Source organism: Apteryx rowi, unplaced genomic scaffold (assembly GCF_003343035.1).
Source record: "Apteryx rowi isolate R43461 unplaced genomic scaffold, aptRow1 scaffold_1025, whole genome shotgun sequence".
Taxonomy (NCBI): Eukaryota; Metazoa; Chordata; class Aves; order Apterygiformes; family Apterygidae; genus Apteryx; species Apteryx rowi.
In genome coordinates, this window is record NW_020447226.1 from 204 (window position 1) to 70,716 (window position 70,513).

Consider the following 70,513-nt stretch of genomic DNA (forward strand, 5'->3'; position numbering starts at 1 on the left):
CGTAACCAAATCTGGCACAAAATAGCTTCAGTGGGAGATTTTTTATAATTAGCATTCTCTCAACTGCTACATTTTACAATTATGTCAGGAGTTGAGAAGCAGGAGCCTGCTTAATACAACCTGTCCTGGTACTACCATTCTCTTCCCTCCAGTTACTTTAGTCATCTTGGCATCACCATGGCTATACACTGCCTTTCATCAATATACCATGCAAGCAGAAAATACTAAGCAGCTCACCTCGGGTCTTAGTTCTGGAACTAGTAGGGTAGGACCTGTGATGGGATGGACCAGAGAGAGGTTAGAGCATGTGGCCATTGTCTTGGTGTTGAATTTTAACAGAGACAACTTTCGTACTTGGAGTCCATCCACTTTCAGATTGGAGTTGGTTTCCTCTGCATTGTGCAGTGACAGCAAAAATGTCCTTGTTTACCCCCAGAAATAAGCTTCCATTTTACCAGTCTGCCAATGTTCTCTCACTGCTCTAGAAGAACCTCTTCTGAGATCAAGGAGGAAAACTCAACCTCCTGCTGAAGCCTTGGCTTCTTATCTCTCCAGCACTGAAAAGTACTGGACTCAGCTGAAACAGTGCAAGTAAACCAAGGTGAAAAAGCACAATGATATGGAAAGGAGAAAAGGTGATGAAAGCCTCAGAGAGAAACAGAATTGGTCTGGGATGAGCAAGGATTGCCATGATGCCCTGTATGCTTCTCAGAACACTTTTGAAATCAGTGCGTTTTAGTGGGAACATAACTAACCTCTAATTTTGACCATTCTTATTTGAATGGTTTTTAGTAAAAGCATAAGAATTTACTCCTAAAATGAGAATTCCACGATTAAGAATAACAGAAAGCATATGTCTGCTTCATCTCCATTACAGAGTCCACAGTACAGAGTCTTCTGGGCACAGATATGGAGATGGGATTGATCCAGGGTGTCAGACCCAATTTACTTCTAATTTGGGATGATTCAGCTCTCCATCCAAATGCTGCTTCCCTGGTCCTTTCTTCCATGGCCCAGCTCAGTGGATCTGCTGCAACATTTGGCTGCCACCTAATGCTGAGAAAGAAAACTAGCCAGTTGCCTCTATGCTTTTCAGGAAAAAGTGGTTGCTTGAAGACACTAAGAATGTTCTTCCGAAAACAAGCTAATGGAGTATGTGGCTTACATTGCCAGGTGTATGATGGGTGTGAAGTATGGGAATAAGACATATTTGGGAAAGAGATGCAGGGACTGCTAGGAATATTTGGTATGTATGAAACAGCTTTTTGCAGAACTGCAATTGATATGGTGCATTGCAAACATGCAGTGAAAGACGTGTCCAAGAGCTTACATTGTAACCTTGGAGTGATTTCTTTCTGGATGCTGGAAAATTGCCTGTATATTAAGTGAGACAGGATTGTCTAGCAGCTAAATTACAAGATATGGAGTTGGGGGTGATTGGAATGTATCTTCACCTGTCAAATTATTAAAATTTCACACTCACAGCAAATTATTCAATTTCTGTCTCTCTGTCTGGATGTGTGTAGATGAAACCTAATAGCACATGTGTATGTATATGTGTGCATGAGACTCTTCAGAATGTCAGAGGTACTAAATATCAATCATTAAGATCCCCTGACTATGTGTAATGGAATTTATAGTGATTGAGGAAATGTATCAGCATGTTGAAGTTAAAGATGCCTTGTAGATTCTGCTTTTAAAAGATGAAAATGAAGCATGAAATGCAGATTTTCACCAGTGAAATTCCTTTTAGAGTAGAACAGATGTCTGTGGAGAAAGAGAGATGCACACATTCAGCACCTGCTTGTTAGTAGAAAATGATTTCCTGATAAGACTTGTGTGCTGCATCAGAAACCAGTAGGTGCTGAGTGCTGAAGCTGTTCCCTCCCTGCCTTCCAAGTAGCCTTGCGACAGTCAAAGCTACCGCAGCCATCCTCTCTCTGCCTCTTTTACATGCAAGAAAGATGGATCCTGCTGCAGCATCAAGGACTTGTCGCAAGAGGGTGAGCAGCTCAAAACTTTGCTAATAGGCTGACTGTCCTAATGAGTTAATTATTAAACATATGTATACAGAGTTTGTTGTATAGGAGTTTTTGATCAAAAGTAAGAAGATGATTCCTCTTAACAGAGGTGGGGGAAGTCAGTGACTGGCAGGGCTGAAATGCTGAAGAATGAGCTTTGCCATGCTGTCCTTGTCAGATGAAGAACACCTTTTTTTACAAATTCTCTTGGATATTTTAGAGATAGTTTTGAAGCTAAAACTTGGATTGAGATCTTCCATTAAGCTAGTTGACTCATCCCTATAAGGTAAATTCGTGGAGGGCTTTAAGCTGCACCAGTTGGCAGATGGAATTCTGGGTGGCAGTAGCCAGAACAAAGACACTAGGTAGCATTAGATGGGCTAAGAGAAGAGCCCAGTTAATTCATAAAATAATTAGATGCACTGAGGCCACAGTAAATCTGACGTTAGGTGCCGAAACAGTTAAAGGGAGTTTTGCTTTGAAAGGAGGATGTTGGGATGATGTAGTGGCATTTTCTTTGTTAAATAACTGAAAAGATTGTGCTGCTCTTTCATATCTCTGAAGAATGCTGGCTCCATCAAGGCCAGATCAAAAGGCCAGCAAAGCCTCATGTTGTCTTTGAGGAGCACATTGCCAGACACTTAATCAAAACAGAGTCACAGTGCAGCAGACAACAGAAGGACACACTTTCTTGCCTTCCATAACCAGAGTGAAGGCAACTGACCCCAGCTGTGGAAAGGTGGAGGGTGGATTTGGGGAACAGATCCACTGCAACCAGACTGTGATCTATCCATACATTTGTGGTGGCTGCTTCATCAGCTGGCATTGGTTTTGAACTGGTGACCTGGCTGCAGGTCAGCTTGGCTCGCAGTCAGGCCCCGGTATTATTTTTCCTCCCTCAAGGTGAATGTGTGGAAACTATCCCAAAGGACATACAACCTTGCTAGGCAGACTGGGATTTGACACTGGTTTGACATCCAGGCCCAGAGAGCTTAGATTTCATTCTGCTGTTTGTGTCTGATGTTTCCTATTGGCAAAGCATGAAGGAGGTGACTTTTGAGGGAGTTCCCCTTCCTCACTGATCAAACATCCTCTCTTATCATGTTTACTGCTAACAGAATGGTTCCCACTGAGACAGGTACCTGATTACCCTGAAGCTTTTTTCAGGAAGCTTGTGGAGACAGTGGCAGAGATTCAGATCCTAGGGGCCTCTCAAAAGTTTGCATTTTGTTTTTTTCACTGATACACACTTGAGAAGGCACAAACCCTTCCCAACAACTCTGGGGTCGGCTCCTTTCAAATTTTATATAAAAAGCCTTAGTCTGATTAGCATTTATGTTTCCTATTGATGGCTGAGTTTGTGTGTGCTTCTGCAGTCTAATTACAGACATTGATCAAGATTACAACCAGTTGCTTGTGTATATTGATGTTCTTCATTCATTACTTCCTCCTTGGTGTATCTATTCTATGTAAGTTCGTATACTGCACTCATTATGTGGTATCCAAGAGTCTTCAGTGGTGCATTATGCAACATGCGTATGCATCTGCTTTTTCTTCATCCCATTCTGTGGGAATTTTTGGTCAAAGTGTTTCAATTTTGCATGAAACATATATGTGTTACTTATGTCAGAGAAGGGGCAGCCAACTAAAAGCATTAAGTCAGAGAATGGATAAGGTTTTAGAGCTTTCTGGCCCTACTGAAATCACATAGTTCTTGGGTGATATTTCACTTCTATACTGGTGGCTGGAGGAGCAGGAAGCAAGGACAGGACACCTTAAGCAAACAAATCATTTATGTTAAAGTCAGTTGCTGTTACTGGGCAGACAATGTTCTAAAAACATTTCCCCATTCTCTACCCTTATCTTCAAAAGTCTGGAGAGTCTTTTACCTTGGAGTGCATCAGTGTGTTTTTAAGGTAATCATTGCTCAGATGTGGAAATTAATGGAAAGTATGGTTCCTGATGACCCAGGTATCTGGAGGAACCATACCTCCTTGGCATGCCCCCTCCCCCCTATTTCTGTGTCATGGAAAACTAAAATGAAAGTGGAAGAAAAGGGAGAGGTAGTAGAGTGAAAAACTCCGTGTGAAACAGTGCTGGAAATTTCATGTTTAACTGATGTGGAGTACTTAGTAATTCATGTTTTGCCAGTTCTGTACTTGCCTCCCAGTCTCCTAAACTATAGTTTTACTTCTGCAGTCTGATGCTTTTTAACTCTGAAGGTCACTTGTTCAGTTCTTGGGGCACTGACCAATGAGGCAGCTCTTAAACAAGCATCACATATTCTCCGAGTCAATGCATTTTCTTGGTTCACACTTCAATACTCCTGAATTTCTTGTGCTGGAGTTAATGAGGACTTTGCTGTGGTTTCTTTGGATGCCAGAACAGGCCCTGTAATGGGGACAGGGACTGGGAATGATGGCATTGTAATGTCTTTGCATATGGAGGCCTGTGTGGCATCACAGCTAACTCTTTCTCCTTATGTCCAGTGGTGGTGTATCTGTCATCTTGCCCCCAAGTTCAAGAGTGAGCTACCAAGCCTGATAATCCACGGTCTCGCTACTGAACTCCTTTATACAATGGGAATAAACTGGTAGCCATCAAACCTCTGTTTCCATTCAGAGAAGAAAAAGCTGTTCAGTGTATCCCAGCCTGTGTCTGCTTCTCATTCATGTCAGGAAAGCAGAACTCACTACAGAAGCTGCTACCCTGTGGCACAGGCAGCTTCTGAGCAATCACACCATGTCAGAGGCATTATTTGTTCTGCTCCTTATCAYCCATTCAGATGGAAATTTAAGGTTCCCTCTGTCACCATAACAGAACTCATGGATTTCAATAACCTCTTAGGTGAACTTGCAGCCCAGGCACCACAAATTAAGAAGGATCAGTGAGAGGGATATTCAGACAAGAATGACTGAGATGCTTGGGTGACTGAGTCAAGGGGAGGGGACAGAAGTGTTTCAGAATACATCTTGATTGCCTGAAATATGAGTATGAGCTATCTTGGTCCTTGGAGCAAACAAAATTTTGGGGCTTATGCTGCTTCCTCAACACTCACTTTCCCCCCTCTAATTTATCAGCCGGGAAACCTTATGCAGGTGTGGTGCTTGCCAAAGACTGGAACAGACTGGAAGGAGCAAGGTGAGGAGCACCCAGCTGAGGACAGGGAAAAACATGACTCTCACACTGCAGAGGAATTCTCAAGACTGCCTTGGTCCCTTGCTCTTGCTGAGCCTGCAGAAAGCAAGGGACCTTGTTCTGGAGGAGTCTCTCTTCTGCATTTACTAGGTATTGCTGACAATTTTGGTGTTCTAAGTTAAAATGAACCATTGCTGAGAATGCTGCTGCTTTTGCCCCATGTTTAGAAAACGGGTTCAGAAGAAAATAGAGTTTGGATCCAAAATGGAAAAACAATTCTTTCTGAAACAAGACTTGAAAAAGAGTGAACTATTTTTCTTGCTGTCAGCTGTGGGAAAGAGGGAAGAACTGCTTCATATCCTGCACCCAGAGGGCTTCCCTCCAGTTTTCTTCTGGGGTGAACCTGGGGCCTGGGAGTCAGAGATCCTGGGCACTTTCCTTCTCTTGGCTCACTTTGGGTCCACACCTTAAGACAGAATGCTACCTGGCCTGTTTGCTGCTTTGTAAAATGCTGTTGACCTACTTATGTAATTGAGGGAAGCATTAGGAAAGGGTAAATACTTAAAAGTTAAAGCCCCAGAGAAGAAAAGGCTGTATTTGTATTTGGCAGCCTGATCTGCCCATGGACTTGGTATCTGTGAAGTTGCTAAAACCTGTATTTTCTCCACAATGTACCTTTAATTGATATGATGCCCGCCTGAAAATTGCTGTTTAACTAGAAGCCATACTATGCGGTCATACATCAGCCCTGCTGGAGGTAGCTTGATCACTGCAAGTGGAATGATCTGCCAGCATGAGGAAGTCTTTATGGAATCAGCTTGTGTCTCTGTCACCTGCTTTTGTGACTTTGCACTGGGCACGTCATTCATCACATGCTGAGTTCTGTCTCTGAGAAGCACATTTAGGGCTGAGACTGCATGCTTGGAATACAAACATGTGGGCACTGTAATGAGCCATGGAAAAACATCTGCTCCACAAAGAGATGATGAGAGAAAGCTGTAACAGCCCCTCAATTCTGTGGCAAAGCAATGATTAGGGGCAATCACAGAGCCAGATCCAGCCATGCCATCTATTTATGCTCCGTGAGATAATGGCAACATCATTCTTTGCATAGTGTCATTTGGAAGCTGTGTGGTTGTGATGGCTCCCCTTTATCTCAACATGGCAGTGCCAGTGTGAGCGTCCAAGTGGATAGTATAAGCGAAGCTGCATTTGGCGTGGTTAGAAGCAAGCTCAGAACAGTCTCATAGCTGGCACCGAACTGATGAGGCTTCCCTTTGGGGATTCTTATTGCAGCTATTCTAATCCCTGCTGCTCCGATACCAAAAAAGAAGCAAGGCCAGCTGTTCAAAACAGAGCCCCTAGGAATGTGCAGAATGGTCTGAGAGAAGGCAAATGCACATGTACCAAGGCAGTCTGGATTAGCGCACCTAACTAGGGAAAGCCTCTAACAGTGTAGGTTTTTAACATTAGAGAGGAGAGTGGTCTCTCTTGCTCTCTCTCCCTACCAAACTGCTAACACTAGCTGTCTGACACACCTATTATCTCCACCAGAATGTTCTAGGTGTTACATTACTCTCTGAAAGAGCAACTTGCCTGTACAGTAACAGTGCAGGGCTGTGGTTAGCTGCAGAAGCCCTAACACAAAAGTATGTCACTGAGCATTTTCTACACCCTTATGTTTAATTTACATGAGGGATGTGAATGTTTGTACAGTAAAATATTATATACATAGCCTTGTTTACAGTAAAGGAGACTRGTAAAAATATATAGCAATTAATGGTGATTAACAGCAAAGTATGACCATTTCTCACAACTACTCCCAGTTTTGCACTAGCTCTCATCTAGTTTTGCTCAAGTGGCTTTCTCTGCTCCTATTTCTGGAAATGCATCAATGGAAAACATTTGCTGACTTACTTAGAAGTTGGAACAGTGTTTTATTATTTAGGAATAAAAGGTTGTGTGCTAAGGGCCCAGTAATACTGAGCTGGACTGCGTGAAATCAGTGGATGGCTCAGAAACAAACCTTTGTGGAATGCCATTTCTAACCATTCACTCTGAATAGAAAACTGTTAAAAGTGGTTGGATGGGAGAAAATGAATTGTGGAGCATTTGCTCTGAATCACAATGGGAACATCAATGAGTTTTCTACTGGCTTTTCACACTCCATCAATTGCTGACAAGTTAGGTGATATGTTTAGTTCAACAGCTCAAGCAAGCAGTAAGATTCATGAAGCTAATTAACCTGTTTTCTTTTGCAAAAGCGTGAATCCTTGTGGGTTGCCGTTCCAGGTTCTCTGGTGTTAACCAGGAAGTTCAGGGCTTCAGCTTCGAAATTAAAAACAACTGAAGGTATATTGATTCCTGTCATATATTGTGTCAGTCTTAAGGAAATCAGAGACTCTAGAAGGATGCGGTCTGGCTTGTGGAGGAATTCGTTCTTTTATTTCACAGAAGACGGGACGTAAAGAACTGGGAGCCGCAAGGCAGCCGGGCGGGGACACAGCCTTGCAGTGTGCGTGTGCAGCTGGTCCCGCACCACGGCAGCAGAGCGGGGCGGGCAGCCAGGATCAGTATATCCCGAGCTCCAGAGCATCGACCTCTTCCCACGCTAACATGGCCCGGGCACATCACGGCGCGGGGCACTGCCGCGGGGCGCCTCTCGGCGGCTCCCCCTGACTCCGGCAATGGCGGCGCTCGCGCGCATCCTTCTAGCTCTATGGCTGGCGACGCTCTTTCCCCCCAGCGACATTCTGCCGCTCTCTCTATTGCAGGCGGCGGCCTCCGCCCTCGGACGCCCGCTCGGTGGTTGGCCGCGGCGGGCGGCGCTGCCCTAGTGACACGTCCCGGCACCGCCCGCCGTTGGGCTCCAGCCGCCATTTTGTGTGAGCCGTAGCCGGGGTTGGGCGGGTTTCGGAGCCGTGGGGAGGGAGCCGGGCTCTTGCCTGTGTCGCTATGCCTTCCTCGCCGCTCCGTGTGGCCGTGGTGTGCTCTAGCAACCAGAACCGCAGCATGGAGGCGCACAACATCCTCAGGTAACCAGGGCCTGCCTCACCCCCCGCCCTAAGCCCGCGCCCCGCAGGCCGGGGGTGGTGCGGCCTGGCCCGCCGCCTCCTCCCCACCGCTTCCGGGCCCCAGCGTATGCATCCTAGGCCCTGTCGGCTACCTTCTGACGCGGGGCCCCCGCCGGGCCGCACCAGGGCTTCTCCCCTGGCTGCTGCAGCGCGGGCATTGCTCTGCTTTCTTGTCGCTGGGGCTGGGCTCCAGTGGGCTGTCGGGGCAGCGGGGCGCTGCGCCGGCTACGATTCGGGGCCATGCTAGGGGCCCGCGTCTGACCCCCCTAGGCCCAGAGGCTTAGGGTCCTCATCCCCGTTTGTATCCCATCTCCTCTGGACCCTGCTCCGGACAGCTAGCTGGAGTGGCCGGGGCGATAAGGTCTGCTCCGTGGGTGCTGGCGRACCTCCAGATCCAGTGCGGCAAAACAAGAGCTGGAGACTTCGACAGGCACAGCACAGCTCCCGTGTCTCCGCAACTTTAAATTTTAATTTTAATGCATCTGAAGACCGGAGCCCTCTAGGTACTGAAAGGGATCCTTTTCCTGTTTGAGGAAAAATGGATGAAGTATTTGGTTCAGAATGTTAAAAGTCTTCTTTGAGAGGTATGGGTTCTCTTTGAGAGAGAGAGGGTTCCAGTATTTAGCACTGCAAATTCTTTCAGCTTGTTTGAATTCAAAAGGGGGGCTGGGAGATTGGGGAAGCTTGGGGGACAGGAGAGACCTGAGCAGCCAGAAAGTATGTCCCTGAATCTTTCCTGTGCTCAACAGAGATATGATAAAGATTTTTGATTGATGTTATGCACAGTAATACTTACATAAAAAAAATGCATTACTAGCACAGTATGTCAAACAATTAAGTGTAAATCGTGTGCTGCATTAAAAAAAAAAAAAAAAAACCTTGAACGAACAAATAGTAGAAGCATCTAGTTTGGCAGCCATTTTACTCTAAGCAGCATATGCTGCTGTTAAAGCTTGGAACTCTGCATCACATGTTACCTGAGGAAGCTTTATGAAAGCACAAAGTTACAAATAGCTGCTGTTTGTGGGGAAGATGTTACTCTTTTGTTGTTTTTCTGCTAACAATAATATTGGAACTTGCTTAAAACTGAGTACTCATAACAAATTTAAATTTACTTCTGACATTTGGCCTTTCTTTTCTTCTCTGCCTTTGCAGAGGTAAGAATGAAAGCATTTTCTTCTAGCAAATGCTGCAAGGAAATATTTTTTTTAAAGCCTTTTTTTCCCCTTGACTTTAATATGAAAATTAATAAAATATAGGTATTTGGGAAAGGTTTGTATGCAGTGACATCCTATGTAATTAGAACAAGAAGGCAGCGTAAATGACAACATAGAGATGTATTGCTGATGTCCTTTTAAAGAAATAACTAACCCATGGAATGAAAATGGTCATTTGCTCATAAACTTCAGGAAGAAGTTTGCATAGCTCATAGCCAGTCCATTTTACCCTTTCAGGGTTATGTCATGTTGTACGTTTCACTGCACTCTGAAAACTCGCAACTAAAAGAGGAAGAAGAGTTAGGGAGAAATGTTTAAAGTGAATAAACTGAGGCATTTTGAAACTATAAGGTATTATGTTAAGGGATTACAAAAGTTTGAAGGACAAAAATACTGCAGAATCCAGGTAACTATTTGAAAACAAAGTCTGGAGTCTTCAGTGTTGAACATCTTCATGAACAGTGTGTAGTAGCAATGTGTAGTTCAAGGTCTTATAGAAGTACTTTGCTTAGGCTTTATTAGAAATTATTTATGCTGTTAAATGTATTGGAAATAAAATACTTGATATGATGTTTGAGTGTTCAGATGTTCCTAATGTTGTAGATCAGGTTTCAGAATTAACTTCTCTAGTCTGTACAGCGTTTGCCTGAATTACAAGTTTCATTTAAGCCAATTTTTTCTTGTAGATATGTTTTCTGAGTAGTTGTGCTTATGCCAGTCTTCAGTTTATGGGGAAAAATATCTATCCGTAAGGCAAGCTTATTTTACTTTCCACACTTTAGGCCTGTATAATGTCTACTAAAGCTTGAACTGAATTGCATACTGCTACCTTTGAAAGTAGAAATGATCTGTCAGAAATCTCTGAATTCAATCTTCTGAGGCATATGTAAAAAATAAAATTTAGCTATCTACACTGGAACATATAGATGAAATACTTGATTTACCTGGTAGTTCTTTGTTGGAAGCACCTGCAGTTCATCCTTTCTTGCTTTTGTGTTTCTTCTTATAACATCTTCTTAGTTGTTAATCTTTTTTAATGTATGAAATTATGAAGTGCTTTAAATAGGCTTGATTTAACATTTGATGTTCTTACCTTTTATAACATCCTGATGTTCTCTCTTCCGGATTCGAAAAAAAACCCCAAATTGGAATATATATTGTTCTCTGTGGGTTTTTTTGTTTGTTTGTCTTTTTAGCTTAATGTACCAAATATTAGAAGTTACTTTTCTGGAGATTATTTATAAACTTTTTGTCCTTTTTAAATTGCAGTGGTTCATTTCAAAAGGATTTTCAACAAGTCTGATTTGCCAACCTGAATTTGTCCTTCATCCTGACTGTAAATGGTAGCTCTGTGCTGCCACTTGTGCCTCAGGAAAACACTCGTTAGAATCTCTTTTTCGTGTCTGATTACTCTGCTGGCTGCTGGTGTTATCTTGGTTTAGCACTAGTTTCCTTTTGCTTTGTATCCCAACGTATTTTCTTACTAACCAATTTTTAAACACTTTGTTACTGTTCTAATCTTCCAAAAGAAGTCAAACTCAAGGTCTTTGAAGTTTTTTTTAATAGAATAGTTGCTCTTGCTATTGCTGCATCTTGAGACATTAAAACAAAGGTAAAAGAGACAAAGCAAAAAGGTTTATGCAGAAAGATGTAGTCATTCCTTAAAAGTTGTCAAATTGGATGTCCATCTGTAACCAACCTCTAGGTCAAATCTGACTCATCCTATGTTTCTTGCTTTTACAACTTTGTTTCATAATTAAGTTTTTGTGATGATAGTGATTTTTGCTTGTACAGACTTTTAAATTTAATGGGGCGTGCTGCTCTGGTAAAATTCAGGGATTCTGACCTGTGTCTTTGCGGTGTGAATGAAAGTGTGTGCAAGCAAGCACCCATCTATAGAAAGTAGTTTTATATTTTTGGGTTGGGAGTATAAGGAAATAAGCAATAGTGTGATGAAATGAAATATTTTGACTCAGACTGCAGGTCTCAAACAGTTTTAAGTGTTTATTGTGCAAGGGAGGTAATTCTTTAGTGAAAAAAAGAACAACTTTAACTTTCTACTGTGTGACTCTTGATCCCTGAGGATTTCTAGTAGGAACAGATTGAAAGATGGCATTGTGAGCTGATTCAGTTTTTAATGAGTTTTGTTTGTTTGTTTTTAGCAGCATGCATAATTGGAGGCAGGGCTTCTTGCACTTAATGCAGTATAAATGTGCAAAAGGCAGACTTGCCCTAAGCTTCATAGACAAATCCCCCTCTACACCACCCCAGAACAATGCAAATGGCAAAATTTGGTTTCCAGCTGTGCAGATCTGTTATCTGTAGTGCCATGATTCAGAAAAAAGTTAAGTGATTGAGGAAAACAGAGTTTCAGCATATTTCTGATTTGTCATTAATATCACTAATGGGCATATAGTATATGGAAATAAATTTGATTAATGAAGAATGTGCATAATACACACATGGAACCTGCTATTAAAACTGCATATTTTTTTTACAGACAACTTTAACAAACAAGTCCAGTGTTGTATGTGTCTAAAGATATGTTTTTTAGGATGGAGAAATGTTATTGCGGAGGGCTACAAAGACGATTAGGGTACTGGAGCATCTCCCCTATGAGGAAAGGCTGAGAGAGCTGGGCCTGTTTAGCATGGAGAGGAGAAGATGGAGAGGGGATCTTGTTAATGAATACAAATATCTTAAGGGAGGATGTCAAGAGGATGGGGCCAGACTATTTTCAGTAGTGCCCAGTGACAGGGCAAGAGGCAATGGGCACAAACTGAAACACAGGAAGTTCCATCTGAATATGAGGAAAAACTTCTTTGCTGTGAGGGTTATTTATTGTAATCATCTTGTAAATAATAAGCACTCTCCCTGTATCATTGTAACCTGAAAATATCAACATGGTGAAACAGTGCTACTCGCATCAGTTATTAAATGTGTGGTAAGACAGTGAAGAAAGGCAGTAAGGAGAGTGGGGCAAAAGGGAGGGAGACAGCCTCAAGTTTTAAGCATTTGGTAAAAATCAAAGCCACTGCAACTGCCATTATTTTCTTGCATCTGTTGGTTTGCCTTATATTACCTTTTTATTTAGTTCAGTAACTTATAAGTGCAGGAGACCTACCTCGTTCATTGGACCAGTGTTTGTTTCTAAGCCTGCAGCGGAGTGTTTGGCACCTGAGGACCAGGGAGGCTCTTGTGGACAAATAAAGAGAAGCACTATGAATTCCAAAGGCCCTGGAAGTCCACCTTCTACTAAGAACTAAAGGAGGGGAAAAAAAAAATCTTCCTTGAAGTAACACAGAACAAAATATATATGAGTATTGTGTATATGTATGCTCCCCTGCCCCAATCTGTTAGTTATTGAAGTAATTTGCTGCGGTAAGCTTGTACAGGATGAGAGAAGAAACAGTTAAAGAGATGATCCTAATCTTACAAGACAGTATTTGGAAGCCTGTGGTATGTGCATAGATGTTTATTAGCATAGAGTATAGGAACTTGATTCTTCAAACTGTGAAGAGGAAGGTGGAAGGGATACACTCCTCTTACACCAGACCTTGTGGTATAGTAACTTCCACATTCCTATTTTTGTATATTGATTTGGTAGCACACTGATGTCCCTTAAAAGGAAATTGTCATTTCAAACTCTTCCAGTATAGGGTTGCATTGCTATTATAACTTTGTATTTTCAGACTCTGATAGTATCAGTAAGGTATCTCAGTCTCCTGAGTTTAGGGTCTTTTTATTATTACTTCTGCTGAAATCATGAAAACTTGTAGGATGCAGATATGCACTTATATTCCATATATGTTCCTCTTTCATATTTTGTTTTAGGAAACTAAGTGTGTTGAGAACTTGGAGTGTGAACATGAGGGCATTTTAATAGGAGTAAAGAGATGTAAAAACTGAAACCCTAGTAGCAGAAACTTAAATTTCATTACAGTTATATGATTTGCAGTTCAACATTAACCATGTATGAGAATTTAAGTTACACCCACTGCAGCTTGCCTAAGTGGCTCAGTCAGAGTTTTTCTACCAACAGGGCATTATCTGTCAGCAGCTAAATGCAATGGGCTATAGAAATTTCTATCACTTAATTTAAGAAATTTTAAATTGTGTTGATAAATCATATTAAAACATTTGCTTCTTCTTGAGGATTTAATTTTTGTATTAATGCACTTTCATTTGACAGTTTATCCCTGATAAGCAAATTACATGTTGCAGTATAACAAATTCTTAATGTTTTGAACATTTCATAATCAAAATCAGTTAGCAATGCTTGTGTTCCTGCTGTTTAGCAGCATGACTTTTATTAGTTGAATGGCATAAGATGTTTTCAAAGTGGTCTAGGAGGAGGGCATTGTTGCTAATTATTCTCCTGCTACATATTGTGGAAGGGATGTGTTAAAATTACTGATTTGTCCCTTGAAGAACTTTACCACTACTAGCTGCAGTGATACGGCAGTTTTTATTCTATCCACTTAATATTTAAGATTACTTGTTACTTTCTGTTGTAAGAAAAAGCTATACTTTTATGAGCTTTCATTAAGGTGAAGTTACCTTTACGTAATAAGCACGTGTGAAATTCCAAAATAACAGCGTAATGAAAAAAGTTGTAGTTAAAAGTTGATGTCTCAACCTGTATGGATTAATACTGTTTCTGCTATCTGTATCATCAGTGCCTGAAAGGTAGTGGTAGACCACTCTTTCATGTGTCAGTACTTTAGTAATGTAGTCCTGGGCTGATCTTGGCTTTCAGCAGCTGTTGTGTCCCAGACAGGAAGTAGTAGTTGTGTGCATTTGCAAAGAGCTCTGAGGTTCTTTTGGAGAAAAATGCAGCGATTAGTTTCATCTAGTGCCGCAATTAAGTCTAAATGTGGGCATGTGAGCAGTACTGGTGATCTCAATGTAGTGAGCTTTGGACTTAAATTGAGGTGACCATTACTATGCTTGCTGAATTGAGATCTATATACTGGATTGTATTTGATTTGTATATTGACAATTTATGCATGTTGGTCTTAGTAATATTAATGGTAACAACTTCCTGAAATTTCACATTAAGAGACTTGTTTATGTTTAAGCTTCCTGCTTTCAGAAATCAGCACTAGGATAGTATATTAATACATCTTACCTTAATACATCTTATCTTATTAAGAATAAATACTACACATATATTGTCTTGTAGTAAATGTTCATTGTTAAAAAGCTGCACCACATACTTAACAACAGATACTTGCTGACACACTAAACTGGATCTGTCCAGCTGCTTAACAGAAGCAGGCTCTGTTGAATGAGTTCTGTGCAGGTGGTCTTTTTTCACATTAAAAGTGTTTTAACACACTCTCTGTAACAGAGTATTTCATAATAGTACACCAGATTGCATGACTAATGTAAAAGCTGTACCCTGGCAATTGTTAATGCCAAAGGATGAAATTCCATGTGAGATGCACGTTCTGACAATTCGGAGAAATAATTTTCAGTGGGTCATATGCATCAGTGCCACAAATTTTGATGTGAGAAATTGTGCAAATAAAGATTTCTGTGATTTGTGTGAGATTATGCAAAATTCAAGGACTTCTCACTTGAAGATGGACTTCACACGTACAGCATCAATCTGTGGCCCATGTGTGTGACCCCAGTACACCTGTTTCAGAGAATAATATTAAAGTAAAAATTAAAAGCAAGGAGGAAAGCCTAGAAGGAAATAGTTTTCTGTCACAACAGACACTGTCACTGCCTTGCTGTGAGAGAGAAGGAAAGAGGGCAAAAAGTATAAGGTGCCAAAGTCTACTGTTTATTCCATTAGCTGATGTTAAACTACCTCACAAAAATAGCTTCAAGTGGTAGATATAGTGAGGAAAGAAGAAGGATAAGACATCTTAAAGCAGATCACTTTGAAACTTGAACGCTTTTTAACACTGAAATTTCCTCTCTAAATGTCATGGCTATGTTAATGTCTGGTAGAGGAAGTAGAATAAAACTGTAGTTTGAAAGGGTTGTAAGGAAAATAAACTAACGAGAACTCATGCAATTATGAGCAACTGTTAATATGACACAGATTGGGAGGAGTGGTGTGTGTGTGTGTGGGGGGGAATTGCACTTACTTGTATCCATTTTCAGTTGTTTCTCTGTAGTCCTGCAGAAAGAATAAAGAGCATCACATGTCCTCTCTCCATTGTTTATAAAAATAGGAGCCTATATGTAGCTACTGAAAGAAAAAGTGTGATGAAGCAAGAAATGGGGAAAGAGTTGTGATCAGATAAAACAAATGAAAGGAGGTAACACTGATAGTTGTGCAGCGGTATGTTTGAGTTTTGGGGCAAAGCTTGGTCACTGTTGATCTCTGCTAGGAAGCTTTTTGGATCACTTCGAAGGCATTATTCAGTGATAAACACATAGTTTGAATTGGTGTCTTGTACTGAATTTTCTTGCTATCTTGTATATGAAGACTGAGCAGTTAAGATGTGACTTGTAATTTGCTCAAAATGCATACTTGACTCTTGCACTGGTTCCTAGTCTCCTGTTCCCTCCTCTCGGAAGATGACTCTGCAAATGTTTTGATTTCTTTGTTTTAACACTTCGATCTCTCTGTTTATCCTCTGATAAATCATTGAAGTTTCAAGCCTGATTCTTTAAAAAGCTGAGATTAAGCTATTGTCATGACCTGTTTCAGAAATTACATTATAATTATAAAGCCAGATGTTTCAGCATTCTGTACAACAGCGACAGTGTTTTTACTCATGAAACTTGGCCCATTACACCACCAGTAAACAATCTCTTCTAAATCCTGTTATCCAAAAAATATATTGTAATGTTTCTTAATATTACTGAATGATTTGTTGAGGTTCAAGTGGGTGTGTTTAGATCAATCAGAAAAAAACATTATGTGTTACCCCTAAAGACAGACTGCCCTCTGCCCTCTCCCCAGTGTAACCAAGAGTTTTAGGTGCAAGCCATCAGAATAACCATTCCACTTTTGTAAAGATAATCACACAGTCTTTCAGTTCACTTGAGAAAAGTGCTTTCAGGCACCCAAATGTTTGTACTAGCCTAATTAAATTACAGTAGAGGTAGTTTTGGCCCCACAGTGAGGGGGGTATAAAGGCTAATGCAGATAGCTAAGCAACTTTAGCAGAGTAAAAAAGTGTCGACCAGTTGGCATAGTTACTTACTTTCTTATATCAAGACAAAAACATCACTGCCTAAACTGTATCGCACAGGAGCAAATACAGAACGTTCACTTGTTGCAGATCAAAAATGGCTGATAGCACAGAAGAAAAGCAGTATCTGAAACAGTGCATATCATAATTTTAAAGAAAATCTTACATAAAATATAGGCACTCCTTTAGGAATGGTGTGTGAGTTTCAACTGTAACTGCAGCAAAATTTTAAACGTTGGGTCTGTGGTCATTGTGGATTGTATACTTGGCAACTTAGTTGGTAAGAGTTTCCCAAGAACACTTTTATTGGAATCTAGAAGGAGTAGTACATCTACAAGAAATAAGATGATTCTGGTTTCATCAGTTAAGATGTCACCTGCATCTTAATTAAAAGTTCTGGAAGCTTCTGTAGAGGGACATAAGAATAAATGTGGAAAAAGCTGAAATGTCTGTGAACTTATTACTGTGTTTTTATGCTTCTTTTTGGTTATCAGTCTGTAATGATTGGACAGAAGTTGCCTCTCGGCAATAAACTAGAAATTCTGCATCTGAAGTTGTTTGTGACTTATTTAATTGCAAATTCTTAACTGTAATGATTACCTATACTTGTTTTCCTATGAAATAAATGTGGTTATTGGTGTTAGTTAAACACTCTTAAAAGAGGAACTCAGTTTTTTGTGTACTTGGCTTGTTTAAGTCAGGTTATACCTAAACCTTGCTTTTCAAAGAACTTACTCTGTGTTATAGTAGTTTCTTCTGGCTGGTCTGTGTTACTTAAGGAACTTAAATTGAAAAGGCTGAAGTTAGTGAATGGAAAGACCTTTTAGTTGACCCAGTCACTTCCCTGTTCTGGACTGTTTATGCTGAACATTTTTCTGTTATTGCAGTGAGTAGTTTTAAATGCCTAGGCAGCTGGAATTTCATCTTCTGTCTGTCTATCTGTCTAAGGTTTTCTGATAACCTGTCAGAACTTCCCCTAAGAAGAGTTCTGTACAGATAACATCTTCTAGTAAAGAGAAAGCAGAAAATCAAAATCTTGCTTCTGGAAGAAAATAAACTTGCCGATAGAACTGTAGTAAATAAATAATCAAGAAAGTCTAGTTAGGTCTGGATTATTATGGAAACCCTCTCCCCCCCCCCCCCCCAATGTCTAATACAGAAGTTTCCCACTGATGTGCTGTGTGTTACAACATATATAGTCCATGATGGATTGTGATGGGTTTCAAATCAAGGGCTAGCAATAAACTGAAGATCTTATGTTTATTTCTCCATTGTACATTTGAACTGGAGACTTTCAAATGCAAAACTAGTAATTCAAGCTGAAGAATGTGTAGTTATGAAGCCTTGTGCAGTAAGGACATGCTGAGGATGCCTTCATGGCTGTTGCAGTATTCTTTAATTGGAGGCACAGAGAACAGGACATAGTCAGGATTCTGTAATGAAGTTACTTTCTGTTAAAAAATTTAAAAAGCTGGATGTAGAGGGGAAATAATTGCAATTTACTACATTATTGCTAGTGTAAAACTGCAGGTATTCCACCTTGGAGTTTTGTCTTTCACCAAAATCAATTTTGGATTGGTAAACCCAGCATGTTTTGACAGTTAGCAAGACTGGACTATCATTTTTTTTCCTCATAAAATGGCTGTGTTGCTCAGTCTTACTCAACTGCATATAAGTTCTAAGGCAGTCTTTGTGTAGAGATGATTTACATTTGTGCAGTATGTCTTGTACTGCTTGCATTCTGTTTCAGGCCCATAATGTCTATGTGGTGTTCCCTGCTGATTTAGACTCAAATTTCACATATAAAATGTTTTAATTATTTTTCTTGAGGGAAGACATGAGAAAGCTTCAGGGTGAAGCTTTATTTTCAAATAGCAGTTGTCTTTCTTTTCCTCTTGGCTTCTGTGCTAGTGTGTGATCTCTCTCCCTTGTCTCTTTCATCCATGCAATTTTGCTGTGTAGTACAAGCACAGTGACAGAGTTTTAGACAGTTTGGTAAAATCTGCTGTTTAGTCTACAGTTTGTGGCGGGCGGGGGGAGGGAAGAGAAAATTAAACTGAGAAACCATTCTAAGTTGTTCCTTTTAGCTTTTTTTTTTTTTTTTTTTTTGGAGAAGCAAGGTTCAGCAAAACCATCCACTTGATACTAGTTACTTTAAATACTTTAGAAAATCATCTGATGTTAAACTGAATCTTTTGTGTCGCTTGTAGTTATCTGGATTAAAGAATGTGCTCTGCCAGACTTTAGATTTCTGGCTGCAACTCTTCTGTGCTGTAAATCTAAGAACATTGTATTCTCTGTTTTAACTGTTTAGTTGAAATGTGTTTGGAATGTTCAGTTGTGATTTGGTTGATTGCCGAGAGGTGTGTATGTGTGTTTGTTTTAGTTCAGTATGTGTTCTTCAGCACTTCAGTATTTAAAGTCCATCTGATCTAATTGCTTTTTCCCCCCTCCCTTGCCTATCTTTCAGCAAACGAGGATTCAGTGTCCGATCCTTTGGAACAGGGACTCATGTGAAACTGCCAGGACCAGCACCGGACAAGCCGAATGTTTATGATTTCAAAACAACATATGATCAGATGTACAATGATCTGCTTAGGAAAGACAAAGAACTGTATCCCCGTGGCATGCCCTTTTTAAAAAATCGAATATGATTCATCTTTGAAAGGTGTAATTCATTATTTTGCGTTAGGAATATATAGTTGCTTGACTGGCAGACTCTCAATGTTTTAAGGTTATAGGAGGTTTATCCACACTATGGACCTCTAACGCTCCCCTTGTAAATTATTGCTGAGTTACAATGCATGCATTCAAAATGCTCTTTTGTAATATATTAACATATTAAGCTCTTGGGATGAAAACACATTAATATTACCACATTTTGTCCATTACCTCCACTGCACTGTGGATCATATTTTCCCATTGCAAAGACTGTTCCTGATAATGGATGTGCCAAGAGCTGCGACCACAAGATTAAAATTGTATTCAGTTCAGACAGTCAGGTAAGGTTTACAATATACTTCAGCTGGGAGAGAGGATGTATTTCATTAAAGAATCCACTCTTCTTTCTGAGGACTTTTTGATATGTGATTTGATCTCTGCACCAAAAAAATTCTTTTAGTATATTTTAAGAAATGGGCATAGGGAGCCTAATAAAATATATAATCCCAGAGAGCAGAGGTGATGAAGATTATGTGCACTACTTAATTTGACATCAGTCATTGTTTCACATGGTTTTAGAACATCTATATTTAAAGTTGATTTTTGTACTTCCTGTACAAATTTGGGGGACTCATCTGAGATATTCTTTTCTCAACATGGGATCTGTGCTTTTTTTTGTTTGTTTTTAATGATATGAAGGAGAAAATTTTAACTTACAGTGAATATGTTATTTGGAATATGCTGAATTTCTATCGAAAAGATAGAGGACCCTTTAGAATGAAGTATCCAAGAAATGAGAGTTTTGGCAGTAAGTTTAAACAGAGCAGGTTTTGCACTGTTTAGTGGTATCTCACCTGTGGTTCTTTAATGTCCATGGATATATACATATTGAAAAAAATGAAGCTCAAATTAAACTTTTCCCAAAGAATTAGTGTTGGATTAGATTTTAGTGAAATACTGATAATGTAAGGTTTTTTCCTCTAAAATCTTGACTATGGCTGTCTGAAGATGCCACAGGAATGTTAACATGGTTTAAATATCTAACTGTACTCAGACAGCCTAGTTTTCTTAAGTCTTTTTAACGAAGTTGGAATAAGACAAAACAGGTTGACAAAGACTAGAAAACTTGAAGCACAAGTAAAATCTAGTTTAAGTTGCCACACAAGGAGTCATCAAACTCAATAGCTTGGCATAAGATAGCTCTACAGTTGTTTGTTTATGGCTTAATATGAGTCAGCAAATTCTTACTGTATTTGCTGACCAGAAAATACTAAACTTGAACTCCCTGTGACCCCAGCAGTGGTGGTTTCTTTTGGGTTGGGTTTCTGAAGGACTTCTCTTGAGAAGGGCTGGACTGTTTGATAAAGCTATACAGCACTGTTAGTGCTGATTATACATTGGAATATCTTTTTGCATGGCATTCCACACAAATGGTATTCCTTGCTAGGGGTGTTGATTCCTTAATGTCTAATTAGAGGTCCTCTTTTCAAATTTGAAATGTAGCTTATAGTCTTAATGAATCACGTGCATAATGTGATTTTTTTTTTTCTTGTATCCCTCTGCTGATAAAGAAAAGGAAAATCTTGCAAACCCATCTCACTGAGGTATGCAATATCTTGATTAAAAATCAATTGCTTCAAAAGAAAATCATTTGAATTGAGAAATAATTTTTACAAAGCACTAAAGATGTGATTAATTTGTTGCATTATCTGTTGCTGCTGTACTGAGTATGGCATTGCTTTAAGATCAAACCAAAAGAAAGCCTATCCAGTCCCCCCCCATTCAGCATCTCTTTTGGAGTTGCCAATTAGGTTTTGCTCCATGTTGGAGATGGAGCTCCATGTTGCTGTGTTCCCCACATGTATTTGCAGTGTTACAGTTACTTTTCTTCTGTCTTGAGAAAAGATTTCAGTTTAAACAGTAGTCATGACAGGGGAAACGGGGCCAAGGACAATTGCCTTTAAACCTTTACATGTTTTTATTCTCAGATATTGTAATTTAGGTTTTTCAGAATGAAGACTCAGTGCAGAACAACTCCACTTGCAGAAATGGGTTTTGAGGGTAAAGAATTCTCTTACAGTAACCAAAACCAGATATACTCTTGTCAGAGCTGTGGAGTAGATCTTTCTGAACCAGGATCATGTCAGGGGGGCTCAGTTGGGGTAGTTTTTTTTTTTTTAATTTAATTTAATTTAATTTAATTTATTTATTTATTTATTTGTGAGCATTACATCATAGAGGTGATGGGCATGCAAACATTGCCTCCTGTAGGGTAGGAGGGCCTGCTCTTCTAAAGGACTTTGCATTTAATGGGTATGGGGAAGCAAGAGAAGGTATGCATCTTCCTATGATTTAGTTTGTTCTTCTGTTCCCCAGCCTTGCTTTCATTAGCTAAGTGGAGATTGGCTGTCTTCTCTAACTCTTCCACATGGTCTGAAATAGTATATTCTGGTGACAATCGTCAGCTTGTTTCCATATTGCAGTGATGGGACATATGAAGTTTCAGTGCTCAACGTCCAGTGCTGCCTCATTTAGGAGTGATTTTCTTCCTCCAGTCCTGTAGGCCAGCAGGGTTTTGAAGCATTATGAACACTAGATACTCAGTGAAATTGTGGCTGTAAGGGATTTGGCACATCCTGTGTTGACCAATCAAGGGATTTACACCTGCTTCAGAAAGCAGCAGTCTTGACCCAGGTATGAGATTCTGCAGTGCTGGACACTAGTCAGTGAGGTTAAAAAAAAAATGCATTAGAATGAAAAATATCTGCTGAAACTTTCTCTTCTTCATTGGTGGGAAGGAGTGAGGGGAAAGCTATCAAGAACCCACAGCTCCTCTGCAAGGGTGAAAGTATCTCCACTGCAGTTAGTGCAACACAGAGTGCAAGCTTGCATGTCTTGAAAGCAGATTTTGAATTTCATAAGCACAGAAATAAGGCATTAATCGAACCAGGCTTTGCAGGCACATATACTTGGTTGAGGAGATGGTTACATTAAACTGGAAGTAGCTGAACACATTTTAAAATGTGGTAATTAAACTTCATAGTTAGAATAGATATCCACTTCTACCTTACATTTTGGAATATTGCATTTAAATACCTGGAGCACTAATAGGGAACTGTGGCAAAACTGTCAAAACTTGTTCTGAATGTAGTATTGGGGGTGCTTTTTAAAATACTGCTCTAGTTTTTCTTGAAGAACAGTAGAGGGATTTACTACTAATCTGAAGTAGATGTAACTGGTGTCTGGGGGACCTCTGTGAAGTTATGAGTGGGTAATACACTTACACTATGTTGTTTGTGGTCTTTGCATGTGAAACTGGACCTCTCAAAGATAGGCCAAATAACTCATAGTTGTGTGAAGGGATTTAAGGACTTTTTTCTAATTATAGGATGTTGATTTTAAAGACAAAAGAAAAACACAGAGGAAAAACAGCCTTACCTTCAAGTGGAAGCAGTAATTAGTCAAGAATAAAAATTTCCAAAAGCCAAATTCAGTGTGCCTTGAGGAGCTGCTTCTATGCTCAGAGATGGAGCTGTTCAAAACGTAGTGTGACCAGAATTCTGCAGGGACAACTTCTAGGTTCTTTATCAATATTAATTAACTCCATAGTTGACTGTTTCTTTCCCTTCACAACACTGACACATCTATGACTCGCAGATGAAGATACCTAATTATTTCCAAAGATGGGCTTTTTATTTTCCTTTCTAGGTAGCCTACTCTGCTCCACAAACTATTGCTCAGTTGCCTAGCTCTTTGACCTCCTCTTTTAATTTAACCTGCTCTCTACCTGTAGATAGGATTCCAGTTTTAGATGATCTGAAGTTAGGTACTAAATTTTCTTCAGGCAGAAAGCAAAAATACCTTGTTTTAGAAATGAAGGAGAATGAGGGCAAATATACCAAGCCAGTTTAAGATGTGATTCTTTTCTGCCAAAGAAATGTACTGATAATCTAGCAGAGTGGGATCTAGTTTTTCCTCTGAACTCCGTTTCTAAGCTGGATGGCCATTACTTGCAGTATTTTTTTTTGTGCTATTTCTAATTTTTATTTTCTGTTTATAGTACTCATCCCATTCAGGACAGATGAAAACAGTTCCTACTGTCAAATACCACTTTGGCCAATATTTGTGGCATCATGGTTTCCCCACAGCTGACTCTTATCCCTGATTTATCTCCCCAGGCTTCCGCCTACCTAAGATGATGTGCTCCTCTTAACTGATAAGAAGTATTTTGATAGGACCTTGAGAGAAGAAAATGTGGAGGCTTTGGAGGAAACATAGGCTTGAGGGACCATTGTGTCACCTGTAGGTGTTTTAGAATTGCAGCTGAGGTATCTGAACCAGGTTCTGGCAAACATAAAATCTCTGCAGAATTCAGGTGAACAAAACTGAAATCATTCTTTCCTGACATAGAATAAGAAGTGAGGAAGACCCACAGAAGTATATTATTGAAGTAAATTGAGCTTCACTGGAGAATTCTTTAGGAGAAATATTTTGTGCCTTCTGAAAGACTTTTCAATCCCACTTGAGAAAGTCTCCTGAGGTCCTCTTACCTCCTGTGCCTGTGAGGAACAAATGCAGATAAAAGTAGATTGGGACCAACTGAGAAGAGGGAACATTCAGGAGCAGTGGGGATATGTTTCAGAATAATTTTTCTGTCTCTGCAGGGTAGTGATGAAGAAGGAAGATCCTTTCTCCCTTTCAAGAAAGGAGAGTGCTAATTTTAGTTCTGAAGTCTTAGCTGGACATTCTGCAAGAAAAGCCTAACTTCAGTAAAAACTGGATTTCCTATCTTTTGGAGTCAATTTCAGCTTCATGGGACAGTACTAGTTGAGTACTAATAGTCATCCTTTCTGAAGGGTTCCCTGTGCCCTCCCTTAACTCTAATGCTCGAAGAGTAGAATCAGTTTGTTATGCATGTCTCAGATGTATTAGAAAGTTATTCAGCATCAGCAACAGGATTGATTAACTGCTGAAATACTGTAGTGTGAGTGTGTTGCTGGGGTCTGTTCTAGGCAAGAACTAGAACTGCATTTTGGATGCAAGTTCAAACCATCCTGCAGGATGAAGAACAGTCAGTCTGTATTCAATCTGAAGGTGTCCTGAATGAAGTCAATAAGAAATTAGTATTTTTAAGTCATGGAATAAAATTGAAAAGGAACTGCCATAAGACACCTCCTAGTGAAGCAAAGTTCTATAAGTGTGCAACTAGTCCAGGTTTATACCTACCACCTTTTCCCAATTAGGTGTAGCATATATTACCTTAGCAGTGATAGTAGAGTCCATTTGTTACAGCTTTGGTCTTAGTCGTGTAGAATTCCTGGATTTATATAATCAGGTTCTGGAGATTCCTCACTCTTCAACTGATCAGTTTACTCTAGTGTATTTTCTTAACACTGGAGTAAACTGATGCAAAGAAGCCAGTTTTATGTAGTGGTTTTATTACTTTTTTTTGTAAACCTGGTAAGTAAGGGACCATATGTAAGCTGTTTTGTATGTTTTTGATGCAAGATGTTTTCTGATATAGTTCATCTAAAGTATAATCACAGATTTTTTTTTTTCTTCACGCCATATCTCTTAAATAATTTGGTTATGGTTCTGTTGTCCCCCTTTATAAGACCTTCAGTTGGGCTTAGACTTCCGTTTACTGGAGGATGTGGTATCAAATAATATCTTGGATCTTGTTGCTCAGCCATGTTTTCCCGCTTTCCATTTCTCTGCTCTTCTTAGGGTACAGATACATATTTTTTCTGTGACTTCGACTATATAATTCAGGTTCAAGTACTTTCAAACACATGCTTCTGTCTGAAATAATACTTAATGACAGAAAAAGGTGCCTAAATTAAGATGCTGGTTATTCATTCAGCTCTTCTGTAGAGGAGACAGATTATTGTATTATAGCTAATTTGTTGCTTTTTTGCAATTTTTTTTATTACTTTTTCCATGTTTAGCTCCCATCTCAGCAACCTCATGTTATTAGCAGCTCAAGGATTCCTTCAGAGGACTGGGAAGCCTTCTCTAAATTTTGATTCATTTTGGCCATTGATGGTATATATTTGACTTCTTTATCAAGTAGTCATTGAAATCATCAATTACTTTTCTGTTTGATTTGGCTGCTTCTTTTAACTTGTTAAGCATCCTACTGTTGTTTCCCCCCACCCGCTCCCCCAAGCACAAGGTTGTCATAATATCACATTTTGTTGTTCTAGTGCATCTATTTTTGGGTGGTGGTATCTTTTCTCAGCTATTAGAAGAGAAGAAAGATTTTTTTTTTTTTTCCTGGTACAGTATCTCAACTCTTCAATTGCTCTACCTAAAGCATCAAAAAGCATCTTCAGATGACAAGAAGTAGCTGTTCTACTTGTCTACAGGACTGTGGGCTGTTAACAGTGTTCCTTCTGTTCTGACTTCTGATCAGAAAACAGGACAATCCTGGTAACTTCAGAACAGTCCAAGAAAATTTGATATTTATACTCAAATTAATTTTGCTTTAGGCATGTTCTCTTTACTTTCAAGTCTGTCTCCCTGCCCCCTTGTCTCTTTACATACTTGGCTCAGAAACAGATGAAAGGTCACTCCGGGAATCTGATAGGAATCTGATTTGCTGCTTGGAAAAATCACATTTTGTTTGGCAGTGTTCTATTTTTTAGTAATTTTTGTGACTTAATATTGTCCAGATGTCATTGCAAGAGCGTTCATTTAAGCTGTTCTCCTGTAGTGAGTTTGCAGCTTGTAGAATAGCTAGTACAGAGGCTGATTTTTCAACTTTCTTGAACTGTAAATTTAACTTCTAAATATTGGAAAGATGCGTGGTCTATTTCATGAAAGCAGAATCTTTCTGTTAGTAGTATCTACTTAGGCCAACATTCAGAATGAAAAACTACAGTTTTTGTGCCAGTCCATCTGTAAGGTCATCTACAGGGGGGTGAGGGTCCTTCTGCCTGTGCTCCCTACTTGTCAGATGCACACCAACTCTAGTTCAGAAGTCATGTAGATATGTGAAAGTGACACTGCATTTGAGCTAATAAGCCCCAGTGTGGAGATGAGGGAAAAGAAGACCTCTGCATCCATGTTGGTAGTGATATTGACAAGCTCTGGCCCAGCTGTAAAGGTGGAAGAAGTCAGGGAGGGCTTAGTTTGGGTTGGGGTTACTGTCCTCATCTGCCTCCTCCATGCTTGATGAATGGCTATTTGCAAATAGCATGAAGTTGTTTCTGAACCATTGCAGTTAACAATGTTGCATTTGAAGGCAAACAGAAACTGGAGGTAGTTTCAGTCCAACCTTAAGATGACGTGCTCTAAATGTTTGTGCAGTCCATCAATGTAGCTTCAAATATGAGGGATGGGTAATGCCTTAAACAGCAGTGGGAATTAGTAGCTAGAATAATTACTATGAATGCTGTAGCAAGATTTTTTTTTTCTTTTAACAAGTGCTCTTATGTGCCTAATAAAAGCATTTCTGTCAGACAGTAAAGTTTTGCAATGAGTGAGTTGTCCTTGGAGGGCATTGTTTCTGTGCTGTACTGTAATTAAGCCTGCCCTTGCCCTTACACTATTAGTTTATAAGTGTGTTTATGTCTTCTGTTGGGTTGATAAGCTGAATTACCAAGCTGTGGCAAGACCTTTGTAGCTAATCATAAAAAGTCCTTTAACTTTCAGTATTCCATAAAGTCCATTTTTTGATACCTTTGCATATTAATTGCATGTTAGTTGGGATCCACAACTTTAGATCTTCAGATTTATATGCCTAAAGGCAAACTACAGTAATCAGCAAATAGCAGGAGCTGAGTGGGGCATTAAACTGATGAGCTCAAAGTATGTTCTAAAATCTCCAAAGCATAGCTATTTCATTGTAAAGCTTAAAAAAAAAAAAAAAAAAAAAAACTTTGGCACTTACTGTGTGAAAATAGTTGCTTGAGAAATACAAAACAAGCTTCTGACTTTTGTGCAAGTGGAATCTTCTGCTGAGTTGTAAATGTAGAATAGTGCTAAAAGAGTTTTAGATGGTAACAAGCTAGTGATGTAAGCCACAAGTAGAAAGCCTTGCAGTTCAGGCTTATGCTTACTATGCTCTTCTTTAGTCCAGGCAACTATAACATGTTCAATGGCATGTTTTAATTTTAGCCTTTTAAATTTTTCTTTCATTTGCTGAGCTACCCTTACTGCTATTGTGTACAACTGTTTAATGCATTTTGCACCTTGCAAAATGCAACTTGCAAGCAGTAAGGTAGCCTGATTTGAGGAAATCGTTCGTATAGTGAATTCATCTCTGTGGAAACATTATGGTCTTGCTGTGTTAGTATTTGCTTTAACCTAAGACTTTAAATTGTACTGAAGAAAAGATGCTTCTGTTTAAAGCAAGGTATCATGAGTTAAAGGGGTAAGTTACCTTTTATTTACAGAGTATTAGGTGTGTGTTTCCAGACAGTGTGGAATAGCTGATGCACTTCAAGTTGGCACCCTTGCTTACCTCACAGTAGTTTTGTTTCCTGCTTGTAACCTGGAAAGCAAAAATAGCTTTTGTTTTTAACCATGTAAATAGTTTTGCAATTAAAATAATGTGGCTATTAAATAGCTGATGTCTCAGGAGCTCTGAATTTATTCACATCTTTAATCCTTTCATTTTAGAGCTCAAATTAATGTCTGCTCTTTCAGGGAAAAGCATAAGCTGGGAATGGATAGTTATAGTAGAAATACTGCGGATAAAATCTTTTTCTATGAAATGAGGTCACACCATTTTGGTTGTCAGTTTTCTCATTAACAAAGCAAGTAGAACCAGGTCATAGCTGCCACAGAAAATTCCCAAGGAAAACAAAAGGTGCAGCACAGAATGGTATAGGAAGTAGTAATTTTCCTTCTGAAACATTTAATTGAAATCAGTTTTGAATCTTATTGCTTGAGTTGTCATTTGCAGAAAGGAATTGGGACTGTTACTGTATAAATGCTGTCCTGTTTCTTCCCTCTTCATTTCTGTGTGTTTTTTTTTCCTGTGTTTGTAGCTCAGTTATATTTCTCAGCCATGTTGTCAGTGCTGAGGTGTTGCGTGGTGAAGTGTGTGATACCCACAGGATTCATGGCAATGACAGGATGTGTGTGGGGTGTGTGTTGTTTTTTGTTTTGTTTTGTTTTTTTGTTTTTTTGTAACTAGTGTGAGACTTCATAGCTCACTCTTGAGGATTCCTTTTTTTGGGAGTAACCTGACCAAATTCCACTTTAGGTAAGCTCTTTGCCCCTATATTTATGTTTTCATTTGCTTTTCTTCATGGGTTTTAAACTGATAAACAGTTTGAATTTCCAAGATATAGAAGCTACAGACACCAGTCAAATATTAAATGTTTCTGAACATATAAAACATCCTCTGCCATACTGTCTGTCATCTTGGTAGAATCTTTGGAAGGTTTATTTCCTTTACCAAGGTGAGCCCTGGACAGATTAAAGACTTCTGATAAAGGATCCAGTCTGAGGCTGATCAATATTGTAAAATCCATGTAGAAATTGCATGAGGAGAATGAACGTTCTTTCCTTAGCTGAATTTCAGTCATATGGTATGAACTCTGTGAATGAACACATGCATTTGAATTTTTGTTTTAGAAGAGCATACTTGGAAGTAAAGGTGAGAATTGGATCTGAAATTTCATGTGGTTGGGGAGACATCAAAAATAATGCTGCTTGAAGCTCTAGCCAAAATATGTCCATTCCATTTGCTGGCCTCCTAAATTCACTGTTAGCATTGCTTAAATGGAATGCTATGCTGGATCAGCAGATAGAAAAATTCTGTCGAGTGCATTGACTCTGCTTCCTATGCTGTAGAACAAAGGAAGCTTTCAGGCAACCTTAGCGGTGATGCAACAAGTTCTACAACGATCAGTAAAAGAAATTGCTGCTTCCACTCTTACGCATTGACTTATATCTCACCCAGACCTGTTGCAGTCTCTAGTTATTAAAACTTACTTTCAGTCTGCAGCATAAAAATTAGTATAGCTGCATTTGGTGCTAGTTTGGCAGTTTCAACCAAGACTTGAATGAGGAAAGAAAAGTAATAGTGGACTACTGTTCTCTTGCTTAGAAGTGCTGACTTCAGATTGACACAAACCTTCCTCTGCCCTAATGTAAGGGATACTTACACATTTTATTATAATTGATTGAAAAACAATTTCTGTCTTCAGGATAGCTGTTATAATTTCTTCAACTAGTGTTAGTCGCAAGACATTAAAAGCTCTGTGCCTGATTTTTGGGATACTTACGTCATTTCTCTTGGATCTAAAGAAAGATGCATATTCAGCACATCTGTTAAATATTTTAACCATTTCCATTGTTCTGTGCCCTCAATTCAAAAAACAAACAAAAAAACTTGCAAATATATGATGCCCCTTCATGCTCTTTGCTTTTATCTTTTGTGACTAAAGATCTTAATTTTATGCCAGAGCTTATTACCTTGCAGGGTTTTCTGCCTGAACTTTATGTATGGAGTTTTAATGTCACGTCTGCCGTCTTTTAAGATAATAGAGCTTAGGTATAAATCAGATTTATTTCTATTTAGGCAAAGTTAGTATTCTCATGCTACCAACATGACTTCTTATTAGAGCTCCAAGTTAAGCTGTCTAATTGAATCTTGTGGAATCATAACTTCTACCTTTACTATAGTATCTAGAAATTTGCAGCAAATTCAGCAGCTTAAGTTGTAGAAGATTATCTTGAAAAATATTGCTCTGAAGAAGTTTTGTTTTATTTCTTCTCTGGTAAACTAAATCTTCATAATTCTAGCAATTAATGTTGCTGCTTTTGCACCTAGAGCAATTGTATTGTGCTCATGTAAGATGAATCCTTTTAACATTTGCAGGTACAGAAGAGGAAGTAAAAGCTTGATGTTTCTTTATTTTTATTCAATGGCTCTGACCTTAAACATTTGTAAATACTGCCAAATTTGCAGCTTATAGAAGTTGAGTGAACTGTGCAACAATACTGTGATAATAAATCTGCATCTGAGATGGTTTATGTCATGTGCTTTCCTGAAGCACTTTGAAAACTCATTCCTGTGTAGCTTGTCCTGCRTCCACATAGGATGGCAAAAAACATTGATGCAAAGGAAATGGGAGTTCACATTCAGTCTTCTGCAATGTGTTGATGCTGGCCCAAACATTATCAGAAGTACTATTTAACCCAAGTTAGTATTCTTTGTGGTATTTTGTGATAAGTCATATTCTCAGTTTTAAGATTTAAATTACACAATATCACAAAAGACTTGTGAACAAACTCTGAATTGTAATAAAAATACACAATTTCAATTTCAAATGAAAGGCAATTCATGCTCCAGAAGTGGATATAGATAGTTCTTGCAGTGATAATCACAGCTGTTTGAAAAGTAGAATTCATAATGCTGGTACCCTTTTTAGTCTGTTTTTCCCTGTAAAAGGAGGAGGTGACTCTGATGGTAGAAGATGGTTGGGCAGGTGTTCCCCGCCCCCCCCTCCCCCCCCCCCCAAAGAAATTACTAGTTTATAGACATTTTGTCCAGCAGGCTGTGGCACAACATAGCTTCTGTTTATAATACACATAGTAATAAGTAAATTAAGATGATATGGGGGGAAAAAGACTTGCAAACGCCATTCAGACTGGTGTGTTTGAGAAGTATTCTGCTCTGCTGCTATTTTTCACAAGGAAGAATTGCAGTATTCATGTGAGTATAATGACAGTTGCACCATCATGAATCGTTTGCATGTCAGAATTTTCTTTTGAAGATGTGAAAGCCTTGGGTGTCAACCATTACTTTAAAAATGTTATTTCCTAAAAAGTATATGCATTTTAGTAAATGTAACTTACCAAATAATATTTAATAAATTGGTCTCCAGTATATTTTAGATGACTGTGTAATATACCTAAAAACTTTCAGCTCAGTTCACTTCTGGGTTTTATTTTCAGTTTCATCTTCTGGGAATTAAGGTGGAACAGATCAAATTCTTGGGCCAGTAAGAGACCATTTTTCTTTTATCCATACAAGATCTTAACTAAAATAGGTCAGTACATTGGTATGTAAATCATATAGGGTAGCATTCCTCTCATCTAACTCTAGTCAGCTCCAAACTAGATACCTTGATGTGATCTGGTCAGATGCCTGGGGGTGAGAAAGGAATACTTTACAGGTTGTTTTTTCATGGTGGGGTGGGGGGCTAGAAGGGTGGGGCAATTAAAACAGAGTAACCATGCTACAGGTGTGCCAAATTGTTTTTCATTGACTATAAGGGRAGACTTTCTACTTGGATGACCTTAGCTATAGATGTTTACTTACAGTCTTCTAAACCTGCATGATTGAATTCCATCCAAATTTCCTCTTAAGGTTTGGAAAATACTTCTGAAAGTAAATTGTTTACATGCAGTGATTGTCAGCGCAAAAATGCAGCTATGCAGTAAGCAATAGTGGTGAGAAATGAAAGCAAAGAAACCTTTGTCTTAAAACACAGCATCATTTGCTGAAACAAATTAGTGTAAAGAGAAGCCATGAAATTTAGTTTTTGCTGCTGGCATTTCTTATGTGATTTTTGGTATCCAAGTAGTGTTTTGCAGAGTTTTGAAATACAAATTCCTCAAAGTATGCAACTTTAAGTGGCTTACAATGATGATCATTCCTGTCTATCCCTCTCTGAACAATAAGCTCTGAGGTTGAACTGCTATTGAAATCTCCCTGCTGAATTAATAGATCATTCTGATTCCAGTTGGACAGTCAGCTCTACAAAACAGTAATTTAGTGGGAAACACAGTTTATCTGGCAAGGTAGTAATTTCTTCTGCTGTTTTTGTATGTTCAGCTCTGATTTAGTCTGTTCTATTGTCTTCTTCTTAGTCCCTTATTCAGAGTATTGCAGTCTTGGTATTGTACCTCAAAAAGGAGATGTTAGGGAAAGGCCCTATCATCCTAGGCACTAGAAAAAAGAATTAACTAGACTTATTCCTAGTGAAATTATAGCCATTCTTGGGTCTTAATGCTCTGCGAAAAGAAGCAGTGATCTTGTACTCTGGCAGATATTGAACGTGTCTACTGTTGTGCAGTGTACCTCTTTCACCCTTTAACTGTCTGATCCTGGGGTTTATCAAAACTTCCTGGGGTTTCTTCTGTTAATCTCTCTCTCCCCTCGCCCCCCCCCTTTTTTTTTGTCAGCCTTAAGTACAGGTTTTCTAAACAGAACCCTTGATACTTTCTGTGCAGTCTAGTTGCTTTCTGTACCTTGTTATCTTGCTATATGCTTTGTGCCCTAACCGGAATATCTGTTATTTAATGCAAATAAAACTTTTTTTACATAACTTTATATATGCTTGTTTGGTGATAAAAATGCTTGAGTTGCAGACAGTACTTTTACTGTCTTGTTTTTTGTTCCTGAGCTTTCTTTCCTCTTGCTGTCCCCTTGTGGTTTTTCCTGGGAAGAGTATTTCATGTAAAACGTAAATATCTGGAAGTGCTAAAAGGTGTAAGGTTGGGTTAGGTGTGACGCATAGATAGAGATTTATGTTTAATGGAGGGGAGGAGGGGGGAAGAAAATTCATGTTGATGGAAAGTGAAATCTGATGCATTTCTTTATAATGTAAATGATTTTATACTCTTTCAGGTGCTAGGAGTCCACTTTAACATCAGTATGTGGTGGGAATTAATCTCAGTATGTAGTTCTTCAGGGAATATGCCATATCTTACCAGGATGTACAAAAGGGTACTGTCTATCCCTGCAGAGAAACTTGGTGTCACTTTCCTAACTAGATTCTGCTGTTTGGTGTAAAGAACAGAATGTCTAGACTCCCTTAAAGTCTTCATAGACAGAATTTACAAGTTATTCTAGAGATCATCTTTAGCTTCTTTAAGGATTAGCCTCTTAAATAAAACTTGGAATAACTGCTGTTCTCAAAGATGACTCAATGGAGGAATGAGTATACTGTGCTACATACATAGATGGGGAGACAGCTCTAACATTTGAGTCACTTAAAGTTTTACATCATGAGTGATTTTTTTTTGTATAACTATATGAGCATATTCAATACAACTTTAACTACTACAAAACTATGGCTCACACCCAGGAAAACTTAATTATGAGAGAATGGAAATATGCAGGAAGATGTGCCTAAGGCTTTTTCCCTTGCCTTTCTGTGATATTTCATAGTATCCGAATGGAACAACATCAGTCATTGGTGGGATTTTTTTTATTTTGTCGTTATTCTAACTCTGCCTATCACTTCTTTTTAAATCTGTTTTACCCAGCTCACCTCTGACAGAGGTGATCACGATATGATGTTAAGGGGCTGACTCTGCTACTGAAAAAGCTACAATCAATTTTGGGGGGATATTTTTTTAATGGATTTCTACCAAAAGCTCTCATGAAGTTATCCAGAAAAATCTGTTTCAGGACTGAAAGGATCCCATTCTTAGTAAAAACAGCAGTGGGAATTTTATTAAATTTCACATTAAGGTAACCACCAGAAACTTTGCCGCCCTGTTCAACTGCAGAAGAAATACGATCAGCAGAACATGAAGTTGGACTTTTTTGAAGGCATCTTTAAATGTGGGAGTGATGTATATGAAATAGAAAAATAGTATTCTGGGATAGGAAAATTTACTTTTAGCTTCAATATAAGTTTTATGAAATGCAGTGTAAAGATTGCAGGTTTGGGGAAGTGAGAGCAAAGGRATTACTCTAATAACAATCTGTATATGGAGATAATTATGAGAATATATTAAAAGCAAACAAGAAAACACTACTTCTCAGGATTATCTGCATTATTTTATGGATGTTTTCCCATATGCCAGCTTCACCTTAGCTAAATCTCATATTCACAGCTATTACCAAGATCTATTCATATTTATGAGAAATGTATTTTAAACTGTTACTTAAAGGACAGTGCAACAGAGGAAGTTGGGAAAAACAGCAAATAGATTTTCAGTTTTCCAAATGCTCTTCTGAATAATACTAATGTTTTTGGTGGAGAATACTTTATCCAATATCTTTAATTGAAATTGGTATGGGTAGAGATGTTTGGAGAGGACTTGAAAAACTCAGAAGTATTGATATTTTAGAACTCTTAAACTGCCCTCCCCCCCCCCAAAAAAATTGTTTATAGAGGATTTGGTGGATCATTGCCAATGTCTTTGTTGTACTGAAGGACTTATTTTCTTTGTCCATCCTTTTGTCAGCTTACATTGGCCTCAAGTTTTAAGGTTTGAAATGCCCAGTTGAAAGCATACACTGACATGAAAGGACATCTACAAAAGCAAACTCTAAATGTTAGAGAGGCGAAAGAGAAAATGCTTCAGTGTTATGTGCTGATGTTCAGGCAGCTGGTAGAATCTGCTTTTTCTTGCTTTGTCAATTGTCTAGATTTCTAAACAAAAATAGGCTGATCTCTGTGTGAGACCTTCACTTGGAAAGCAAGGGAAGAGGAGATGCTACTGTCTTGGCTATATGCATCTTTCCAGTAGTATTAATAGCCAAAAGTATAGTCTGGGTCCGATGAGTGAACAAATTACTGATAAGTTGATTAGAGAGGCAAAGGATGGTTGGCCTTTTTTTTGGGGGGGGGGGGTAGAGGCCCATCCATTGGTTGGGAAGAGACACTTGGGATGTCTGTGACAGAGGAATTTTAAATTTTATTTTAACATTTTTTTAGGCTTTGAATTTTGTTTCTTGGTGGCAGGAGCTGTCAAAGATTTAGGGGTTTAAGTTAGAAAATATGTATATCCATAACATATATCCATATATATATAAAATCCACGTAAAATATATATCCATGTATATATATGTATCTTCATCAGTACATTATCATGGGATATCCTTAAGTAAATGGAGAAGGTCTATAGCCAGTAATTGTGGAGTTAGTAGGTATAGCCATTTCCATAAGAATGAGCAACAATGTTGTGGCTATTGAAAAGGTTAATTTCATTGCAGCAATATCTTTTTTATCTAAAGTCTTTATAGTCTTGATTTGTCACACATCATGTGTGACCTGTTTAGCATAGTTATTCCAGTACAAGTGTATCTGAATCAGACCCACTGAGATATAATGGGTTTACTATACCAATAATTTGCAAAGGATGAAGGACTCTTAGATAAATATATGAATGTTTTGTTGACTTTGAGTGTAGTAGTGGAAGGCTACTGTGGCCAGATAACATAATGGCGTTAAAAGCCAGGTGAAAAATTTTTTGTTAACTTCTGAAGAAGTGACTATGCTGAAATTCTATGCTAGAATTGGAAGCATGGAATAGAAATCTGTTGGAAGGCGAACAAAGTCTGACTTGAATGATCCAACATCTGATGGAATAGTGGAAATCATTAATAACATGTATTATCTTTGAGTTCACTTGAGCTCATGAAGAGAAGGATGTTGTGTTAGGAGTACATATTGAAAACAATCATGTGCAGATCACTTTCCCTGCTTGCTAAAAGGATGGTGGGCTGGTTTTTCAGGTGATGGAGGTTTAAGACAGCCGCATGTGAAAGTGGCATAAGTCTTAACTACATATTTCCGTCTCCTTTTATAGGCAGATGGACCCTTGGAGGAAAAAAAAGAAGCTGTAAGTGGACAGAAGAATTAAAGCTTGACATTGTGGGTTTCTTGAATATGTGTAACTTTCCATCTCCATGTTCAGTCAGGAAAGCTAGGGGACAGATACCAGCAATATATTTTATCCTAGAAATAAAAAAACAAAAACAACCCTCCCCCCCCCACCACCACCCAAAACTGCAAAAGCTGGCTCTTGTTTTTTCCCCCCAACTGCATGATAAAGAAATTGAGACTATAGAGAAAAGTTGAGCCAGAAGGGATTCACCTTCAAACTCTGTACAAGGCAAAACAGTGAGACATTTAGAAGTACTTTGAAAACGACTGAGCAATGGTGTCTGCTTTGCACATAGCTGGGGGTTTGAAACAGTTACATTGAAGGACAGTCAGTGGATTCTTCTGAGCCTGAGAAACCCAAGGAGAGCTTTCAGGATGCTTATGAGGTAACATTGGACTATAAAGGCAATTCTTTAATTACATAGAGGGAAGCCTTTTTGAGAAAGGAAGGTGGTAAAAAGTTTGGGAGTGACCTGAAGAAAAGAAACACAGTAAAAATCAATTGACTGATAGAGGTGATGGCATATATTTGATAACCAAAATAATTCCAAATAGAAACTTTTTTAGTTCTAGTTGAAGTGGAATGCTGCAGAGATATAATAAATAATAGACCTAAACATTTTTTCCATATAAAGTAGGCTCTTACATGGGTAGAAAGATGGGTTTCATTTTTAATGTAGCTTAAAAATTTGAAAATTAAATGCTCTTGAGACTGTTGGCTTGAAAACTGTTTAAGAAGAGCATGGAACGTGTAGACTAGCTGGTGTAGATCTGACTATCTGAGGCAGTAGGATTTGAAAAACCAGAGGGTATCTGCAGTAAGACAGGAAATTGAGAATCTTTTATTACAAAAGATTAGGACAGTTACTTCTGAAAGGATTTAGATACCTGCTAGGTGTATGACTCTTCAAAAACGAATAAGCAAATAAGATCTCATACATACTTGCTACAAATGATGGATTTTTTGTTTTTTGGGGGAGGGGGGTCAGAATCCTTCTGTTATCTCCAGAAATTGTAGACTCTAATGCTATTTTAATTTAAAAATACATACTTGGATGTATAAAAAATATCTGCTGTTTCTAAGCAAAGAAGAGATACATCAGTTTTCAGGCTTTGATTCAAACCTTTCTTATGTTACTAATCTACCCCTAAAACTTTGCCTTCAGAGGGAGCTTGGCTTCAGTTAAGAACAGGTTTAAGTGACAGTCAACCCTGGAATGCTCCTAATGAAACTTCCTATCCCAGAAGTTTGGGAAGACAGTGATGGTGTGAACAGTGGGCCAGATCTGGGCCTCAGGTTACAGTAACAGCATAAACATAGCTACCAAGCAGCATAACTGATTCCTTTAACACAGGGACTGAAGCTTTAATAGGCAAAAATCCATGTTCATGCCTATTTATACCTGGGGATATTTTTAAAGGGATGATGCTTCTGTGCATGTGTTAATTTTTTTCAGAAGTTCTGTTGCAGAAACCTGAGGCATGAATAGGACTTCATGCAGATGTGCAGTTGACACTAGAAGCACTGTATAATTCTCTTACAAGATAGAGGCCCCTGGAGTGGGGTACAGTGATTTATGTGAATGTAAGACATTCTGTTCATGCAAGCAGCTAAGTCTGTATGTTCTAAGTAGTATGGATGTAAAAATAGCTGCCTACAAGTTTTTTTTTCTTTTTTTCTTTTTAAAGAAACCTGATCTTTCAAGAGCCTTTTAAAGCTGTCTCTGCCATTGTATTGATGACAGTGACAGTTCTCTGAATCCCAGAAGCTGCATGAATTATTCTGATTGGGGTCTTGCTGCCACCTTAGGAATTTGTGTAGTGGTCATTACAGTGGTCACGTAGTGGTATTTGCAAACAGGAAAAAAACCCCTCATTTTAGCTTTTTGTCCTAATAAATTTTCAAGTTAAAGATATAATTTATACTGATCATTTGCTCAAAAATATAACCTTTTTTAAAGATACTTAACTCAAGCAACTTCAGATACACACAAAATGGGATTTTACACATGTTGGACAGAAATAAGAGAATCAAGCCACGACCAGAAAGATTCCAGAACTGCAAAGATATTTTTGATTTGATCCTAACGTGTGAAGAAAGAGTCTATGACCAAGTAGTAGAAGGTAAGGACCTTGAGTTGATTAAATCAAGCTAACTTGCAAGTGCTTTTCTTTCCCAAGTCCTTCACAAATCTGGAAACATCTGTGTCTGCTCTGACTACTGTTGCTAGAGCAACAGCTGGTGGAAGAAGTCATGGTCCATTGACCTGGACTTTATGTACCAGAGAAGTGATGGCTGAATACTTATTTCTGAAAGATGCCAGGGTTGGCAATTACCCAAAATATGCAGGTACAGCAATTTCAAGGGCTGATATAAGGAAATAACAAGCATTTGGAGAAACTCAAGTACATGTTTGGTCTGAAAATTCTTTTGGATCTAGAAAACTAGCAAGTTGTATGTGATAAGTACTTTTTCACTCTGGGTTGATGAAGAAATTATGTCCTAGCTGTCCTCCCTATGCAGAGTGTATACATATACGGAACATGCTCTTCTGGTCTTTTATACACAATTTTTCTGTGTTTGTACTCTTGCATAGTATACTGACATATTGCGGTATGTTGGAGATGTGGCCTGGGTTTTTCACAGCTTTGGAAAATGACTGTTGATTCTTCTTCCAAAGACTTCAAAAAACACACCACCCAACAGGCAGCTTGGGGATTGCCACAGTAGGCAGCATTCTAGCCTTTGAGTTAACTGTATCCAAAGTGAAACATCTACAAACCAGTAGATATAGTAACTACTTTGTTTTCTTGAAGGCTGTGGTGCTATAGAGTGCTGATTCCAGCCAAGTCAGGCTTTCTTCGCTGAGTTTTGCTGTCTTCCCTACCTTTTAGGTCATGAAATTCTCTGTAGTGGACCAAATGCTATCCTAATGAAAAATGTCTTCATGAAGTCTGCCTGAAATAATGTTCTTCTCTATCTCTTGATCCCTGCTGTTAGCTATTCAGTCTAGAGGGTTGTCCTTGCTCCTTACTTTCAACCACTCAGCTGCTTTCAATTTATGCTCTGGTTTAGCTCTCTGGGGAAGACTTGATGTGACCTATCAAGCAGCTTACACACAGTGAAAACTTCCTGTACAGATGAAGAAGGTGTTCTTGAGCTTGGTTAACACTCTGCAAACATGCTAGGGTTTTGTCTTTAACTGAGTCAAAGTGAGATATGCCAGAAGAATCTCAAGTTGTCTGTTGGGTGTTCTGCATGAATACAAATAATGCAAGCTGATGTGAACCCACCAAAAGTCATGGGGTTTCAGCAATGACTCCATCAGCTCCTGGGCTAGAATCTAGCCTCCTGCTAGAAATGCTGGATACAGACTCCCATGAGGTTTAAGGTGCTTGTTTCCTTTATATTCAAAGAGCAGCCAACTGGATTAGTATCTCATGTGTAATCCAAAATGTTGTTTCCTGCCTTTTCAGTCCTCAGTGGTCATGTCTCAAGCAATATAGAACACTGTACATCTGGGTTTCTGAAAGCTGAGCAGTTAGTGTTCTGAATGTTTAAGGGAACTGGTTGAAATGTATTGAGGAATTCCATGAGAGTAACTGCCCTGAGCATTGAATAAATCTTCAGTAAATTGAACATGTCTTGCCGAGAAAGCAGCTTTCACCCTTGTAATTTAAGAGAACTCTAAGTTATGAGGATAGCGGGCAAAGAGCAACCAGTCACTGATTGTCCAGTTCTGCCTCTCTCTCACTTTGTGGTAATGCTCTTCATAAATGACCAATGAAAGGAAGAAAGTTTAAGTGCTACCAAATGGTGCTTGATGTGAAAGATGAAATTTTACAATGGAGTCCTTGACAAGTTTTGCCAAGCTGAAGTTGCAAAATGGGGGTAGGAAAAAAACAAGGCTTGTCTTAAAAACAGTACATGTAATAGGTTATGTTACAGAGAGGCTAACAATAATACATAGGTGGTTTAGTGGGAAAAGGATGTTCTGTGTTTTTTTTCTCCCCTTCACCCTTCATTAATACGTAAAACATATTAAAACTGGATTTTCAAATGTGACTATCAGTGCTTAATTTGTAGGAGTTCAGCTTGCAATTTAATTTAAAGATGCTTTTTAAAAACCACGTGTCTAAAAGTTTTCAGGTGTGGAAGCCCAAAATCATTCTTGACTCTTGAAAACCTTGACCTTGATCTTTAAAGACTGTCAGAGTAAAGTGGGCAGTAACTTTTTTTAAACCAAGGCTCATAAACTGTCAGAACCCTTCTACAACACTGAATTCTTTTATTTCCAAAAAACACCCCTCACTCTTTTGAAATAAGAGGGACTATTGTTTAGGAAAACAATGAATAAACCAATTTCTAAAAACAAGTTTGAAGAGGGCAAAGGTGGACAATTTCTGCATACTAAAAAAGCCTTATGAATACTCTGTGTAAAACCTGATACCACTCCACACAAAGTGTTGCTGTTCTGTGTGTTTTGTTTCCAACTAGATTTAAATTCCAGAGAGCAGGAGACATGTCAGCCAGTACATGTGATCAATGTGGACATTCAGGATAATCATGAGGAGGCCACCCTGGGTGCTTTCCTTATTTGTGAGCTCTGCCAGTGTGTAAGTAGAGAGGTTTCATTACCTATGGACACGTTGGATTCAGCTGAGTGCAAGGGATTTGGGATTTGTATAGTACTCCTTGAAGATACTGCATATAGCAAAAGCTGTTTAACCCCTGTGAAGCTGCCCCCAAGTAAAATTCATGTCAAGAGACTTCAGTTTCAAAATTCTTTCCTGGTGGTTCTCTTTGGAGTTGTTGTGCCTGAAGATATGAATTGTAACTGAGTTCCTGATCTCGAAAGTGGACAGAGTGTATGTTCAAAACGAAGGGGCTGTTAGCTGTCGTGGAATGCAGTATTGCAAAGTATTGAATATAACCATTACACATGTTGAGCCCATATTCAAAACATTTGTGCATGGCAAAAATGTCCATTTCAAAAGCAGTTTTAATATGCTTGATTTACACATCAGAGTTGCTTTCTGAATCCTGATATACTTGGAAAGCATCCTGTGTAGGTGTACTTCATAGTACCACCCCGCTGTGTGTATGGTGTGGAAAAAAAATTGTGCCTTCTGCGCTTCACCGTCAGTGTTCTTACCCCTAGCCCTTGAAACTGGGTCTAAAATAAGCTGCACTTGAAATAGTTGACATAACTGTCGTGAGAGCAAGGAAAGCATCTTTGTCCTTTTGCAATATACAGGCTGATGAACTCACCTTTTCTAGTGTGACAACAGACTCTTCTTCCCCGCCCCCTGGCCTGTCTGATCTATTCTGGTCTTAAACATGTACATCCCTTACAGATCCAAAAATCTTAAGAGGGCTTGAGGGACTTCAAATTTTGGCCATCTGTTCAGTGTGCTTGTAGCTATTCTGAAGCTATTCTAGTCAGGATGGATGTTGCCTACTCAACAAAAGCATTAGTTTGGTTAAGTGCCAGTTCAGTGGGCTGAAGAAAGAGGGATATGCAGGGGAACATGATGCAGAATATATGTAGATGTGGGAATGCTGGGAAACTGTCAGTAAAGCCCCTGGTGCTGCATAATTTGGTACAGCCTGCTGGCTTAGATTTCACAGTAAGTCAAGAACATGGAATCATTACCATACTACTAAACTGCATCATATCCTTGGAGTCCAGTTATTTAAGTGTTTTTCCTCTTTTAGATACAGCACACAGAAGACATGGAAAATGAAATAGATGAGCTGTTACAGGAATTTGAAGAGAAAAGCGGAAGGACTTTTCTTCATACTGTCTGCTTTTATTAAAGCACATCTGTCTCTTAGGCCTTAATACAGTTGAAAGAAGCATGTGTTTAAAGTTCTGATTATACTGTATTTTCCTGGAAAATGAATGCTGTTTTTTTTGTCATTGTTAATGATTTTCAGTGGGTTTTTTGTTTCAGGTATTCTGCTGCAGGCAGAAATACTGGTTACATTGTACATATTAAATGATTAAAAGTATACAGAAAGGCCATCTATTTAAAAATAAAAATCAAGATTTTCTTTAAATCCTACTTTAATTGTTACAAGTAGGTTTTTAATTATAAAGAGAATGTTTCTTGAATATGTTTATAATGTATTTTTCCAGCTTACAAATTTATTTTATTTGGTTTTTTTTGTTTTTTTTAATGTAACAAATGGAATGGCTGGACTATGTGAAGATATGAGTGGAACAATGAAAATGAGTATCTGTATATTATTAGATTTAAAATTGGAAGCATCCAATAAAAGTGAAAAATCTGTAGTTTTGTCTTTGTTTTCAAAACAGAAGTTAAGTAATTGTGCCTGTGCTCTGAGGTAAAACGCAAAGTATCTGAAGTAGCACTGGAATGCTCATTCATCCACATTTTCTGGAGAGGATGTTGATAACAAGATGATCATGATAGGAATCGCAAGACCTGGACTGTAGCCCCTGTTCAGAAAGACTGCATTTTTGGGCAGCTTGTAATGTTCTTGATCCTGTGTTGAACTAAAGTGAATTGCTTTCTCTACATGAATTAGGGCTTTGCCAGCAAACCTTTCCGTGTCTTAATTCCTTTTGTATTACCTTATGTGAGATTTAAAACAAATTAATTTCTCTTAATTTCTCTTAAATTTACTGATTTAGGATATGCTAGAAGTTAGTGTTAAGTGTTTTCTCTGAATTTAGGCCAATGTTATCCATCTATGCAGACAACTTTGAATGCGTGTATTTTGTGTCATATGGCAGTACTGCTAACCTTTTTCTATGAACACATATATTAAAAGGAGATTTCTGTTCCATTCCTGAATACTGCAAGTCCATATCTGTAACTATTTCTTTGCAGTTGCTATGCAAATCCTAGAGTCTGAAACAGGCCACAAAAGAAATCCTGTATCTGTCTCTGCTCCTGGAATCTGGGATTGACTGTTTTCAACTGTCTTGTGGGAAAACCTAAACCTTGGCCAGCTTGACCTGTGTCCTGGCTGGTGTCCAAATGAGTCATTGCATCATACTTGGAGCCCAGGAATGTTTAATATCCCTGAAATACCCACACTGCTATCCTTGTCTGAAAAATAGCTTAAGCAAAACTTTTGTGAAGAATGAATGAATAGAATAGAACAAATAGGGAATGGGAAGTTCAATCAGTTCTTTTAAGGTTTGCAGGGTATGTGTTTGCTGGTTTGCTTGTCCTGTTCCATTTTGTTTCTGTAGACTATTTGAAGCATTTGATTCAGCTTCCTCTTCTGTTCATTTGTCTATGATATCATAGCTTGTTACCATGGGGACATTTACAGCCAAAGGAATAAGATGATTCAGTAAGGACTGAACTGCTTGAGTTGATCTCTCTAAAAAGATGTTTCAAGCAAGCATGGTACCGAGTATTTTGAGCAGAGTTCTTTCCTAGTAGCTGAAGTCTTTACAGTGTGGCAAAGGGAAACCAAGAGAATATTTGGAAACATTTTCTGCTTCCAACTTATTTCTTCCTGCACAGAGCTCTTTGTAGGTACTTTACAGAAAAAAAAAAGTCAGCCCAAACAGGCTGTGATTTGTCAGCATATGTTTTTAACCCCTGTTTTGTATGTATATGTGAAGACTTACAGAAGTATCCTTTTTATTATAGGAAGATTATATTTTTTTAATGTGCATAATAGTCTGGCAGAGGATTCTCGCTGCTGTAGTGTTAAATATGGATTAATTAGTAGAACTTCATCAGTTCACTCTGCATCTCTTCATCCATTTGACTTCAAACTGAAAAGAGAATCTTTGGTCTAACATGACCAAACATGATACAGTATACTGGATGTTAAAGAGTTGTTCTTTTTCCTCAATGTTCTATTCATGAGCAAAATCGGCACTGGAAGCTGGCTGGTTGTCTCAGGCAGTAGACTGCAGTGCTTTCAAGTGCCTGAATTTTGCTTGCTTACTAGTGTGTGGAAGGATGTTTGGATAAGAGCTACGCAGATAGACGAGTATCCAGAGTGGTCCACAGTCCAGTTAAAAGTATTTCAAATTTCCATGTGCAAAACTTATTCCCCAGCTGAAACTGTTCTTATTCTGACGCATTTCATTTATAGATTGGGGAAAAACTTTCTCTTTACATATTTTTTTTTCTTCATATGTTTCATTTGCATTGCAATCCACAATGAAGCTCAATTCCTACAAGAATTTTGTGGGGTCCTAATCTTGTGTACATATGTGTAAAACAAACCCTGGCCTAGCACAAGTGACCAAGGTCAAAGTTATTTCTTGTGCTAAAAAGAATTTTCAAGATAAATTTTGGATTAAGGGAAATGAAGTAATGTATTTTTCATTTAAGAGCGGGGTGACATTCCACAAACCTGACAAACAGTCACAGGTTGTGATGTGAAATGATACCAGAAAGTTTTAAAAATATGAGCAACTCATTAGTTGTCTGTGTAAGATGCAGCCATTCTTCTTCTATGGACTACTTGTTGTGACATCACTGAGCTGGTTAAGCTGTTATATATAGAGAGGTATATCCGTAGTTCAGTATATTTATTTACTAAACCTGCTCTCCAGTCTGTCAAAATGTTCATACTGGGCCAAGTTCAGAGCTCTTGATTCACCATATATATGATGACTGTGTGCTTTTCCTTGCCTTGTAAATATGCTGATGCTCCTGTTGGTGAATATCAGTGCTGAAGATGATTATTGGTGCTGAAAGAGTGTCCATTTGTTTTCCATGCACTGTAGTTGGCATTCTTCATGTTTAACTGTGGTGGAAAGCAATGAAGGGTTAACACGTTGTGAACACAGGATGCAATTATTCAGAATTTGGTTGTGAAGGAAGGTTTCTGCTGTAAAATAAACTAGGCTATTAAAATAAACCTAGGTTGTTTTCCTAGTTTCCATGACCCCAGCAAAGGTGGTTTTAAAATGCAGATTCATCCCAGGGTAATTTTTTGTCACCTTTTCTAAATGTAATGACCATATTTCCTCAGTATTTCTCTCACTTTGTTGACTTTCTATGAAAAGTCACGTTGATTGAAAAATAGTTTCTATTGAAGTGTGTTTACAAGATTTTGCTCTCTTCTGCTGCCACAAAGTTGATGTTATTTTCTGCATAAACAGATCTCTTTGCTAAGAACTTCTTGAAGTTTTCACCTCACACTTCTCAGATGTTTGCAGATCCTATCCATAAGGCCCGGAGCAGTGGACCCCTGTCCATTTCTAGTTTGCAGTCTATTTTTCTTTTGTGCAAGTCATTTTTATGTTTTTCTCTAGTGTGTTTCTTGTCTTGCTTAGGACCTTCATAACATTCAATGAACATTCTTCTTTTTGTCAGAGACATCAGCATAATGTCTTTCAAATAGATTTATGTAAATAAAAATTGTTGATTAAAGAGCAATACCTTTTCTCAAATAAGTACTGCTGGTGTCTCTGAACCTTTCCACTTGCTGGCTTTGTTCACTTTCCTTTGAGGCTCAGTGGACAAAGTAATGCAGATAGTGTGATGAGCCTGCATATGATGAGACAGAGCACTCTTCCCTAGGTTTCAATATTTGCTGGATCTAACTGTGCAAAGATCAATGATCCTAGCTAGATTTCCCCAATGGGGCAGCCTAATGAATTTGTTGCCAGTCAGAATATCCAGCTTCAACTTTTATTCTTCGTACATGTAGGAGCTTAGAAGAAGACATCAATGAAGACAAACACAAGTGCTTGTACCAGCCCAGCAGCTGTGAAGAGAAGAGGGGAATAAGCAACCTTCAGAGCAGAGTATAGGGAGGGTAGGACATCTGAGGGGGTTCTTAAGCAGAAGAAAAAATAAATAAATAAAAAAAGAAGAGAAGGGCCGGTTCCATTTGTCATGTTGGGCTCCTCTATGAGTTGTCTTGTGTGAGCACCACAACATGCCAGTTTAGGACTGTGCTCCCTTCAAAAGGAAAGTGGAGGGAATTAGGTTCCTGTGAACCTGGCTTGTGATAGCATTCCTCTCTCTGTGCCTGATTATTTGCAGGACAGAAAACCTGAGACTGCTTTCCACACAGGCATCTCTGGTCTTGTTCATCATCTCAGCCAGAACTGCTGGGGTTTAAAAGATGTTTAATAAGGAAGGAAAGATCCATTTACTTTAAGCCCTCAAGTACTGAGAGCTGAAGGAGGCTGGCTGACTGCAAGAGGCTATGCAGCAGGGTTGGACTGAAGCAACAGAAAAGGCAGTGGTTATTTGATAGGGTTGGGCCAAACTTTGTGGCAATCTCATAATGCAGACTTGTCTGCATGAAGACAGATAGTGGAGATGGTACAGCATGAGGCTTGAAGCTGAACAGTACTCAAAGGCTGTGTGAATCCTGATTTAGGAAAAGGAGCAGCTTACTTCTAGCAATCTTAAAATGATAAAGAACAAATTTAACAAATCCATAGTAAACCATTCTGGTAACAACCTGAAACTATCTAAGCATCTGTTAGTACTTACATTAGAAAGATAGTCTTCACTCAAGCAAGTACAACAGCAGAAACAGTTCCTGATGCCTTTCCATATCGGATGGAAGTTGCTAGAGAAACTCTTCCTTGGCCTTCTCTCCTCTAGACACACAGATGAAAGGCCACTCTGGCCAAACACCATGGCCTCAGGTTGGTCCTTGAGTCTCTAGGTAATCAGCTTGCAGGCAGCCAGGAGTTCAATGTGTGTTAGCATCGAATGGGACAGGAATGTTTCTGTTTTGTGTCTCTGAGGAGAAGCAGGCTGCTTAGGCTAGCCAATGTTTGTCTCCAGCCTGATCTCTCTCATGGCTATGCAACACTGGTTGCTGTGAAGAAGTGAGTCTAGAAAAATTCATGGAGAGTTCATACCAGGGTTAGGGGGCAAACCTAGATGCAATGGAGTGGGCCATGGGCCAAGATGAGCTTTACAGGGCCTGACTGAGTCTGAACATGTTGAACATGGGCCAGCAAGAGCAATGGTGAAACCTGGTTGACTGACACGTTGCAGTAAACAAGTGCAAGATGTTCCTGGCTGCAGAATGACACATGTCATTTGGTATTCCTGCCARCTAATGAAGAGTGGAGAAGGAATTTCTGATATAATTCAGTGCCACAGGAGGTCATTGACTCAAATGCTCTGCATGGTGACTGGATTTAATAAAGACTGGGATAATTTCATGACTGCTAACCACATTTTGAGCCCTGTGAGCTTGTCACATTTAGTGAATCCTGAACTCTGGGAAGTGCCAGTGGGTGCCAGAAAGGACTCTTGCGCTGCCTGGTAAATCAACAACACTAGGCTGAAATGTGTTGACTGTCCCCCCACAGCTGAAGATGGCAGGCAAAGGACACTAGGTCCAACCAGAGCTGTGGTGCTCACAGAACAAAATTATCAGAAGAGTGATGTTGGGAATCCCTGTCAGCCAGGATTTTTGCTTCAAATGGACAACAAGGAACACAGTTCCTCAAGTGCTATGCTGAGAAACCCAGCTTAGACTTGAGCCATGGACAAAATCTTTCCACAGTGCCTCGAGGCTAAGAACTGACCCAGCCTAGTTTGTGGAGATGACTGGGACATCAGGCACATTGGCTGATGGCTAGGCAAAACTTCAGTCTTACAAAATTCTTTAGGACTTGTTTTCAAACTGTCTGTTTTCTCCAGTGATTTTCCTGGTCGTTACTTTAAAAATACATGTCTCTTCTACAGATAGCAGAGTAACTAGCTGCAATATCTCTGCAGTACTTTTGCATGTAGATGGTAGAAACCACCTTGTAGCTCAATAAGCAGTGAAAGCAGCCCAGGGCAGAGGGCTGCAGAGGAGTGAACTCTGATGGCTGAGCAGGATGGCAGTGAGGGAGGCCTTCCTAGCCATGCTGCTGTTTGTATGAAGTGCCTGGCTTATCAAATGTTTCATGTTTGTGGTTTAATTTAAAAACAAACAAACAACAACAACAACAACAACAACAACAACAAAAAAAAAACAGTGCAAGGCAATCTGTGCTCTAATTTGAGGACACCATTTAGTGGTTTTAATTGTGTGACAGGATATTGGTATTTTCAATACCCAGTAGTAGGTTAATGACTCTTCCTTGAAGAATGGAGTTTATATAACACCAGTCATTACATAAGGAGGCTGATTGTGGCCTAAGGAACAGAAGGAAAACAAATATGCAAGAATGCAAAACCCAGAACAAGCGAAGTCTATGTTGATGGCCCTGAGAAGCCTCAGAAATAAATGATACTTGGGTCCCAACAAGGTGAAACTAACCTTGAGGAAGGCTAAGGACTTGGAGGTGAAAGCACTGCATGTCGATACAGCGTAACCATCAAGCTGTGTGTTACCATAGGTTTCCTACATGGTAGGTCTAATGTCCTCTCTTCATCCAGGTTGGACAGTTTACATTTAAAAAATGCAGTTGTTGCCTCATCACTTATTTTCTTTTATTTTTCCCAGAAGCACCTACGCATGACCTGAGCTGGACTGACCAAATAACCCGGTGGAATAAAACCATGGGAGAGTTTGGAGTGCAATCTTTTGCTTGGACCTTAAATTACAAGTTCGATAGACTGGACAAAGATGTACAGGATAATTTTCTTTCTGCCAAAAAAGTCTGTAGATCTTCTAGATCTGCATTGCCCCAGCTTTTCTTAGAGGGACAAGTCCAAGGGATATACTTGTACAGCAGAGATGGGAATCACTCCCAGTTTGTTGCCAACATGCTTCAAGAAGGAGTTGGTGCCCTGCCATCCCCGACCTTCCTTGGGTGCCTGTTAAGGCAACTTCCAAGAGACATGGGGTAATAAGTGTTTGGGTCCAGGATGGACTGGACTGACCTGGGGCAAGACCTCCTCATAAAAGAGATCATCATTCTCGGAGTGAAAAAGCAGCCAGCAGAAGGAGGTGAGGCAGCATGGGGGCATGAGAAGCTATAGGGGTGCAGGGGAGTTGGTGGTTCATGTCTCACCCCTGCCACGGGCTGTGCCCCCACCCGACCTCCCTCGGCAGCATCAAGCAAGAGCATGTCTCCCTGCCGTGCCCTCTGCTCCGGGCCTTTCACAGTGCCGGGGGGCAGCTGCACCCGACTGCGGGATGGGGCCGGACCCTTGGTCCAGGGCTGGATGTGAGGAGGACAAGGGCAGATGCCGGGCAGAGGAGGAAGGGCGGGGGCGGGGGTGGGATGTGGACTCAAAATGCGGTCAAACACCACTCCCGGGGCTTCGCTTGGGAAAATCGTGCGGCTGCGAGGCGGGGGGAAGCCCAGCAAGGGCAGGTCTGCAGAGCTGTCGCTGTTGCTGTCGCTCGCAATGAGCCGCTCCCGGAGCAGCGCCTCCCTACGTAGGTAAATGCCCGGGGTGGGCAGGGGGAGGCCGGCTCTGCCTGGGCGCATCTCCCCGCTGCATCTCGCGTCCCTCCCCTGTGCAGAGCCGGGGCCCTGCGGTGCGGAACCACCCGAGCCCGGGAGGGGCTGGGCCGGGGGCTGCAAGCGCAGAGCCTGGCAATGGCGACCCGCCGCCCGGAGCCGGGAGGATTTCATTTTTGCACCGATCGGGAGGGGGAGTGATTTTGGGGATGGTCGGGGAAAAGGATGCAATGAGGCTCCCCCGGACTGGGTGATTTTGCAGCCTGCCTCCTCCTCCCCCCCCTCCCCCCCGTTTTGGCTGGCTCGCTTTCCAGTTGCTGCATGAAGGGCTGTGCTTGTGTCAGTGTGTGCCGGCTCCCGGAGACGTGGCGCACCTCCCTCGGCTGAGCCGGGGAGAGGCTGGGGAAAGGGGATTTTTTTTTTTTTTTACATGTCACATTGGTCCTATTAAAAAAAGGGGGGGGCAGGGCGAGGGAGCCTGAGACATCCCCGGCACGGGGGAGTGCGTGTGTGTGTGCGGGGGGCGCCCCGCCACCCCGCCGCCCCCCGCCGCACCGCAGCGTGCGGGCACCGAGCGCGATGCGCCCCGRGCTGAGCTCTGCGGAATAGCGCGGCTGCCGCTCGCTGTCCGCGAGCTGGGGGCGGACGGACCCGACCGCTGGCAATTCCCCATTGATGTCCATGAATGCAAACACCATGATTTTCATGATCCTGGGCGCCTCTATCGTTATGGTAAGAGATTTTGCTTATTTCCCTCCCCTCCCCACCCCCACCCCTGCTGTCCCTTAGCCTGTGCACCTCTGTGTGTTTGTGTGTGTGTGTGTGTGTGTGTGTGTGTGCGCGCGCATCATTGAACACCAAAGATTTTTTTTTTTTTTATGACTGCTCCAGTCTTTGGCAATCAAACTAGAGTCAATGTTTTATTCCATCATCCAGAGTTGACCAGATGCCTTGGTTGTGGGCTCTTACAGGCAATAGCTTGCTTGATGGACATGAATGCGTTGTTGGACCGATTTCACAATTACATCCTACCGCATCTGAGAGGGGAAGACCGAGTTTGTCACTGCAACTGTGGAAGGTAAGTTACCCGCATAAGATCTGTCTCACCTGTTCCCCCCATCCCCTTCCCACCTCATCTCATTGGAAAGGCACAGTGAGGTGGTGGCCAGCAGCAGGGTGCTTGCTGGCTGGACTACCATTTTTGCGTTCTGGCTGTGTCTCACCTGCCTCAGCAGCTTCTGCATGAACACAGGGATTTGTTTGTTTTTCTGGAAGAAGAGTTTGTTGTGGGCCTGGAAGTGCATTTTTTCTTTGTGTTCATGCATGTGCATATGCATCTGTGAGCCCTTGGAAAGTGAGTAACTTTCATTTAAAAGCTTGTCATTTTGCCTTTATTGTCACCAGACTGTGTTGTTTCTTGGTGCGTTTGTGGTCTGGGTGTTGCAGTCAGTGGTCATGTAGCTTAAATGGAATAGGCTTGAAGAACCCAGAGGATCTTCCCTCTGTGTCCAGGAAGGAGTATTGTTCTGTAGGAGAGTGTCACTTTAAGGCTTTGTAATCTTTGACCAGCTTTGTATTCTTCATGACTTTTCTCCCAAGAGTTGTAATGGTGCTGGACAGGGCACATTTGGTAGCTGGTTTGTGTTGTTGTGGAGCATTTAGCATTTAGCATCAGGGTGGATTTTATGGTGTGAGTGATGCTTTTGCTGAGTACAGGTTTATGACTGGACAAGTACCTGCCCCTCTCCATGGCTGTTTAAGTAACATTTCTTGTGTCATGCATAAGCACTGAGGTGCTTAGCTTGTAACTGGGCTTTGGCTCTCTCTGAGTTGGAGCCTGGGGGTTGAACTCTGGGGAAGTGAATTTCTCTCTTCTCTCTGGGATTGTTGTCAGTGATCCTTATCCTGCACTCCTGGAGGCCTCATTCCCCTGCTGTGCCTGATTATCCATTAGCTGGTGGAGGGAGTTTCTTGTCTACACAGAGTAAAGCAGCATGATGCTGGTGTCAGCTAAAGGACATGCTGGAGGACCCCTCCCCTGCCACATGCAACATTTAGATTGAGCTTTACACCTCTTCAAGCTACCTCTGGAGCCAGCTGCATCCTGTCTCCCAGGCATCACATCCATCTGGTGTCCCTGGTGTGGAAGCTCAGCTAAGCTGAAGCTGGGGTATGCATAACTTAATGAAGGGGAACTGCTTTGTCCTCCCACTCTCTGCTTCTTTCACCGAAGATGACCATTACCTTTCTTCCCATAGTTCCTCCTCAGCTTCCTATGGCAGAACAGCAAGGAAGCACAAGCAGCACCTCTAGGGCCAAATGCTGCCAGACAGAGAGTGATCTAGCAAGAAGATCTTGAATGCCTGGCTCCTTGGGCACCTCTGGGTTAAGACCAGTTGGGATGAGTGTGGACAAGTAATGCATTTCACAATGTCTTTGACTTTTTAGCAGGGACTGGCAATTTCTTAGGTAATTTTTGGAGACTGCTTGATGTTTTTCACTAGTTTGGGAGTTTTTCTCTGTCTCTTCAACCTGTATGTGTATATATATAACAGGCTATACATACATATGTACATATATGTATATGTATGTATAGCCTGTTACAGCTGTGTTCAGTGCTGGTAAAAGAGGGTTGACTGTTGGTAATGCACATTAGCATCTAATAGAACGACTGAGCAGTGTTGGGGCTCACTGGTATCATTGGCAGAATGTTCTCTCTGCCCAAGCCTGGGAATATGGCAGGGACACTCCTCTGTTCTCTAACTAGCATGTCTGCAGGATATTGTTGGGGCAGATAAATTAGCCATGGCACTCTCCCCAGAAATAGTCAAATCATTTCTTAGAAAGTGCCTAAAGCAACTTCCAATTCTTCAAAAGTGGATCTGAGAGGAGGCAAAAGGTGGAAGTTCACCAGTTGCCTTAAGTATGTAAAAGCTCTTTCCAACAGATAAAGCATACTGGTCACCACTCCTGGGAACTGGCTCTTGTTTTGCATGGGCATTGGGTTCCACATGTTTCTGCTCTGCTGCAGGAGATGCTTGCACAAAGCATTCCTGTACTATGGGACATTGTGTTGTCTCATGCTGAGGGTTAGTCTGTGATCCTCACATGCTCCCTTTGGGCTGTGACCTGTTGCATGAGCACCTGGTGCTTTGATTTCTCTGGTTTATAAAAGGGGGTGATCTTGACTGCGCCTTGTCTTTTTTGTCAGCTGTTCAAGTGCTCTGAGTGCAGACTTTCAGTGCATGTAGCCTGGATTGGGTTGCCAGGGCCATGAGCAATACTGGTTTGCACTAGGGAAGTAAGTATCCTGGAGCACGTTGTGAGCAGTGGTACCAGGGACTGATGAAGGACTAAGCGAATTTGCCAATAACTGAAGGGAGTCCTAGGAGAAGGGAAGTGGCTTCAGTTTAGAGTGTTGCAGGGAAGAATGGGGAAAGTGAGTAAATGTTGCAGAAATAGAAGGGAAGGAGGAACTAGAATAAGTGAGGATTGATAGGGAATGGGCTGAGCTGTTGTGATACCTATTTTTCCCTCCTGTCCTAGCCTAGGTTGTAGTGTCAGTCACACCAGCTAATTCATTCAGAAATGTTTTCTTTCTCCTCTCCCATCCTGGCTGTGTCCCTCCTCAGGGTATCAGAGAGGACCCCTTCCCCTGGAATGGCCTTGCATGTCTAAACCCCCCAGGCTGGGCTGTGATTACCTGGCCTTAGGCATCCAGTGTATGGCAAAATGTGCTCTCCACAAGTAATGAGAATCTGCACCAAGCTTATGTCAATGTGAGGGGTTGGAAACTGTTGCCTTTCTGGTGGTGGCTGTGGACAGCAAGGGGTGACTCTGTGTGTGTGTGTGTGTGTGTGTGTGTGTGTGTGTCTGGTGCCAGTTGAAACCAGGCATGCCAGGGGCTTTTGTGGTTCTGTGTCCCCAGCCCCTGTATTCCACATCATCCCTGCAAGGCCCTAGGGAAGAAGCCCAGACTTTGGTTCCCAAAGCTGTCCTTGTCACTCTTTGGTGCTAGAGTGGCCTGGAATGCCTGTGGCCTTCCTGGAGGAGTGGGTAGGCCTGGATGGCCAGGCACTTGGCTTCTGGTTCAGACTGCAGTAGGCTGGGGGCCAAAGGCAGATGTGTGTCATTAGTGCATCTGCAGCCTGTATCTCCTTTCCCTTGGCAGTAAGCTGGGGGTCTGTCAGTGTTTTCAGCTCTTCCTCCTCCCTTGTATCTCTCTATACCTCGTGCTCCCCAGGGAGGGGGGAGGGAGGGTATAGGACATGTTGAGTGTCCCAGTAGCGTTAGTCTCTGGAGGAGGGCTGACAAGTGGCCCTCTGAGCCAAATCACAAGGTACCTGAGACTCTGAAAACATTTTGGTGGCTCTGGGCTTATTAGTGTCACTCAGGAGTGTGGCCACCATGGCAGGCTGTTCTGCTGTCACCTGGGAGGGCTCTTCAGGCTGCATGCAGGCTGTGACTGGGATCTCTCCTGGTGGACAAGGTTGTTTCTTTCGCTGGACTGTGTGTGTTCTCCTCTCTGCGGTGGTCTGAGCTCAGCAGTAAGATGCTGAGACAAGTGGAGTAGAGTGTTAGCTTATGGCACCCTGCCCACTTCTTCCTAAAATGCCCCCTACTAACCCTTGTCCTTGGGAAGGGCCTCATTGCCTGCAGCTGGGGACTACCTTTTGTATTTTTCCTATGCTTCTAAGCACAGGGTGTGTTAGCAGTGACTGGGAGCAGTCACTGGGGCCAGGCCTTTTGGGGAATGAAAACAATCCCATCTTCAGAGGCAGCTGAGCCCTGAATGCTTGACACTGTTCAGGCTGAGCTCTAGCTTTCCTCTGCAGATCCCCGTGGGGTCAGAGTCACTCGGGCCATTGGAAGCTGAAGCTCTATCCTTGGCATTTGATGGCAGAAGCAAGGTAGCAGTTTGTTCTGGCAGGGGGGACCTGGCCATACTGGGGTCCTGGCAGCTGCTTTTCAGGTGTGTGGTGTGGGAGGGGAGTAGTGGCCTCTCATTGCTCTGGGAGGTCTCAGAGAGGGTGTATGAGGGCTATGACATGCAAAGCTTTCTGTGAATGCCTGTGGCTGTGTGGATTGGACCCTGTGTCTGGCTGGCTGTGTGGTGCTGGGAGGTAATGCCTTCTGACGAAGCATGTGGCAGCTGCCCTGCTCTCCAGCCCAGTGCAAAGAAAAAGGTGGCCAAGACTAGTGCTTCTGCCTGTCTGTGGTCTGTTGAGTGGCAACACCTACTGAGCCATTTGGTCTGTTCAAGTGAGGCTGGGTTGGACAGTGACTTTGCCACAGAAGCAGGAGCTCTGAGAGCTGAGCAGGATGGTCCTCTGAGCTGTGAGTGAGAGCACAGCTGAGCAGGTAACAACATGGTTGCTTTCCTCTCACCGTAGCCTCCCCCTGCCCTTGAGGAGCTGCAGGAAAGTGCTCTGGGCTTGAGAGCCCTCTGGCCCATTGCCCTCTTGCAGGTGGGGTGTCTCTGGTAGTTTGGGCTGGTGCTCTCTTGCTCTGCTGCCCTGCTGGCAGCACCAGAACCAAGGAGGAGAAAGCTGCCAGAACACCTGAGGYCAGTCAAAGTACACCTACAGCTGTGCAGTGGGATGGCAGTGCTATTCAGTGGGAGGAGCAGGGCCCATGGTCCTACCCTTTGCTTGGGAAGGGGAACTGGTGTAGTGATGGTGCATGGAGTGAGAACATCAGTGCAGACACATGGCTGACCCTGGCACCTGGTGCTGATAATGGGCCTGCACAGTTGTGCATGGAAGTGTGCCTCTTTTGGCATCTGCCTTCTTGCTGGAGGAAGAAGGGGATGAGAGCCACACTTATATTCCTGCTGGCTCCTGTTGATGTCCTGCACTGTCAGTCCAGGAATGTTCCTACTGGAGCAGATCACTGAGGGAGCTAGGCACCTTATATCTCAGATGTGGAGATATTCAGACTGTCCAAATCATTATGTTTGCCTGCAGACAGTCCAGCCCCTCTAGTCCTACCTCCAAGGAGAGAGCATGGCCATGGAGGACTGCAGAAGCATAGCATTGCCCAAGTCTGGATGTCTCTGTCCCAGCCCATAAAGGGTCCTCTCTGGTAGCAGCTAGCTGGCAGCATCCCTGATCAGGAGCTGGGTGATGTCATGCAGAGGAAAAAACACCAAAGTGAATCCGCAGAGGCAGGGTGTGTTAAGGAGAGCAGGTGACACCTGCATGGAGCAAGAACGCAACAGAAAGTCTGGTGGGCTTGGAAGTTCCCTGGCAGGAACCTCAGGAGCTCTGGCTTGTATTCTTTTCTTCATCACTGACCTTCTGGGTGACCTTGGGCAAGTCCTTTCCCTCTCAGACAGAGGTGTCTCCCCATGAGGGGGTTAGAAAGGAGAGAGAAGTTTCAGCCCCACCTGAATGTCAATGCCCTGCAGCAGAACGGGGGGCCTGGCCAACCCTTGAGCCAGCTCTTTCTGTCTGAGGGATGCTTCTGCCTTGCTTTGCCTGTTCTTGCCAGGCTCTGACCCAGGAGGGAAGGTCCTGGGACAAGGCTTCACAGGGCATCTCCTGAGTGACACAGTGCATGTGGAGTCCCTGCAGTGCTTTGGCTAGAATTCCCATCCACTCCCCAAGACAGAGGCTGGGTATGGGGTGGCAAGGTGTGAGGTGGCTGCTGGCTGGGACTTTGCCCTGCCCTCATGCTGAGGTCACATGTCCAGGGAGGATTGCCAGTGGTGCTGGAGCAGTGTTATCCAGTGGCACCAAATGCTGGAACAGCTCTGCTCACTGGGCTCTGTCTGGAAGGGGCCAAATGCTGCCCTCCTCACCCAGAGGAGGAGCAGAGCAGCGCTTGTCCCAGGCTAGCAGCACTGCTGTCAGGAGGTAGACAGAGACTGCATTTTTGGTCTGTTACCTCCTTTCCCAGCCACTCTCAACTTAAACTCTCTGTCCCCACATCCTGTGTGAATGTTCTGGGAGGTTGGGAGTGCTCATTGCCTAGTGCTGAAGAACACCAGGTCTTGCTCGGGCCTCTTGTAGCCACTGTAGTGTGAAGGGGCCTGGCAATATGTTTTTACCTGTGCAGTGGTGCCATCCGCACCTGGCTGTAGACTGGCTTTGCTGGCAATGGCTCTGGGATGAGCTGGGCTGTTTGGCAAGTTTGGGGAGAGTCTGCAAGGTCAGACAGAAATGCAGAACAGGGAGGCTCTGTTCCTCCCTTCAGCTCTGCTTGCAGCTCTGTATAGGGCATGTCTTGGTGGCTGTGCCTTGGGGTGGCCAGCAAGGCAGGACAAGCTGTGTTCCCCCAAATCCTGCTGCAGCTGGGGCTGGGGAATGTGTCAGTCCAGCCAGGTTGTGAGAGCTGCAACATGACCCTGGGAGATGTGATGTCTGCTACAGAGAGAGACTGAAACCCACCCAAGAGGGAGTCAAGCTAAGAGAGAGCATCAGCTGAGCTGACATCCCCAGCAGATCCGGGATAGGGGAGAATGTAAAGGCAATAATGGGTTCATTGCATTTAAATCAACAGATCAGTGGTGCTTTCTGAAGGGTTCCCGTGCTGTACTTCAGCTGCAGCAGTCAGCACACAGCAAGGTCACTGGAAGGGACATTAGCGCTTTGGGCAGCTCTGTAGTGAAACCTCTCAGGCATACTGGCCAAGACTCTGCTCCAGCATGGTTACACCGGGGATTTCATGTGCTTCTTGCATTGGGATGTGGAGCTGTCGTACTGCCACCAGGACTGGGAAAGGGGGAAGGGATGCTAGGGCTCAAGCACATGTGCACAGGCATGAACTCTGTGCTCCCTTATCCAGCAGCTTCAGTTTCTCACCTGAGCCAGGGCTGTCTTTCCGGGGAGGGATGAGCAAATCTGGTCTTTGACTTGTTTCGGGAGAGGAGTTGCTGGCAATCACCAGACTTTCCTGCTTTGGAGGGTGTTTCTGGCCTGAAGTGTGGTTACATCTCTCTTTCTACAATTACATCTACCTCCTGTGGGAGCTCTGCAACATCTGGGGTGAGACATAGCAATGGTTTAACACCCCCAGTGCCACATGAGAGCTTTTGTGTATGGCTGAAAGTGAAGGGTAGATGGAGGGAGGTAGGATATGATTGACATAATAGGAATAGTTTGGCCTGGATCTGTTGTGACAACTGATACCAGTTTTGAACTGCCCGGGAATTGGTCCTCAGCTTGTTTTCTTGACACATCTTTTTCTTGAAAAGAAACATGGGCAGGARATAGTGTTAGCCCTTAAAGACCCCACATGATCTGTCACAGCTCTCACAGCTGAGGGTGCTGTTTGGGTTCTGCTCTAGCAATGTAAATATTAATTTGCTCTGGACATGGCTCTTTCCACCCCACCTATAGAAACAGCCCCAAAGCCTGGAAGTGCCAGGGTCCACTGCGACCTGTGAGATTTACTTGCAGGGCACAGGAGTCACAAGGTGTGTAACTTGTGTGGTACCACTCCTCAAGAGGGACAGCATACTGCCTTTGGGACCCTAGAATATGAACCCCTTTCCTCCGTCTGACTGGTGGCACGTGAGGCTAAGCTGTTTCTTTGTTACAGGGAGATTCTGTGGGCTTCATGCTTGTCTCTGTCATGGCATATGGTGGGTCTGTGGCTGAGCCCTAGAGGCTTCATACCCATATCAGTCCTCTGACTGCTGGGTGAGATGGTGCAAAGCCTGAAGGAGATTTTCATCTCTTCCCAAGGGCATGAACTTCTCTAGAGCTCCTCAGCTTCCACTGCCAGTCCAGCATGCAGAAAAGGGGCAGTTGCGTAGCTGATGTCCCCAATTAGGGCCTCCTCCCCTGAAATGCTTGGACTGGTGGGGGTTGTTGTACAGTGGCTATTTCACATTAGTGTTGTGTCCTAGGAACAGTTTGACTGTGGGATCTGCCTGCCTGACTCGGACCAACTTCTTGCTTTCTCCTGTCACTGGAGCATCTGACACTGAGGTACCATCCRCAACGGCTGAGGGCAGCCAGGCAGGCTCCAAGCAAGGGCTGGTCCATGGCTATTCATGCGGTGGCCCTCATCAGCCCAGCCCAGAGGAAGAGACAGCACTGGCGTGGAGCTGGTGGTGGCTTGCAGCATTCCCATTCTGCTCAGCTTAGAGGTGACATGTTCCCTCACTGGATCCAGCCCCCAGAGCCATCCAGGCCATGTTCCAGTTTCCAATTCCCTTGACATGCAGTGGGGACCCTGGACCTTTGTGCTCTATTAATAACTTGCTGTGCTGATGTGCCAGTGCCTCTGAATCACTCCTGTAACATCACAAAGGATTTGAACTGCAACAGAAAACTTCTTGGGGGGGATGACATGGACCTGTCCCTGTTCTCCACTCCATTTCAGTAGCACCACTCAATCCTGTTTAAACAAAACAAAGCACAAAAATCCCTGCAGCTCAGATCTCCCAACCCATGCACTAGCAGGAAAAGTTCATCTTCTCTGAGCCTTGCTAAATCCTTCCCAGAAAACTGCACAGCAGAGACCCAGCACTGGCATCTCCACTGCTCTGGTAACTCAAGAGTTCCTGAAAACTGCCTGGAAGACGGCAGTGCAGGGCCTCAAGTACTTTCTCAGGAGCTTTGGTGACAGGTAGCTTTTCCTTTAAGGGAAATTTGCACCTGGAGTCCAGCTTTGATTTCTGACACTTGGAAAATGAAGTTGCCAAATCTGGACAGGTCAAAGTTTCTGCTCCCTGTCGAATTTCCTCTGGCTTCTTGCTGGCTCAGCATACAACAGGACTGATTCCTTCCCTCCTGCTCCTGGGGCAGGGCTGTCCCACAGCACTTCAGGCTGTACAGGCAGAAGGGATACTGTGAGGTCTGAATCCTTCCTTATGGGAGGCAGGGAGCCAGTGGACATTCTGTGTGTTCAGTCCCAGACCACAACTGAACAGTAAGAGAGGGTCAGCCAGCCATGGTTTCCTAGAGTGACTTCTCTACTTTGTCTCTGGGATGTGCCTTATGGCTCACAGGCATGTTCAGATGTTGGTGTGGTCACATTAGAGAGGCTGTGTTGAAAACAGTTGTTGCCAACTTCAGTTCCACCCCAGAGCTGGCTATGCTGTCTGTTTGTCTGCCCAACCCTATCCCTGATCTCTAGATTTAGATAATCTGGACTCCTTGTGCAGTGGAGGTTACAGGGGAGCCATAGAAGATTATCCTTTGAGTGTGGCCTCTGAAATCTTTGGGCTTTGGGGAGGGAGTCCCCTGCCCAGGAAGAGAGAGGGGAAAACACAAAAGACGTGTCAGACCCTGACTGCTGCCCCCAAGGTGCAGTTCAGCCCAGTGATGACCAGAGGAAACTTGGAGAACTGGAGAAACTTCCACTGCAGTATGCAGGGTCAGCACACTGCTGGGACAGTGTGCTGTGAAGGGAGGGATAGGGACAGGAAAGAGGTGACTGTGTTCCTTCCCTCAATGTCCTGCAAGCAGAGAACAGGAGCTGTGAAGAAAGAAGGGTGTGTGGTAGGAAAAAAACTCTTGTAGAACAGCTGAGGGGAGTGCCATGTCCCACAGTACTGCAGTGCTGGCCATGCTGCATGTGTGTGTTCTGCGTGTGTGTGCGTGCAGATACGTGAGTGCTGCAGGCACATCCCTGCTCCTGAGTCTTGGGGGAAGTTTGTCAGTGGGAGCAGTGTACTCCAGCACTCTCTTCCAGTACCAGGCTGAAATCCTACATGAAAAGCACCTTATGTGTGGAGAGAAGTCTGCAGTTCCTTCTGCAGGAAAAGGTCTGTACTTGATGAATCTGGGGAGATTTTTGCCTCTCTCTACCCCAGAGGTGGCTGTGTGTTAGTGATGCTCTSCATGGGGAGGCTTTGGATAGCCCTGTGGATCATGACATAATAATATGGAGGAGATACAGGCCAGCACCTTTTGAGACACCCAAGTTGCTGATTGTGTCAGGGAGTCTAGGTTTCCGGAGGTGTTTGTGGACTCAGCCCTCAGTGCTGTTCCTGTGCTGCAAGAAGTGAAAGAGAGTAAGTCAATGACCTTCCAAGTGGTGACTGGGATAGTATGGTTCATGGGAAGTATGTGCAAGTCTTGCCTTTCCCCTTCTGCAAAGCTGCTTGGATGCATTAATGAAATAAATGAGATCCCTACCATTCATGAATGGGTCTCTGTTTTTGGGATCCCCCACACTGCCTCTGCTCCCCAGCTCTTCCCTTGCTTGTGAGGGAGAGTCTCTGGCTGCAAACCAACCAGCAAGAGGATGCATGAGCAGGGCCTGTCCTCATCATCTGAGGCCAGCTTGAGCTGCCATCAGAGCTGGCCTGGATGCATCTCCTCTCTACTGCTGCCCCAGGCTGGTCCCTAGTACTGGGGCCTTTGCTGAGTGCAAAGTACATTCAAAGCACAAAGTACAAAGAACAAGTGCTAGACAGTGGGAGTATGACTAGCTGGGCTTCCCATCCATGCAGCCTTCTACACTCCCACATGCCCTGGCACCAGATAGTACCCCAGCCCCACATGCCTTGCTCTGCTGGGAGCTAGTGYCTCTGGTGCAGGTGGCCTCCATTAAGTTGTTGCTGAGATTAGGGCTGTTTTCAGCAGGTTCCTCTGAGTGGCAGTTTGTTTGTGTAAATATTTGGACACTTCTCAGGCATGATTATTGAGCAACCTGCACCTCATGCATATTCAGAGGCCTCCAGAGATTGCCTCCCCTCCTTCATATGAGAGCTGGGCTTGGGCCATCGATGCAGGAGGAAGGTGAGTTCAGTTGATGCTGGCAGTGGTGGCAGTGGGTGATGCTGGGAGGAGCCTGTGCACCTGCGCCTTAGCCCCAGTTGCACCGAGTTGGGAGCACTAATGATGAATCTGTGTTGCTGTACCAGGCCTGCTGCAGAGGCCTTCTGCAGCCTTAGCAGCGCTGGCAGGCACGTGGGGCTGCTGAGCACTCCTAGTCACAGTTGACTGTCAGTCTCTGGGCTTCCCAGTAGCAGTGACAGCACCTGCCCTAGCAGCGCTTGCTCTAAGCCAGGCAGCGCCTCTAAACCAGGAAATGGAAAGAGGAAGGGTGGCTAAGCATTGGGTCAGGGCAGCTTCATGGTCGCTGGCTGGACTCAGGGAATGCCCAAAGCAGTGTAAAGCAGATTCAGGGGCTCCAGGGCATCTTGCTTCCAGCTTCCCTTCATGTCCTATGTCCTCAGTCTTCTGAGATCCTCCTATCTCATCTGCTTACCTCACCTGTCACAGCTGGTCCTCTCCCATTCAGTGCCCACAGACCTGTCTTATTTCTTCTACTCTCCAGTTCTGTCATCCCACCCCTGCCATTTTCCTGCTTTTCCCAAGCTATCAGGGTCTCTGAAACAGTCCAGCACCATCCCAAGCTTGCTGTCTGTCATCTCATTGCACAAATGAAGCCACACACCCTTCTCTGCTCTGGCATAAGGCACAGGGACTTACCTATCAGAGTCCCTGAGAGAGATGGCAGTCTCTCTGCCCACTGCTTTCCCCCTAAGGATACTCACAGCCTGTGGCACAGCCCTATCTGCTGTATACCACTTTGTTGACAGGCAGGGCATCTGCTGGGCTTCTATGCTGTGCTGTTTGGAGGTGGGGGAGGATGGGACAGCATTAAGTTGGTCACTCTTCTTTGGAGACTGACTACAGTCCAAGGTCAAGCCAGGTCTCTGGCCATGTCCCCAACAAGTGCTGAATGGTGGGATGAGATGGGAGGCAGGCTGCAGGATGCTGGCACCTCTTGCACCCAGCAGGGTTATGCTGGGAGACCTTCCTTATCCTGAGTGCTGCAGGAGGGAGCTGTGGGATTCAGGTAACCAGGGTTCAGCCCACTGTGGCATTAGGGGTGACTTGCTGGCTGCTCCTGTGCTGAGGGAGATGTCTTGCTATGTGACTACAGGCATTAATTGTTGCCTGTTCCTTGAGTAGAGTGTGGGAGACCCTGCATCCTAAACCAACTCAGTCAGACTGTAAGAAAGTTTGAGATGGTCTTAGAGCTTGCATGACTTTTCCAGAAGTGATACACTGCAGGGTCTTAGCCATCTGCTGTCTGAGGATAAATTCAGGGCATGCTTTCCAATACTCCCTCCATGGCTGTAAACATGCTTTGCTTTAATATGTAAAAGATATGAGTCTCAACTGACTCTGGGAGAAGGGACATAAAGTGAAACAGCACGTCTCCAGAGAAATGCCATGAAGCTGTTAGCACTGACAGTACTGCACAGCAGAGGACTTTTCTTACTTCTATGAGTCAGTGTTTTGTGATTGCATTTGCAGGGCTACACAGCTACATTCTGAGACTGCAAGTACTTACAAAAGTAAAGCATTACTGACCTCGGCCTGCTGGCATGAACATGGTGGTGCGCTTTCCATCCCTGGGGAATGACCACTCCATCCTCATGCTGCCCTTAATATTATCTTCCATTTTACAGATGATGAACTTAGGCACAGAGAGCCTGTGTCAGGAATGCAACATGAGTTCCTGTTTCCCAAGCATGGGTTCATGTTTCTGGACTTTGCTACCTCTCTCTGCCAATTACTCTGCTGACATTAAGCAAGAAAAGCCAAGGCAGCATTTCTGTTCCCAGGAATGTTGATAGACTCTCAAAGGAATGTGTTAATCTAGCCCTTGGCCACAAGAGCAGGTGCTGGATGGAAAACATTTTCTGCTCTTCTCCACTGATGCTTTTCCCTGTTTCTGTTCCCTGCAACAGGCATCATGTCCATTATGTTATTCCGTATGATGGGGATCAGTCAGTGGTGGATTCCTCGGAGAATTACTTTGTGACTGACAATGTAACCAAGCAAGAGATTGATCTGATGCTGGGACTTTTGCTGGGCTTTTGTATAAGCTGGTTTCTGGTATGGATGGATGGGGTTCTCCATTATGCAGTGCGAGCCTGGAGAACTAGCCGACGGTATGGTAAGTGCAGCCTCACAGGCCCCCCTTCCCTCTCCTCAATCCCTTGGCCTGTCTTTTGAGGCTCACGGAGAGGGAGGAGGTCACCAGTCTTACAGAGTTTGTTCCTGTTTGTTTATGCTGCGTGGATTTGGCACAGGCCTGATCAGCCAAATCCCAACCTTCTCTATACAAACAGGAATGTTTACCTGGAAATATCTAGCTGAGGATCTTAGCCTTGAGGGCTCTGCTTTGGAAAGTGAAAAGTATGTGTTGGTGCAAAGAAGTGTTTGACAGAAAGTGGCACATTCACACAAAGGTAGACTGGCAGGTGGTGGTTGCATGCCTGCACTTGTGAAAAGAATATTTTCAGGTCAGACAAAGCTTGCCTGAAATTTGGGTTTTTCTGTGCATATAATTTGCAGCCAGGCACATGCCTATGCAGTGGAGCTTCATATGATTTGTGTAAACTAGTGACAATGTGATGACACTGACAGCCACCTCCATGTTGTGTCAGGGGCATATGAACTGAGGTTTCCCCATCCTCATTGCTGTTCCAGATGCGTCATTTTTTTCTCAGCAATGATGTGTGCCTCACACCTCAGGGAAAAGTGTTAGCCATAGTAGTTAGTACACTGCAGCTAGTCTTTGGACCAATTAGCTTAGCATCCTGAACTAATATCCTGAGAATGAACAGCACAAGTTCCTTCAGGGACCCTCTCTGCCCCTTTTTGCCCTCTTAGCACAGATATCCCATGGGCTTTCATTGTTGGAGGGAAAAAAAAGAAAAACTACTAAAAATTGTGAAAGACTTGAAATCCTGTCCCGTAATCAGTGTCCTTGTAAATCACACTCTCTCTAAACTCCAGCTGATGATGTCTGCTAAATTACAACTCAGATTTAAAAAGAGGAAAAAGAGATTGAGCAAGAACAAGATTTATCTGTGAACCTATAAAAAAAACTAATTAGGGAAGCGGACTAACTCTTTCTAAAAACTTAGATCAAAATGACATTAATTTCTCATTAGTCTTCCCAAATCCCCAGCAGCCTGCTTGAGCAGTGTCTGAGTCAAGACTCTCTTGAGGCTGTGTTGCTTTCATTTCCCAAGCAGAAGGCTAATTGTCAGTGTTTCTAGTGAGATCTAAGGTACTGAGCCAATCTTGAGGCCATGACACCTGCTTTTGATCAGATCACCTGTGGCTGTGATCTCATCAGTGCTCACAAAGTCAGCAGGGCTGGCCAGAGCTCTCCTTGGGGGAGATGAGAGTGCAACAATATCATTCTTCAGAGCTGATGACTTTTGTTATGGAGCTGAGAGCTACAGAGAGGGTAAAGTCAACTGGCCTACCTTCTTATAAACAGGTGCTGCACAGAATTTTTTTAGTAGTTAAGGATAGTTCTAGTGATATTCATTTAGTATTTAAGCTGAACTATCTTTTTCTTTCATTCCTTCTTTTCTTCCTGTGTGCGCATGTTCTAAAGCTTTAAGAAGGGGCTGACCAATCGTGCAACACACTGCACAGATACATCTTTTCAGAAAATGAATGCAATGTTACTTTGCACTCAGTTTTCTGCCCTTAGCTATCCCTTTGGAAGTGTAACCCCATATTGCAGAAGGCTTGACACCCCCCCGCCCTTTGCCTGACACATTCTCTTGTGCAATCTTAGTAGCATTATACCTTTGCACCAGTCACACAGGAACTCTCTGATTGTAAACTATATTGGTTTRTCTGCAGCTGTGCATTTGTACTGTTCTTGTCTGCCAGCTAACTGTGTTGTGGAAGAGACCTTGGAAACCCTCCTCTTGTAATCTGTGGGTGAGGTTTCCCAAGTATGTTGTGCAGTGGGACATCATTATATCACTCTCCAGTAGAGGTTCTTACATGCCTGGAATTGTTCTGCTTAAAGAGAAACAGTGCACTTGGGTGCTATGCTGAGATTGTCATCACATTTCACTAAGGACAGGCTGAACCATCACTTGGGAATTTAGAGCAAAGTAATTGATGTTGATTTTTTTTTTTTTTTTTTTTTTTGCATTCAACTCAATTATGCAAGTCTAGCCGTTTTAAAGGGAATGGGCAGAAAGGATGTATCTCTGCTGAATGAGTAAAATGTTGCTTGTGGCTATGGTAGGGGGTAGCTATGAGGGGCAGGGATATTATTAAATACAACACTGGCACAGAGTATAGAACTCTCTCTGAAATGCACAAGTATGACTTAGCAGTGACTCTGTGTGACACTGTGTCCTGGTCAGCTTCAATTTTGGTCTGTTAGAATAACCTATAGCTCCTTCCTGATGGAAGAGTTTTCTGTAATGAGCTTGTTTCACTGCAGTACTGWAATCTTTTATTTTCTATAGCAATTTGGCTACATCTGATTGTGTCTAATAGTTGCTGTAGTGCTGATCAGAGCAGTCACATACCACCTCATGCCAGTTGCCGTAGTTCAACTTTGTGCCAGCTATTGTTCTTTAGGAGTTTCTAATTCTCCTTTGTGGGGTGGGACAGTGTGAATTTCTGAGTGGAACAACCCAAAGCTCTTGTGAGATTCAATGGCAGCTGAAACATTGTTACAGGGAAAGGTTCATGGGCTCAAAGCTGAAATATTGGGTAAAAAAAGTGATGCTGCTCAGCCTGCACTGGCTGTAGGGCAACAAGTGGCTGTACTGACATTGGGTGGGATTGTCCAGTGTTTTAGAAGACAGAAAGAAGAAGGGAGCCAGGACTGCTATATAGGAAAGAGTGACTAAGGACGGGAGGCTGTGAGGGGCAGGGATGCACGAAGGCGGAAGCCCAATGTGACTGAGACAGCAAGGCTCCCTGCCTTGGCAGAGCTGGACAATTCAGGGCAGGATTAGGCTGAAGCCAGCATACCCGGTGAACAGAAGTACTGAAGAGAGGTCCTTGCTGAACAGGGATGATATGTATGTGGCAGCAGTGTATGGCTGCTTCCCTGGCAGCTTGGTCCCCAGAGCAGCTCCCTGCTAGCCAGAGATTAGAAAGAGATTGCTGTCTTTGCTGAGTCTTGCCCAAACTATAACCAGACATTCAGAGAGGAAGTGAGGCACAAGGAGGGATGGAGGATATGACTCTTCAGAGGCCACAAAAAGAGTTTGTTTCAGACCAGAAATAGCAAGTTGGAGTTTGCCTTCTCTAACTCCACCCCTCCTCTGCCACAATGGGACAGTGCAGCCCGTCTGTGCCTGTGCCTCTCTAAAAAAGCTGCCCCTATGTCAGGCACTAGCAAGGTGTGGTGTGCTGCCTGCTCAGGGTCATTTCTGAGTGTCAGGTACCTGCTGGTCGTGCTCAGGACACAAGATATTTCATGACTGGGAGAGGAGAGGGCAGTGCTCTGGCTATAATCAAAGCATGAAGTTTAGCTGGCAAACAAGTATGGCCTGAAGAAAAGCCTCAAGGCTGAACTTACCTATATGCAGACAGCCCCTGTGCCTTGCCAAGGCCATAACAAGTGCCTGATGTCCACAGGGCAGGCCAAGAAAGAGGGTAGACAAGGCAGCAGAACATGGGTCTCACCATTCCTGTCATATTTCATTGTGCATCTCCTTTCTGCCTTCCAGACAATTCCTGGTCTTGGATTCCAAAATTTTGTAACTTAAAGGAGTTCAGGAAACGTCACCACAGGCAGTACGAGGAGGCGACTGGGAACATGGTGCACATCAAACAGAAGCTGTACCATAATGGGCACCCTAGCCCCCGGCACCTCTGAGGAATGCCTTCCCCTCCAGAGACTACAGTGAGATTTTAAAAAGGACTTTGCTCTTCTTCCACGGGAACAGCTGTGAGTTTGCTCCTCTGTGGAAGCCAGTGGAGGACATAATTTTATTTATCCATCCTGTGTGTCCCTGTGGCACACCATGATGCACAACTAAGCCAATCCTGGATACTACGCAGCCAAGACATTGCACTGTGTTCCACATTTTATTGTCAGACTTGTGTATATATGTAAAAAGCAAACAAACGAACAAAAAAAAAAAACAAAAAAGAGAAGAGAGATTTGAATTATACTTTCAAACCCTTTTTCGTGGCATTCATGGCTGTCCTGCACATCCAGCTACTTTCTGGGAGTGTTGACCAAGGGTGCAGAGGTGGGACCACGTGCAGAAGATGTAGTGTTCCTCACCTGAGAGCTAGAAGTCCCCCATTTCTTTGGTCCCTTGGTCTGATTTTGCTCTGCTCTGTTCCCTCCATTGTTAGGATGGCTTGACCAGTTAGAGGTTTGGATGGGGGCTCCTGTCAGCTAGTTGTGAAAGCACAGTATCCTTTTTGATTTGGTCTGTGTTTTTGGGAGCTGCAGTGGGGGAAGGAAGTCCTGGAAATAAATAATTGATTTGTTCTTTGCATTGCTATACACTGAAACCTGCCTTAAGTGAATGAACAAATCTCAGTACCAGGGGTACTATTGTACCACAAGGTATCAGCCCATTTACCAGGGCTGGTGCTGCCTGGTTTACACCACTTTTATGTTGGTGGTACCTCACTCTGCTATTCTTCACTAATACTAAAGAGGATGATCTGATCCTTTAGCTTCAGTGTGGTTGCTCCTGATGTATAGGGAGAAGCACGCTGAATCAAGAGGGGTTAGATCTGACTTGTACCCTGACCATATCCCTTTGCTGCACAAACACTGCCTACACCTCCCCTTGGGAGGAAAGGAACTGCTTTTCCCCTTCTTAGACGGTGAGCCTGAGGCCCTGGCTAATACCTCCCCAGAAGCACTGGCAGCTCAATGAGAAGGTCTCATGCTTCCTTCACTTCAACAGTTACCTCTCTCCTTGTATTACTTCTCTGAGCTCAAAGAGCACCTTAGCAGCCAGCTGAGCTTGGCTTGAGGGACACAGAGAGACTGTGGGCCTGAAGTCAAACTCACCTCCAGAGTCAAATGTTCCAATAATGGGTTGAATTGAAATATGGGGATGCTCTAACATGGTTTAGCCTTGGTTTCCCATGGTTGCAGCTTAGGTGCAGGTTTCAATGTAGCCGTAAAGTGTCTTGAAATCAACCTCCACATCCAGAGATGTCCTTAACTTCTTGTCAGAGTTGCCTGAAGGAGGACTGCTTGATGAAGCCCTTGTGCCTCTGACCAATCTGGGCAGTGGTATCTGATCCCTATAGCAGTCCTGTTCTGCTGGGGAAATGCAACAAATATGCCCAAGTCACATTGCTGTGGCACATGGTGGGCAGCAGTAGCCCTGCCGGTTGCAGTGGGAAGAGAGAGATTTTTATTCAGAGAAGAGTAAGGGAGGGAGAATCTAGCCCCAAGAATTTAAGGGGTTAGCCCTCAAATTTCTCCTTTGTTCCTCATTTTGTGTTGAGTGGGCTTGTGTTTAAATGAGAAAAACATCCAAACCAAACAAATGATGAATGTTACCAGAAATGGACTATTTTCTTCTGCAAATCCCTTGACTCTGTCAATAGCCTCCTATTGTTTGATTGCAATGTCTGTGTAGGGAAAAGGACACCATAACACCTTGCCCCCCCCCCTTTCCTCCCTTCCCCAGCTTCTGTCTTGCTTTTCATTATTTGTTTCCTATGCCTAGGATCAGTTCAGTTATATACAATCCCCAAAKCTGACAAGCATACCTGTTCTTTGCCATGCCTATCTTTGCTATTCCATAGTGCCTCTTGACTTGGAGTCTAAGTTTCTGTCTGGGTCTAAATAATTGCTCAGTCTATACTTGTGTCTGTCTGCTTCAATGTCTGTCATTCAGGGCTTCCTCTGGTTGTACTGTCTGCAACCAGCTTTTAGCATCTAAAGAATGACTTTTCTTTTAGCAGGTCTTTTCCAAGACACAAGGCTTTGCAGCCTCCCTCACTGCAGGAGCTTTGTGCATTTGATCATATGGACTCATCCTCAACTGGCATAAGACACTCACTTCAGTGGAGTGCTACTTATTCAGTGCCAGATAAAGATCTGTTGCATTTGCCTTCGTGTGATGGCACATGCTTAGCTGACAGAGAAGAATAGGTGCTGCTTTATAAAACAGGTACATGTCATGGACGTGTCTTCAGCTCTGAGTTGAAGATGGGACAACTTTTTGCAGGGGAGAAAATTCCATCATGCTAAGGGCAAATACTGAGTCCTTGGAATCAGCTGTGGGAAAAAAATGCACTTTAAATAGTCTTTCCACTTCGTGCCTCTCACAGGAGAGAATTAAGGCAGCGATCTAAACTCAGACTGAATTGAAAGTCTGGCTCTGCCCTGCTCTAGCAACTGACCTTACCTGAAATATCATTAGATGTTAAACTTACAATTGTAAAAGAGTGAAATGATGGCTCACACTGATCAAGTTTGATCCACACCAGAATTTCAGGAAAAGGATATGAGGATCTGGAAGAAAGAGAAGAAAAAAATCCTTCATGGTGCATATTCCCATGGTTTAAGCAAAAGGATTTTTTTTGATCAGCTGTGTCTGCAGCTATAATTCTGTGAGCCTGTCTCTTGCTTACACTTAGTCAAAAAATAAAACCAATTATGAGCTCAGTGCAATTAAATTTACTGGGAGTGATTCTCTAGTCTCAAATCCATGGAGACCAGAAGTACCCTCATAGTGCAGGGTTTGTCCCAGGACACACTAAATCAATGGAACTGGGGAACTGACTAGACCTTTGGTTCTCATCTTTAATAGACAATGGTCAAAAATTCCTTCCCATGCAGTAAGGCCAGGCTCTATTTCTGATCCAAGAGATTTGGTGCATCTTCTGTTCAAGGGTGATTTCAAGAGCCAGCATAATAGAGACACAAGGTCAGATTGTTGCCTCCTTTTTCTCTGAGTCCAGGAAGCTACTGTAGATTTGATCCTATGTAACAGGGATCAGAATATGGCCCACTGCTGGGACTGGAGAACATTTCATGCTGAATAAGGCTGCAGTGGTAAGAACCCACTGCACAGGAGCAGCCCTAGTCCTATGCACCATTTAACCCTGGTGCTGTGTGAAGAAGGACTGTTGTCCCCAACAGCCAACTGTTTCCTCTTTAGGGAGGAAACAAGACAAGATGGCAAGTCCCCACAAGAGAAGCAGGAGGTAAAAGAGGCAACTGTGTTTTGAATATTGCAAGATCCTGGTATCAGCAAGGTATAGCCCCAAGCAGTACTGCTCTCTCTTGGCCTGAGGTCAGCACTCTTGTCCCCATCCCATCCCCTCAGCTGACTCCTCTTGAGGTGTGAGCCTTACCAATGTCTGACTTTGTGGTGTCTCATTCCTCTGTCCAAGTGAGTTCGCTACTGTTGCGTGCAACTCAGTTATCTGTGAAGTCTGCTGTTGCGCTGTCCTCTTTTCCTGTGGATGTGCTCATTTTGCTTTTGCCTGGATATGTGTGTGTGTGGGGGGGTGTTTTTTCCTTGTTTAATTGTCTGAGATGTACCAGTGTTGGCTTGTTTGTTGTTCTCTTGCCTCTGATCCAGTCTTCACAAACAAACAAACAAAAAACAAACCCCAGACCAAAACAACAAAAA

The 70,513-nt window shown here is 42.4% G+C and overlaps 2 protein-coding genes and 1 long non-coding RNA gene across 8 annotated transcripts in view; 2 read left to right on the forward strand and 1 right to left on the reverse strand.

Moving 5' to 3' along the window:
- The first annotated feature begins 8,010 nt into the window (after nt 1-8,010).
- SSU72 (SSU72 homolog, RNA polymerase II CTD phosphatase) lies at nt 8,011-42,159 on the forward strand. 2 transcript variants are annotated; one of them, XM_026065430.1, is made up of 5 exons: nt 8,011-8,194; nt 19,081-19,224; nt 37,845-37,984; nt 40,359-40,477; nt 41,580-42,159. In XM_026065430.1, exons 1-5 carry the CDS (start codon nt 8,115-8,117, stop codon nt 41,679-41,681), a joined length of 585 nt encoding a protein of 194 aa, XP_025921215.1. In that variant the 5' UTR covers nt 8,011-8,114; the 3' UTR covers nt 41,682-42,159. The 2 variants fall into 2 exon arrangements, with proteins under 2 accessions (XP_025921215.1, XP_025921224.1); XM_026065439.1 differs by lacking the exon at nt 8,011-8,194 and adding an exon at nt 8,726-8,817.
- Nucleotides 42,160-48,542: 6,383 nt separating this feature from the next.
- Nucleotides 48,543-66,966, forward strand: TMEM240 (transmembrane protein 240). 3 transcript variants are annotated; one of them, XM_026065471.1, is made up of 4 exons: nt 48,543-48,728; nt 50,160-50,266; nt 62,855-63,063; nt 66,617-66,966. In XM_026065471.1, the coding sequence occupies exons 2-4, from the start codon at nt 50,175-50,177 to the stop codon at nt 66,763-66,765; spliced, it is 450 nt and encodes a 149-aa protein (XP_025921256.1). In that variant the 5' UTR covers nt 48,543-48,728; nt 50,160-50,174; the 3' UTR covers nt 66,766-66,966. The 3 variants fall into 3 exon arrangements, with proteins under 3 accessions (XP_025921256.1, XP_025921247.1, XP_025921239.1); XM_026065462.1 differs by lacking the exon at nt 48,543-48,728 and adding an exon at nt 49,806-49,920; XM_026065454.1 differs by lacking the exon at nt 48,543-48,728 and having other exon boundaries at nt 50,067-50,266.
- A 5-nt stretch (nt 66,967-66,971) lies between these two features.
- LOC112965936 overlaps nt 66,972-70,513 on the reverse strand; it is a 5,248-nt gene continuing 1,706 nt past the window's right edge. Inside the window, exons 1-3 of one of the 3 annotated variants that reach the window (XR_003253432.1) lie at nt 70,233-70,513; nt 69,309-69,387; nt 66,972-69,150 (exon numbers count right to left, since the gene is read on the reverse strand). The exon at nt 70,233-70,513 is cut by the window's right edge and continues 1,706 nt beyond it. This is a non-coding gene — a long non-coding RNA (uncharacterized LOC112965936). Of the gene's footprint in view, nt 69,388-70,232 lie in introns of all 3 variants that reach the window. The other 2 variants (XR_003253431.1, XR_003253430.1) reach the window with 2 other exon arrangements.

Excerpts from the sequence above, each read along its gene's own strand:
- SSU72 (XM_026065430.1), top strand. The coding sequence starts at position 8,115 with ATGCCTTCCTCGCCGCTCCGTGTGGCCGTGGTGTGCTCTAGCAACCAG. Across the intron at positions 8,195-19,080 it reads GAGGCGCACAACATCCTCAG|CAAACGAGGATTCAGTGTCC; the intron begins GTAACCAGGGCC and ends CCTATCTTTCAG. Across the intron at positions 40,478-41,579 it reads TTTGTGAGCTCTGCCAGTGT|ATACAGCACACAGAAGACAT; the intron begins GTAAGTAGAGAG and ends TTCCTCTTTTAG.
- TMEM240 (XM_026065454.1), top strand. The coding sequence starts at position 50,067 with ATGACTGCTCCAGTCTTTGGCAATCAAACTAGAGTCAATGTTTTATTC. Across the intron at positions 50,267-62,854 it reads TGTCACTGCAACTGTGGAAG|GCATCATGTCCATTATGTTA; the intron begins GTAAGTTACCCG and ends TCCCTGCAACAG. Across the intron at positions 63,064-66,616 it reads GAGAACTAGCCGACGGTATG|ACAATTCCTGGTCTTGGATT; the intron begins GTAAGTGCAGCC and ends TCTGCCTTCCAG.